Raw genomic sequence first — 72,089 nt, 5'->3', positions numbered from 1 at the left:
GTTCAAAGTGAAAACTATTTTCTTATTATTTTCAGAAAATTAAAAAAACTTATACCTGTCCAAGAATCCTAGGAAAGACTGACAAAGAGGGTGTGCTGATTTATATCTTAGATAGGATGACTGAGAATGAAAGGTAGCTTCATATAATTATATATGAACGTATATAATAAAATCTTGTGATAAGGTAGTGTGTCCTTATTTTATAGATAATGAAATCAAAAATCAAGAATACAGAAGTTGCATGGTCAGTTTGCCTGGACATTTATTAGAAAAATATATATTTTTAATGGATGGAGAGAAGTTCACTGATTATCAAGGATTAAGAAATGATTTACTTATACTTGTGTCAAAGCTAAAAGCAATTTGACTTTTCCCCCATAGACTAATTATTAAAGAATAATTCATATAAAAATGAAGAAAAAAATGGCTGAGGATGGAAATACAACCTACAAAGATGTTGATAAAAAAATCTAGCCAGAATCTGGAAAACACCAGAGTGCCCCCAAACAGATGACTGGTTAAAGAAACTCTGGTACATCTACACAATGGAATACTATATAGCCGTCAGAAAACATGAAGTCATGAAATTTGCATATAAATGGATCAACATGGAAAGTATCATGTTGAGTGAAATGAGTCAGAAAGAAAGAGACAGACATAGAAAGATTACATTATATTCCACTCATATGTGGAATATAATGTAACTGAGAAGTACAAGTTGGCAACGATGCAACTTCTGGCAGATTTCTCTCTGGACTTAGTTACTAAAATACTAAATTACAGAAACTCAAAACTGAGAGGCCGCTAAGTGTGGTCACTCGACCTCATACCTCTTCATCCTCAGCAATGGAAAACAAATTATCTAATGCTTCCTTTTCAGCAGGTCTGACTTTAGGGGAGAGACTCTCCAAACAATAATAGTGAGTTTTTTTGAAGTATTGTATGCAATCAAAGTGAAAGTAAAGTGAAATTTATTAGTTACACAGGTGGGGGGCTAAAGGTGGGGGGGCTAGGGGCGTGGGGGGGTTAGGGGTGTGGGGGTGTGGGGTGGAGCTATACTGGGATTCTTGGTGGTGGAATATGTGCACTGGTGAAGGGATGGGTATTTGAGCATTGTATAACTGAGATTTAAACCTGAAAACTTTGTAACTTTCCACATGGTGACTCAATAAAAAAATTTAAAAAAAAAGAATAAAACAGTTTTATCATCCTAAGAAAATAATCTAGAAAAAATAGTGAGATAAACTAACCCATCTGGTGCTCTCTTATGAGTCCTCTATTATATAGGAGGAAACAAAATACAAACCTGTCACTTTCAAGTAACCATAATAATATGGTTTTAAGAACTATCTTTTGATGAAGCTTTTACTAGAGAGATGAGTTAAAGTCTATTATATTCTTAAGTAAATGTTAGCATTATTAGCATAATTTTCCTAGTCACTTTCTATCTTCATCTAAAAGTTCTTGCACACAATTTTTTGAAGACAAATTTGAGTAACTAGGAAGTTTTTCATGTATTTGTGCTGTCTATAATAGTGTCTACATCATCAACTGAGCAAAACACAGGATGGAATTTACTCATGTCTAGTGTAATAGCAAAATTATTAGTCACAGATATAAAGAGAGCAGTGTTTCTCAAATTTTAGTATTTGAGAATCAAAGAATTTTGTTAAAATACAAATTTCTGAGCTCTAGAATGATATAAAAACATCTAAAATTCTAACATTTTTATAGGTCAACTGATTTTACAAATCCTGAACACCACATTTTGAGTTGCAAAATAACTTTCATTGTTATTTGTATACTTTTGGAGCCTTTAAAAAGCACCTCAGTAGGCAGTCATAATGCCATTTGAAGCACTAGCAGTGCAATTTGCATTTAATTTGCATGCCCATAGAATTTTTATATTTATAAAGTATTTTAATGTATTTCCTTTATTGCTGCTATGCAGAGCCCAGAACTAATTTGATGGTTGACTTAAAAGACCTAGGGTATTTGAGAGAAAGAGTAGTACTCTTGTAATTTATTTTCTTGGAAATCCTAAGAAAGAATTAATGTCAACACTCTCCCCTCTTTAGATTGTAAGACTAACAGGATCAATATCCTGAAATTAAGTAAAACCTTACATATCTATATGTCCTCTGGTTTGAAGTTCTTAAACTAATTTCCAAATGATAACCTTCTGACTCCCCCTAAATGTAAAACCCAGTAGCTCAAAAAGAGCTATTTTTATTATGTTCAGTAATTTTTAAAGTTCTGTTCTGTGTTACAGCAGCTGAGAAAAATGTGTTGTACTTAAAAAGTGTGTGAAGGACTTGGTAGTTAATAAATTCATCTTAATAGCTTTCTGCCTTTGAAGAAAGGTTAGTTTGTAGCAGATTAGTTAAGACAAAAGCCTAAACCATTTCAAGATTACAGTCTTGCTATTATATTAGGCGTTATGATAGCATAACTATTTTTAATGCCAAATGAAACTCTATTAAGAACACAGACAAGATGCATCTGTAAAGGTAGCTGAGAGTCAGCCTTCTAATTCAAAAGATGGCAATAAACATATCCATGTGTTCCCTACTGATTAGACATTCTGTCATTGAGGCAACATTGCAGTTTGGCAGAAATAATTTATAAAAATAAACATGGTAAGAGTCAAGACAACTAAATCCATTGCATGGAAAGAATAATGCAAAGTCATGATATTTTTTCCAATTTCATTCATGATTTTATGTTCATTAGGAAGTAAATGATTATAGTAAATTATTCTTTGTTACTGGTATTTGTCACAGTCTACATTTTCCCATCTGATGTGCTTAGCTTATTTGATATTTGAATTTACAAATTTATCATTTGAATGACAAAAAAGTCAACAAGGTACTTATTATTTCTGGTTGTGTTCTACCAATAAAACAACACTTAACCCTCTGCTCTCCAGATGTACAGTGTTCTTTTTAAAAAACAATATCTTGTGATATGTATAAATCTCACAAAAAATGGTATTGCTAAGGTTTTCTCACAAAATGCAGAAAAACTCTTCCAATTAATTTGATAAATAACTACTACTATATACCTGTAGGGACTGGAAAGAGATAGTACAGCAGGCAAGACACTTGCCTTGCATGCAGTAAAAACAGTACCTCCTTGAGCAGATGGCTTAGAATATCACATCAGTTGCTGAATTTATTGGTCCTAAGAAATCATTGATTGTAAGATGTACCATTATGACACACCATCAACTTCAGAGATGTCAGAATGGGAAAAGATTATCACATTTCCACGGTAGCCTTTTATATGTCAAGTAACTACCAGTATTACTTGATTTTTTCCTTATTATAATTCTGAAATCTTCCATTTTTGCTGTTGAATCAAAACTAAGAAAATATTAATGCACAGAGAGAGAAAAGTAGACAGACTTCTTTCAGTCTATATGTCACTACAAATGTAGACTTATTCCAGAAACCATGAAATAGGCCCTAATTATCTCCACTAGATAACTCCACAGTAGGATGCCTTGACTCTAAAAATTAGGCAGCATGGGCAGAGTTAATTTTCTTAGGTTCATGCATTGCAAATCCCAATTCCAACAGCCTCTGACACAGCAGCTCATGGATTCCCCTGCAGGCCCCTTAAGAAAATCAGCTTTATTAACTAAGTACTAAAAATAGTTTATAATCCAGAGCAAACAAGAACTGTTACACAGCACAGCTGTGTTTTCCTTGAACCATTTCGATGGCTCTCCAGAATCAATTATCACTTGCAGTCTATTGTGCCATATAGTTATAAGGAAAGGTCAGGTTAAATTAATTAACTTTAAATAACTACCAAAGTCTCTGTGACACCACTGCCATCCTTCTAATCTAACACGTTTCTGGGAATGTGTGTGTTACCTAGAATCACTGGCTCAGAGAATGGGTCATATATTGAGGGCATCTGCTCCTGAATTGATTTCCTTAGTGGATCAAAATTCTGGGCCACTGCTTGTGAGATTCCATTTAAGGCTGCAATAGATATTTTGGTACTGTGTTTACTGGGTTGATTTTCAGCTTTGTAGAGGGTCAAACCAGGGTTGTTATTATAGTGTTTATACTATGCAAACAGAGCGTCCAAATGACCTTGTCTAGTGAACGTGAGAGCTAAGGTATTACACATGATGAGCTTTGCTGTCTTGCTTTAAGAGGTCACTCAGGTCAGGAGAACAAACTGGAACCCATAGTGCTAAAATCCCTCTAGGAGTCCATCGTCATGGTGTTTTATTGCAAATGCAAATGAATAGTTGAAATTAAACTGAGCTTTAATTGTATTAACAGTTGTTCTTAATCCCTCCTTGGTGTAAAAAAAAAAACGGTGGAAAGAAATGCTTCTCCTGGTTAATGGGCAAAAGCATCATGTAAACAATGATTCTCTGGAAGATTAGTGATCCTAAGAAAGCAATTAGAAACAAAAAGAAGTTAATGCTTAGTAACTTGCAGTCGGGTGATGCTGTGCAGAATTTCATTTCCACATTAGAATCCTCTTAGGGGTTTTTAAATATAAAATAGAAGAATTGAGTTCCCTATTATTATAAATGCTACAATAAATTACAGAAACTACAAGAAAACGTTTCCAAACCTATCTCTATATTATTTTCTACCTATGACTCTTTGTAGCTTTTTGTTGCTGATGTTTTATTGTTGATAGAATCAACTCTGAACAGAAATGCCTGGGTTTTAGTATGTAATAAATAAATATACAACATGTCTATATGTTAATGGACAAATGAACAAATGAGAAGTTAAATTGATCTTTAGCATACTTTTTAGAAAGAATATATATGTAATTTCCTAAAACTGATATATACAATTTATTTAGGTAGCCAGTGGCTATTCAGTGATTTGAGATTAGTTGTTTTGAATATTTCTTTTCTAGTGGGGACAATCACTCTTTGCTTACTTTAGTACAGAAGTAATAGGATAGAGAGGATGAATCAGGGATGAAATAACTCAAAGGGGTGGAGAAGCATATGCCTTGCCAACATGGTAGATAAGAGTTTTACCAGATGAGCAACTGCTAAGCTAAAAGTGGTACTTAGAGATATCACATTTAGCAATGTTAAAAGGACTACATTAAAGCAGGAACATAGTTCAGTAATCAAGGTATGAATTAAAAACTAACCTAGAGTGACGTGACTATAGTAGCATCCAAAAGAAATGGTTCTGAGAAATATAATGAGATGATGGAGGCTTTTATATGTTGGGGAAAGAAGGAAGAAAAATTAATGAAAGTTTATGAAGTCATCATCACTGTCATCCGTTGCTCATTGATTTGCTCAAGTGGGCACCAGTAATGTCTCCATTGTGAGACTTGTTATTACTGTTTTTAGCATATTGAATTATGCTACGGGTAGCTTGCCAGGCTCTGCGGTGCGGGTGAGATACTCTCGGTAGCTTGACAGGCTCTTCGAGAGGGAAGGAGGAATCAAACCCAGGTACCTCGGCTGCATGCAAAGCAAAGGCCCTACTCGCTGTGCTATCACTCCAGCCTTTGCTAACCCCAGCAGGATTCTCATTCAGTTACTTCTGTTTAGGCCATGACATTTTGTCCATGACAGTGCTCTTATAGTTAAGTATTGTGGTGTTTTGGCCTGATCCATTTCAATACCAGGGTAACTCAGCTTGCCCTGGGTCCATCCAGTCCCTCATCAGAACCCTGCTTTTAGGGTGCTAGGAACTAAGGGAAACTGAGGCTTAAGTCAAGTAAATATGGATGCCCAGGAGTAAATATTATTTTGGAGTCAATTAACTCCCAAGTTACAAAGCATAGTATCAACTGTCTTCCTGTGTATATACAGAAAGGGCATTGCTAAATAAACCCTTTAAGTGACATAAAGGAAAAAGTAAAGCAATATAGAATTATTAGTGCCTGATGGAATTGGGTGTGCTTCAGGTGCTCTGTTGTGGGAGTAGCTCAGTATATGAAACAATAAAAATATAATAAATAGAGAAAGAGGAGCATAGTATACTGTATGTAAGGATGGGCAAAGAGTTGACATTCAATCATGATTCTGCCATATGCCAGGTATGTCTTTAGATACTTCAATTAGAACTTTTATATATTTATCTGAAACATGACTTTAAGCCTATCATAATATTGAGTTTTTTACATACATGCATAAAATATAACTTATTAATAACATGTGTTATAGATGAATATATATAAGCATAGCTCTCTACCATGTATCAAAGACAGCATTGTCTTTAAATAATCTATCTACCTAAAATTATCTTTTTTTATTCTAAAAAAGAGATGAATCACATTTGATACAAATATAAATGAAACTTATAAAGGGAATAAACTGTATGATGTACTTACTTTTCTTTTATCTGAGTAAATACTCTTTTTATACAAATCAACGGGTAGCAAACTGTGACAACTGTCTCACTGTCCTAGATGTATGCACTAGTCATTCAGTTGTCTTAATATTTTGGTGAATACCTAGTAACCACTTTTCTTTTTACTGTGTCTGGCTTTGCCCATTCTATACAACTATAAGTAGAACCATTTGTTATATGTAGTTTTTCATTTAATATATGTTATTATAATCATTTAAAGCATATGTAGTTATAATAATTTTATATATAAACTATATATATATAGTTTTATATAGTTTTTTATACTGGCCTCTTTGACTTAAAAAACACTTAAGTTTCCTTCATGTCTTTATCTGAAATAATGACATTTTCTTTTTACTTTTTCTAATTCATGGAATGATATTCCATTTTATGTATGTGCAATGATTTGTGAAATCATCTATTGAAGAATATCTTGGCTACATTCAGAATTTTGAGGTTGCTAACTACTAAGACATCCAAAAAGATTCTGTGTACATTTTGACATTTGGTCACAAGTTTTCTTTTTTTTTCTTTTTTTTTTTTTTTGCTTTTTGGGTCACACCTGGTGATGCACAGGGGTTACTCCTGGCTCTGCACTCAGGAATCACCCCTGGCCGTGCTCAGGGGACCATATGGGATGCTGGGATTCGAACCCGGGTCGGCCACGTGCAAGGCAAACGCCCTACCCGCTGTGCTATTGCTCCAGCCCCTGGTCACAAGTTTTCAATTCAGCTGGGTAAATATATGTATTTTTGATTGTTGGTTATATGGTAAAAAAATCACATTTATTTAAATTTATAAGAAACTAGCAAGTTGGCTTACAAAATATAGTAAGCAACAAGTGAGGGGTTAGACTGATAATAAAGCAGGTAGGGCATTTGCCTTGCACACAGTTGACCTAAGTTCAATCTCCAGTATCCCATATGGGCCCTTGAGCTCCACCAGAAGTTATCCCTGAGTACTGACATTTGTGGCCTATAATAAAAACTTTTTTAAAAAAGCAATAAATGAAATATTTTTTGTTATTGACCTACTCACAAACTTTTAGTACTGTCAAATTTTTGGATTTTTGTTCTCACAATAAGAGTATATGGGAATTTAATTGTGATAGTTAATTTCCAGTTACCTAATGATTTGTAATATTCAGAGCTTTTAATAAATGCCGCTATATATTCACGTCTTTTTTGTTAGGTATCCAATCAACTTCATTTTATATTTTGTCCATTTTAAATTGTTGAGTTGTTTACTTATTGAATTTTGTGAGTTCTTAGTATTGTCTTGTATATGAATTCTTTAACAGGCAGATGTTTTAAAAATATCTTTCCCTAATGCCTAGCTTATTATTTTGCTTTCATAACTATTTGAAAACAACAGGTATTTTTAATTTGAATAAATTTTTGCTTCCCTGAACCTTACTTTTAATACTTAAATCCTACATCTATTTTTTTTAAAAATTATTTCCCTTTTTTCTTTTGTTTTTTGGAGACTCTCGGAGGATAGTGCTCAGGACTTACTTCTGACTATGCTCAGTGATCACTGCTGGTGATCATATGCAGTGGGCCGTATTGCAGTTCTGGGCATTGAATGGGGCTGGTTGTGTACAAGGATAGTGCCTTAATACTTGCACTATCTCTTGGCCCATAGTTTCCATTTTAAAATAACTTCTATAAAATGTTCAAGGTTAGTGTCTAGACAATATTTTCCTACTATATCCTAATGATATAATAGAGTATGAAGGGTAGAGCTCCTTAGAGGTTTAGATAGAAGCCCCTGAAAAGTTCAGGACAGACTTTTCCAGGACTTCTCAGCTTGGCATATAGATTATTACTAGATGAATTCAGTTAAATATCTGCAGGCTCAAGAGAAATTTTACAGATCCCTTAAGTACTTAGAGAAATGAAAATTGGAGATGCTACATGGAATCAAGAATTGTTACTTATCACAAATTATTTCCTATTGCAGATATATGGACATATGCATATATCCATGTCCTCATTTAATAGAAAAAACATATGTATTGTGAGACAAACATATAATTGCAGAGGATCTTGTCTTTGTCATATGAATTCACTTTTCTTTACATGCATCTCCCATGTAACTTCTTGAATTCCAATACCCCTACATCATTCCTTAACCCCCAAGAGCTATTGACTCCCTCATTTTGCCTCTTTGACTTTAGATTCTATAATCAAGGATATTTTTCATATGTAGGTAATCAAATTTGTTCTATTACCCTATTAATCTATCTAATATTAACTTTATTGTGTTCTGCCAGTTCAAAATGCACCTACTATGCAGGGGAAAACTATACTCCACCTGTACAGTTATCACTCATTGGTTTTTAAAAAATGTATAAAATTATACATTTCTTTGTTTTATATTTCGTACCAGGGATTGAACCTAGGGTCTCATACATGGGAGACATATGCTCTACCACTGAGCCAAATCTATTCCCAGTCCCAGCACTCATTGATTTTGAAGTTTAGCCTCAGGACAGAGATGAGTACAGAGTTTATGGTGTTTGCCTGGCATGTGGATGACCCTGTTTCCATCTCTGGAATTGCATATGGTGTCCTGAGCACTGAGTCTGGAGTAAGCCCTGAGCACAGCTACATGTGGCCCACAAAGAAGGGAGATAAAAGAATACAAAATGCCTATTTTTATGTAGAGATAGGTATCCTCTTGTTTTGTAATTCAAAGCGTATTCCATAGAAGAGCAGCCACACAGTCTCTGTGAACTTGTTAGACACACACACTAAGGCTACTAAGTCAAACCTACTGAATTTGAAACTTGAGTGATAGTTCAAGATTTGCCTTTTTTATCTTTTAAAGTGATTATGATGTATGATAAAGTTGGAGAAAGTCCAGTAGTTGTACATTTGCACGTTTGTATCAAGTCCTTGGTGTTCTAAAAAAAAATGCCAAAGAGGATGCTTAGATTATCCTGACTGAAGTGTTTAGAGAGGAGATAAAAGGAAAGGAAGTAAAAGGGAGAAAGAGAACAAGAAGAAGTGGGTTAACAGCCATCAGAGCTTCAGTGATATGAGTGAGGAGAATAGCCATGTACCAAAACCCAGATTCAACCAAACTGAAAACATGTGATCTAAGTGGCAAGCACTGAAACTTTGTAATGTGTCTCTCAAGTTGACAAGAGGGAATGAAGTGGGGGTGAGGAGGCAGAACACTGGTGGAGGGAACTTGACACCAGTGGAGGAACTGGTTGGTTTTGTATTATTGTATGCCCAAAGTGCAACTATAAGTAACTGTAAATGATGGCTTTTTAATAATTTTTAAAGCCATGTAAAAATAGTAATTATCCAAATATTAAAGCTAACTTGGAATGAATAAAGATGAAATCTATTACTCGACATAAATAAATTTTATGTAGAATATTTAATACATGAATATTTAACTTACGAGTACATAAGTGGATTTCTTTACCTATCTTCTAACTTATTTAATGGTAAATATATTTTTTACTGAATATTAAAGCCTACATTTTGTGAATTCAGTCCTCCTGTTGCTGATCCTGTGATAAAATCAGAGCCAGGCCTGTTTACTTCAAGGGGTGTACCAAAATAAATGAACATGAATATGTCAGTGGGAAATCAGTTTCCGAATACTCTGCTTTGCATTTGTGGATATCTCAGTTTAGAACTTAGGAAAAGGGATTAAAATCTCAGCTATGCTTGTTGAAAACTATGATCTTGGTCAGGAAGGATATAAACATTTTGAGCTTGAGATATAGCCACGTGGACTAGAGCACATGCTTTGTATTCAGGGGGTTCAGGCTTGATTCCTAGAATTTCTAGGTAGGTCCAAAGAAAAACATACAAATAAACAAAAATAGAATTAAATTTTTGTTGGATAGGTGAATACTTGTCTAAATATTTAGACAGTTACTACTGAAACACTATCTAAAATATGCAGAAGTTATTTATTTAGTGGATATTTCTATATTGGGTTAAAACTAGAATATACATTCTGTATCTTTAGGCGATAAAATGAAAGTTTTACAATTGTATTCAAAGCATAGTATTTTTTGTTTCATCACTTGCATTAATAAACATTCTTTGCCACAGTTCAGTCCACCAGTTTTCATCTGCATTAAAGAAATATTTGCACTGATTCTGTTGCAATTCTTAAGAGATCCACAGCTACATTATTACACTGCTTTCAATCATGCTCTGCAGAACAGTTTAATTAAAAAAACCTTAGATTGATAATCATGCAAGAATATATACTTAAGATATGTGACATTAAACAATTACTATCACGCATAAAATATTTTTCTATATAACATAAAGACTAAGAACATTAGACCTTTCATTTACTACAAGTGGATCTGAACTGCATCATTTTGTAAGCCTGTATTTAGTCTGTCAATTATTCATTATTGATCCCTCAGAGTGCAGTTTAATGGTGATTATTAAATTTAGTGGATGTTGCCAACCTTCAAACCTGACAGTTTTAGGTCGCTCTCCCATGTAACACGTATTCCCACTTTATAAAAAACATTTTATTGGTGGTGGAGTGGGACATGTTAAAGAGGTATTTGATTTGACATTATATGATAGTTTTGACTAATACAGTAGCAATAATAATTTTAAAGCATATTCTTAAGCATAATCTTAAAGCATAAACTTGAGCAATGCAGCAACAGAATAGATGTATTCCTCTCAAGAGTATCTTGAATTTTATCCCAATGTTTTACTATTTGACATTGTACTTTTGTCCTCTCAGAATATACAAAATATGCCAACCCATTAGCACTGGAATGATAGTCTTTAAATGAAACAATAATGTAATCTCTTTCTGTTGGCTTAATCTATGTGCTAATGAGTTTTTATATAATGTTGTTTCTGGGTCCCTCTAAGCATTGTTATGCAGCACACAATTTTTGTAAAGGGAAAACAGACACTTTAAATTTCAAAAGTAAAACAATGAATTCCAACTGAAATAGAAATAAAATGAGTCCTGTTATTTCCTCTATAACTCTTGCAAGCTGATGTGACATTTTAATGTTTTGAGTTTTAGGCAATCTATATAATATGAAAGAGACTAAAATTTCACCTCTAAAAATCAGGTCTAATTCATAAAAGCACACTTTGCCTAAGAGTCTGAGTAACAGATGGATAACAAGTCCACAATGAAATAAGACTGCAGTTAAAAAGAATGCTGCTATGATTGAGAAGACTGTGCTCTACTCAGATAAAAAACAAACTTCCTGCAACTAACCTCTTTAGATGTTGGGAAATTGCTTTTGTTTTTCATCTGATTTACATATGTGAAATAATGTATCTTATCTTACCATGAGACTTTCAAATATTCATTTTGAGCTTTGTTGTGGTGTTGATATATATTAAAAAGTTTTTCCACATCTCTGCCATTGTTTTAGTGGTTACTGGGGTGGCAGATTTTGTTTGACAAGAATTCCACACTTTTGTGTTTTGGTAGCAGTATAGGATTGGTTGTGGTGCGCATGAGATTGTACACTGCGTTGTGGTGCCACAAATGATAAAGCATGGCGATGCTGCTGGGATATCAGTAGCATGCGGTGTGCAAAGCAGACCCTCTGCCCACTTGCCTGTTTCTAGGTTCCCCAAAGCAGAGTGAAGACAGTGTCACGCAAATGAAAGTGTTTTATCACTGAGCCACATCTCTGGCACTTCAAATATTGTTGTGAGTTTATGGCAGCTATTTAGAATGAGTTAAATGGGTAAGGGAATAATAAAAACTATTAATTTTAAGTGACTGATAGGCAGGAAAATGAGAATAAGTGTAATATACATATATATTAAATAAATTAAAATAAAATATGTTAACGTTCATTTTTGTATGGATAAAGACTTTTTGCATGTAAGAAGGGATTCCAATTGTTGCTAATATTTCATTCTCGTTAATGTTCTGCTTATATATCATTGAATCTTTGTGTTGAAGAGTAAATATGTACCAAATTGACTTTTGTCCCAACAAAAATTACTAAAGTCTAAACCATCCTTCATCTTTTCAGTTACCACATAAGTCTTCATCCCATGCATAATATGGTTGTACCATAAAAGTCCAAAATTTTTTATATCGACTGTCCACATTTTGACATCTTTTGTACTAGATAAGAAAGTATAAAAATTTGTCACTTTTTGATCCCACTGATGGATGATAGAAATATTGTTTTGATTTCAAAATTTTCATCATTATAAAATAGAACATATACTTGATAGTAAATCATGATTTTGCTTCTTCAGTAACAAAGTTTCTTTACTCCATCTTTTGTGCTTTCCTAGAATATGAGTCTTCACAGACCAATTACATTTTGTAATGTTCCTCCTCACCTTTGAATTTCTTGACTAGTCGTAAGATTTATAGCATACTTTTGAAACTAGCTCCTTGGAATGCCTTTCAGTTGGAAGGTGTGTTCATAGTTTTCATGCTAATAATATCTTATTTAATTTAAAGAAACAATAAATTAAATGTCCCTTTTTTGCATTCCACCAAACAAAATTTTGAACAAAGTAAATATTTAATGGGTAAATATTATAAAATTGAGTTCTATTTTTTAAAAAAAGGATTGCTAACTTCAGCAAATTGCCAAATCCATAGCCTTTACCTGCCCTACATTAAGTTGTACACTAGCTATTTATGTACATAGCTTCTCCCTAATAAAACTCTAAGTTCCCTGGAAAACAATCTTAATTTTACTCTTCTATTTCTCAAAGTGGTATTCAGATTATACCTTAAATATAATAGACATTTATTTACGACTTAGAATGATTCAATATGCCTGTTACTGGATATCTTTAACAATAATATGAGATACTTAACTGTAAACTACTGAGTAATAATTTTCCCTTCTGTCCAGTTTTTAGAATCAAGAAATGTACCATAAAATTTCAGGTTACAAGGACACTGTAATAGTGAGACTTCATTTGTCTCTGAGTAGATGAGCGAACATAAAAAAATGCATTAGTTTTCATGGATATGAAAACTAATATGCCAAGAAATTGCCTCTTTTAATTTTAAAAGTAAGAAGAGGAATAATAAAGTAAGAAGGGGAATGATAAAGCAATTTTTTTGGTAGAAATGAGACCTCCACTTGGAGTGGCCATGGGTTCATTTTCTGCTATTATTTTGTTGTAAGTAAAGTTATAGGGTTCTCATGAATAAGAAGCCACAAATGATAACCTATGAATAAAATCTAGTCTGGTTCTATTTTATAAATAAAGCCCTTCTTGGTTCATTTTTGAAAAAAGGCCTCCTAAGCTATTCTTAGGTGGACTAGGTCCATTCCTGTGATTTGGCCAAGCAGACAGTGGTTCAGAGTCAGGGTGTGAAGATGTGGTGCTGCCTTAGCCCTGTATTCTCAGAGGCTTCCAGGGAAAGCCTGAAAGTACTTAACAGCCCTTTGTTGCACACAGTAATGCTCGGAAAGCAATGTGGAACTCGCAATTGAATATGACTGTATTGCATCTACTCCAAAACCCTAAACTATCTCTCCAGTCCCTAAATAAAGCTTTAGAGCCGTACATATTTTATTGTAAGTTGTCTTTGGATGCTTTCACTACTACAAAAAAGTTGAGAAGTTGCAACAGATATTTCATGGACTGCATAAAATGTTTTTCAACTTATAATAATTGAGTAAGGGGCTGGAAAGATAGTACTGCAGGTAGGGTGATTGCTTGCAAGTGATTAGCCTGAGTTTAATCCCTAGTACACCATGAAAACATGGGTAGTTTCCATCCTTTAATTTTAAAATTCAGGAAATAAAACTATTTTCTATATTTTGCTACTATTTTAGCACTGTTTATACATATACTTATATATGAATGCTAATATTATAAAAACAATAAATAAAATATTATAGTTATAATCCTCAGTGATAATATAATTTAAATTAGTACTAAGTCACCTGTAGACCAATCATGCAAATTTTATATCCTTCGCACTCTCATATTATCCGGTAACCAAAACAGGATAAATTATAGCTCAAACTGCAAACGAGATATTTATATTTTCACTTTAAAATCTCCTAGTCATAAGGCTGGAGCAATAGCACAGCGGGTAGGACGTTTGCCTACCTGGGTTCAATTCTCAGCATCCCACATGGTCCCCTGAGAGCCACCAGGGGTAATTCCTGAGTATATTCAAGCCTAGGGGCTGGAGCGATAGCACAGCAGGGAGGGCGCTGGCCTGGCACGCCGCAGCCGAACCCGATTCGATCCCCAGCATCCTATAGGGTCCCCCGAGAACCGCCAGGAGGGATTCCTGAGTGCAGAGGCAGAAAATAGCCCTAAGCATCGTCGGGTGGGACACAAGAAGCTAAAAAAGAAAATTAAAAAAAAAAAAAGAAATTCAAGCCATTTAAGCAAAATCTTAAAGACTTCCACAAGTAAGACTTTTAACCTGTAAGACCTTCTAATTTAACAATTTGCTCTATTTTGTCAGGTCTCTGCCCTAACATAGCAAGTACTCAATAGACATTCTAAACACTTCCTGAAAGTACTTTGCAATATTCAAGAATGAATATTACAATATTGTCATGGAAGATCTGTGCATTTTGAAAATAGTTTTGGAGCTTATCATGCTACATCACACTTGGATCAGTTTAAATGCCTTAAAAATAAGATATTCTTTAAAGAAAGAAATATGTCCCTAGTAAATTGCTTGACAGTTTTTTTTCCTTCCGTGGATAAATACAAAACCAACTTAGTCTGACATAAATCTGATAAATCACAAATTCTAAGGCAGCATGAATGTGTTTTTTGAGATTTCACTATGTATTGAGTTCATCTATAGGTAAATTTGTACAGCATATTCACATTTCTTATAGGCTCTGGAAGCCCATAATGTCTAAAACTCTTTACTTGCAGCCTAATATTATAAATAGTGATTTAAAAAGAACATATATTACACTAAATTAAAGCAGACAATTGGTAGATTCTGAATACAAAATTTCCTCCTACCCCAGGCTTTTCTACAAAAGAAAAGAAAAGAAAGCTCTGAAGGTACAATATCTGCTCCGTGAGGCCATTATAATCACATTAACGAGGTTTGACTATTTGGTCAGTAGCACTATTAACTCTAAAGGCTTCATTTCACACACCACTTGTATTTACTTGACCTACATTTCTGAGTTATTGGCATAATAAGTAATGATATTGTATGAGGACATTTCCAGACTTGAATAGTAAGCTTCTTCTTCGTAAGAAAATTCAATGACTAAATTTAAACAAGGTAACAGAAGAAAATAAATAATAAAATGGAAAACCTTCAGTCATATTCACAGCCAAAGGCTAATTTTGAGAGCAATAAAAATAATCATCAAATGGTATAATTTCTTTAGAATATAAATAATAAAATTGGATTATTTTATTAGTACTGATAATTACCAGTTATTGAGCATTTATGACATGTCAAAATCTATGTGAATATTTTATATGACCTGATTATTTTAAGTATATATTTTATCCATAATTTAAAAAGGAAAACTGAAGCTTATAGGATTGGACAACTTTTCAAATCACTCAATAAAAAGAATTAATGTTAGTGCTGCAAGGCTCCACCTTCATTTATAGCTTATATAAATGGTGCTTTGAGTTAATTGCAGTGAAGACCCTTGTGGTTAAAAAAAAGTATTTGTCCAATCACAGTACTTCACCCTTTTTCTAATCAAAGAAGCAATACCAACTCCCCCATTGGAGTATACTAAGGTGGTTTGGGATATCATTCAGGTGTGACAATTACCTATACATTTATTTCTCTGAGAACCTCATATTTTTGCTTTCTTTTTCAGGATAAAGATAAATTAATCCTTTTCTTTGAAATATGATATCCTCCCTCAGATAGCTCAGATACTCCTGGATCCTTAACATAAGATAAATCTACCACTTTCAATGCATTTCTATTTAAATTTTGCTGCCATGTAATTTTTCCACATATATAACTAAGTTTAATTTCTAATGCATTTAATGCTGTTTTGAATATTTTTCCAGTCATGAAAGAACGAGAGTATTAAATATATTTTACCCTTCTGCCTACATACTACTCAAAAAAATTGTAAGATCCCTAATTCTCTTCATTTGGCCTGTGCATTCCCTTCTTTTTTGATCATAAATGATATTACAGTAAAATGACCTTTACCAGTCCAGCTAACCTCTCAGACATCATATATGGATCAAATAACATGTACTTTTCCTTTAAAATATTTGACTCGTTGAACCAAGGTTTTTAAAATCGCAGCAATGTAATAGTTGAGGACTGAACTGTGCATGTATGTATACCTGTGCACACACAGAAAGACTGAATTTACATCATATACATTGAGTAAGATATAGTCCTTAGATAGATATGTTTTGGTAATAGAATTCTGGTAGTTTTTGTCTTTTTTTTTTTACTCAAACAATATATTATGAGCCTATGGCACCAGTATCATCAGAAAGTTTGTTGAAATGTATATTCTCGCCTTGGTTTATTAAAACAGAAGCAGCGGCTAAACAAAATCCTCAGGTCATTTATATGCAAACTGACAAAAAACCACTATGATCATAATCTATAAACGTCTATATCTGATTGCCACTTCCTTGTGTTTATATAGATATTATAATCGCTCTTAGTGTCATTCTTGGCTAGCACTATAAATCCAGTCTAACATTCTGGTCTTTGCAGGCTTAGAGCACTTTCACTGCATGTACCCAGCTGACCTGGATTTGATTCCTGGCACCACATGTAATCCCTCAAGCCATGCTAGTGATCTCTGATCACAGGGCTAGGAGTAAGCCCTGAGCACCACAAGTTGTGGCCTCAAAACACAACAGCTAACATATCTAGTCTTTCTGCATCATTTATACTAACATAATTACACGCCTTTGAAAACCCTTGTCTTTTTCTGCTAAATCCTTGCTGAACGGTTTTTTTCCTATATCCAGTCGGTCCTCCAGTTTCTTGACTTTCCATACTAAATTTCTCAAATTAAACATAAATGTTATTTCGTTTAATACAGGCTTTCCCTGGAAAATATTGGTTTAAAACCCACACTTTAATAGTTATCTTGATTTGGATTAAATTTAAATATGATTTTTGTTTCTCATAGCCAAGAAGGGTGCTCAATGAATGAAGACAAATGTTTAATAAGAGTGTTTTGACATTTATTAATTTATTCATGCATTCACGCACTCAACAAATAATGAGTGCCTACAGTGGTCTAGAAAAGAAATATTGTAAAATATAATACAATGCTGACATTTATTTTTAAAAGGATGTCACAAATTTGAACATTTACTTTGACAAAATTGAAATAAATGGGCAAATGATGAAATACAAAATGAAAAGAAATTAAACTGACAGTATATAATTTAATTTTATTGAATATCAGTAAGTTATTTTGCTGAGATAGGAGCTCTAATAGGACTTCCCAACATGATTTTATGCTACTGGCCCCTGGAGTTTTGAGGACAGTGAGTTCTATGAATATTTATGTTCATGTTTAAATATGTATTCTCTTTTACAAGCATGTCGTTTGCATTTATTTTCACCTATTTGTACACAAAGTAAAGGAAAGTCAGGGAAAAAAGGGAAAGTAAATTTTTCAGACTTAGCTGAGTAGAATAGCATGCAGGATGGCATTAGTCTACCTTCATTAAGCTCTGACTGTCCTGGAAATAACTGAGATCAGTTGTAATTGAGCTAATAGTTCAGTTTGACTTGAAGTTAGGTGTGTCTTAGGTCATTAAAGATGTTGGCAAAACATTCCCAAATCTGTAGTGGCAGATATAAGACCCAAGCAAAGAGGAAAAGGACCTTTATAAGAAGGCATAGCTATTTGTCGGGACAGCTTCATCTGGCTGCATCCATCATTCATGGTCTCCAAGGTCTGTAGCTTATTCTAATTGAATTACCTATCATGCATAAGTCCCTGTGGTAGACCCATGTACACAATATTCTGAGGATATGAGAATTCATGAAGTAAAGATGTCATTAAAATATACCACATGAGGAGGAAGTTACTTGTGATTGTAAATGTATCAACAAATTGTGGAACAGAAACGATGAACATTTTGTTCTGTTACTGTATGTCATTTTTCATTCTTATAAATTAGTTTGATATAAGAATTTCAGATCAGTCCCTATTCTTCCAGTTTATATGACTTTGATCTTATTTCTATTATAAAATCTGTTATACTTATTGCATGTTCCTTAAACTTTTAACTAAAAATCATAGCTGTCCTATCTCTAATATAGAGAAGTCATCAATAATATTTTGATAGTAGAACTCTTTCTATGTTTATTTGGCTACAGAACTGTGTTAAGATGATCTACAAAATTTAAGCACTTTTAAAATAAAAATCTGATTTTAATATAAAAAGGTATTGATGAATCTTCATAGAAATAATGCATTTTGGGTTTTGCCCTAGTAGTTACTCTACTTTTGTATATATTTGAAATACTTTATAATTCACAAGTAAAAATTAGGCATATAAAATAGTACAAAAGGTATTTAGAGACAGTTTAGTTTTAAGTTTAGTTTGAAATCTGCAGTTGTATTTGGAAGCCATGGCATTATTTTCTTAAGCTATTAGCAACTGTTTTTTCATATAAGTATGAAAATATGTCCTTCATATATCACTGGCCCTAATTGTGTGCATAAGTATCAAACTTCTGGAATGTTATGCACTGGACCTGTTACTTAAAATGTCTATGTGGCAAGAGGATGGAGTCTCTGTAATTGGGTTAATCAAAGTAGCTCCTACCCTAAAATTCATTACATTTCATAAAATGTAGAAAAAGGAAGGCTCTTGGGAAATAGACATAATGTTTACTACATTTTCCTGTTCTACTAAAGTCCTATCCACCTTTGGCAATGGGAAAGATTCTACTACTGTATGCCATCTGGTTTTCCTAGTTAGAATTTGCAAAAACAATTCTGCTTTGTCAGTGATTTTAGTATAAACCTGTTTCAGATCACATATGGTCAGATTCTGCCTATATTTATTCAAATTGGTTGCATTTATCTCAAGTTCTACTCTATACACATAAATTTACCAGTTTTAAGTCATTTTAGAAATGTCATTAGAAGACAGAAAATTCCATAAGTGACTGTATTTAAATAGGTACATTTTCATATGAAGAAACTGATTCCCCTAATTAGAAAATTGTATTTCTGAAAGCAGAAAAATTGAGCGTATTCTGAATTTTACAGATTTTAATGTCAGACTATATTGATACAATTCAAACACCTGTACTATGGCATGACAGAAAAAATAGATTATTTCAAAAGCAGTTTGTTTCTTTGGATTATCCAGATGTACCAAAGATGAAGAAGGAGTTTGTCTATGTGAATAGACTAGTTGTTGGTGAACTTAATTGGTGTCACTGAAAGTATGACAATATTTCAGTTTGACCTTGAGCTGAAATTTGAAACTCTGCTCTATTCCAGCATAAAGCTGTATATTTTAAGTACTGCAAAGTATGGAGGTGTCTTAATCAACCTTTTACCATAAATCAGCCATAAAAATAAGCACTGGCAGATGTGCCCAGAGACTGAAAGAAATCAGGACAACTAAATGAGAATCGGGCTGGGAGTTTAACAGGATGTTATTACATTCTACCCCTGTTCATTTGGTTTGACAGGGATCTCCAAATGGAGAATGAGAGTGGAGTTGCTATAGACAGATGTTGAAATTCCCTTAGTTTGGACTTCCCTTAAGTAACAGAAGCTGTAGCAATGGAACTAGCTTGAGTTCCAATGACTAAATTTAGTATATGATTTTAAGGCTATACTTAGTAAAAATGTTTATGAATCTGACTTTTAGCTATTAAGATTCTGTTAAATATTATTATGGAAATATTACCTCATGGAGGCAGGAATGCTGGTCCTTTCCCAGAAGTACTTTAATGTTGGCAATCTAGATGCCTTTCTTTTTAATTGATGTTGATGTGGGAAAATCTGCACTTATCCAATTAATGGAGAAGGTCAAGCATTTATAAGGGAAATAATCATTTTTAAACAGACCATATTGAATGCTTTAAATATTTTAATTTCCCAGTAAATATTAATTAATTTGTTTAACTATATTTTGCATCATGGGTTGTCAAACTACAACCTGCAGGGAAAGTTTGTTCAACAACCTCTCCTTGGAAATACTGTTTGATTGGAACATAGTTCTGCAATTTGTTTATATTTAGCTGTAACAAAGTTGAATAATTATGATAGGGATCATGTCAAGCCCAATATCAAAAGTACTTATTAGCTGACCTGAACCTGACAAAAATAAAAGTGTGTTGAGCTTTTATCAATACTATTGTTTTTCATATATAATGTGTGTGCCTAATATAATGTACCATAGTTGCTTATGTGTTATTCCAACATCTGCCATAATTGCATATTTTATATGACAATATAGTAAAGTTTTTAAGACCAAGATCGTGGGTTATCAGTTCTCTTTTCCTTTTTTTTTTAAGTTTTGATTTTTTTTTTCCAAGGCAAACTCCATCTGAAATTATTTCCGCATTTCAGCAGGATGTGGAGCGTGACATCCTCCATGTCCCGGGAAAGTACGACATACATAATGCATGAATTTTAGTGAAGATCTGAGCCTTTGAATACACAATTACACGTTGGGCTTAAAATGGAAAGAGCCACGTCTGGAAGCAACTTGAAGTTTCCCAAAATATTTGTTTGCAGTTCTAATTTCAATAATTAACATATGGATTAAAACAGTTTTCTTATCTTTCAATTCCAGCAATGAGGTCAGCAGCGAATACCTACACGGGGGTCAAAATGCTGTTAGAGACTTCGAAGTATAGAAAGCAGTAATGTTCCAGCAGCGGTTCTTTGCAGGGAGGAGAGCTCTGCGGGCGGCTGAATCAATGAGCCTGCATCTTGACATGGTCTGAGACATGCTGTTTTGTCTCTTTTTTCCTGGACGTCCTATCCCTTGCCCCTCTGGTGAGAGCAACGGGAGGAAAAGGCAGAGGGATCTTCTCATCAGCATGAACGTAAAAACAGAAAGCTCTATATTTCCCTTTACAGCTTCCGGTCTTTCCTTCTTTTCTTTTCTTTTCTTTTCTTTTCTTTTCTTTTCTTTTCTTTTCTTTTCTTTTCTTTTCTTTTCTTTTCTTTTCTTTTCTTTTCTTTTCTTTTCTTCTTTTCTCTTTTCTTTTCTTCCTTCCTTCCTTCCTTCCTTCCTTCCTTCCTTCCTTCCTTCCTTCCTTCCTTCCTTCCTTCCTTCCTTCCTTCCTTTCTTTCTTTCTTTCTTTCTTTCTTTCTTTCTTTCTTTCTTTCTTTCTTTCTTTCTTTCTTTCTTTCTTTCTTTCTTTCCCTCTTTCTCTCTTTCCCTCTTTCTCTCTTTCCTTCTTTCTCTCTTTTTTTCTCTCTTTCTTTCTCTCTTTCTTTTTCTTTTCTTTACTTTCTTTCCAAACCCAGCTACTTAAGAGGAAAGATAAATGCTGAACTCCCAACTCCCAACTCTCCAACTTTTGGGCACTCCACAGGCTGTTTTCTCTCCACCTTTGCTTCCTATACCAGAAATGAATCTGCAACGAAGAAAGTGCAGTTTTGCTGAGGAAAGTTCTTTGAGCTTCTTTTATCCTGTGATGCAGAAAGGCTCAATAGCTGCTTTACAGTTTTCATCTCTTCCTTGTTTTCTTACTAGATACAGAAATAACACATTCTTATTCATTGTGACTTTAAAGATTCCCATTCTCAGATCTTAGAAAAGTTGAGATTTTTTTTTTATTCTCCCATGATATTGTAGGGGCAAGAGCTATGATGTCTTTCATTCTGGTTACTTATATACTAAATCAGTTCCTTCATCCTTTACAGAGAGATGAGCTCAGGAAAAGGAAATTGTACAATTAAGAAAGAAAAACAGAAATTGTGGCATTTACAATCAGGACCTTTTGTTTAATGGGATGTCACTGTGAAGTCCATATTATCCCTGCATGCTAGGGGAAAAACAAAGAGCTGCACCGTGACAGAAAGAGGAATTAATGTTGCAATCACTGAATGCTACCTATCTGAGTGAAGAAGTTACAAGAACTTATGTAAACCTCAGAAATTTGAGAACGTAGATGTCTACTATTCATGTGAATGATTTGATCACCGTTTCTGCTGTGCAAATAATTGTTCCTTGGTGGCTCATAGAAGAACATTTGAAGTCATTTCCTTACTTTACCCCTCTCAGAATTTTCTCTCCTGTACTTTATTTTGATTTTACATTCTTGACACTTTCTAAGTTCTCGGAAATAGGCAATCGTGGAGACTCCATTTCTAAATTTGCTCTGAACTCCTCTTTCAAGGACATTCACTTTCATTTGTCCCATAGCTACTGATTATGTTACTCTGCTCTGGTTATTCTCTGTCCCTCGGATCTAGTCAGATTCTTCTCTGACTGGCTCCTGGCTCTGAAAGGCTGACCCTTGCCCTGAATTGTTTGATTCCATTGACCTTGTCTTTCCTCTAGGTTTGTCTAATGGACAGCATCACAAGAGGTTCAAGGATAGAAAAGAGTAGAGGTCAGAGAAGGTATCTTCTACTTCCTTGCTGCTCCGGGCTGTGTGATGGGAGCTGTATCTCTTTTCCTTTCATAATTGAACACCTGTCAGGCTGCAATCTTCAGCTCCTGCTGAGCTCTGGGAATGTCATTAGTCTCCACACTTCCTCATACAGCACCTAGATGCTAAGGAGTTCTCATGGTTGCTTATTTTTGGTGACCAGATCCCTTTTAAATTTTCTTTTACACCTCCCGATGCATTGCTGATATTGAAAAAATGCAAACACACAAAGAATGTCTCTGATTAGATTTTTCTTTCTGAAGTGACTAAAGAAAATCCATGTACTACGTGCTAGGCATAGGCACTGTTCTCAAACTAGGGATATGATGAGAACAAATCATCAAAAAGGTGTGTGTGGGGGATCTCTGTCCTCTAGTCATTATATAGTGAGTGGGGCAACCACTAATAAAAATATCCAAATAAATAACTATATTACCTAATAGCACTCTAATAACTAACATTAAAATATGACAATTTAGTAAGAAGAAAGACTAAATTAAATAACACATGTGAAGAATATAAATGATAGTAAATTCTAAAGTAAATGTGAAAAATAAACAATTTTTATGGAGCAATAGTACAGTGGGTAGGCCATTTGCCTTGCTGGCGGCCGACCAGAGTTTGATTCCTCCATCTCTTTTGGAAAACCCGGCAAGCTACCGAGAGTATCCTGCCTGCACGGCAGAGCCTGGCAAGCTACTGGTGGCGTATTGGATATGCCAAAAACAGTAACAAGTCTCACATGGAGACATTATTGGTGCCCGCTCGAGCAAACCAATGAACAATGAGACAACAGTGCAAAGTGCTACAGATAAAAACACCTAAGGCATAAAGGACAGAGGTGGGAATGTCACATGTTGTGGAGGGAGTACCTTTGACCAAAGCCTGCCTACAGGTATTGACTCTGCCTTAACATAGACTTCTTTGAGAAAAAGTTGTTTCTGGACTCTGGGTAAAGAGATAGTAGAGCAGATTTCCTTGTGTGTGGCCAACCTGGGTTTGATCTCCAGCATCCCCTGTAGTTCCCTGAGTACCTCTAGGAATATTCCCTGAGCACAGAGTCAAGAGTCCCTAAACTAGGGACATTGGTGGTGGGAAATGTACATTAGTGAAGGGGCAGATTTTGGAACATTATATGACTGAAATCCAACTATGTGTCTCATTGTAATTCAATTGAAAAATAAATGTAAAACATTTTTTTAAAGGAGTAACCACTGAGCATCATCAGGTATAGCTTATATTTAAAAAATAATGTTCCTGCAGTTATCACTAAATCTAAGCTCTGTGTGTGTATGTGTGTGTGTGTGTGTGTGTGTGTGTGTGTGTGTTTGGTGTGTTTGGGCCACATGTGGCTGTGTGGCTATGTTCAGGGTTTACTCCTGGCTCTGCATTCAAGTATCACTATTGGTGGTGTTCAGGGAGCTATCTGGGGTACCAGGGATAGAATCTGGGTCATCCACAAGCAACACAAGTTCCCTACCATTGTACATCTCTTTTGCCCTAGGATTGCTTCTTATTCTTTGAATATTAGTAACTGTTTCTTCCAAGGGAGAGAGTGTCTCAAATTACTTATTTTCCACATAGCATGGGAACTTAGGTTGGAAAAAGTCTAGTTCAGAGATTTTGAAAGTCTAGTTCAGAGATCAAAGATCTTATCTGAAAACAAATTTTGGTGGTGGTGATAGGTGGGCGTTGTGGGGAGGGGCCCACACTACAGATATCCTGCCTACCTACTTTAGCTCCAAATCAAATCGTCTTCTTTGAGTTTTACTTTGATTTAATCCCATGTGTTTTTTCCTAAGATTTCTGAAACAGTCAATGTGGAATCAATTTTTAAGTTTTCTTTGAGAGCACACTTCAAGGAGATTGTGTTAAATGTGTTCAGAGACTCTGTGTTGAGTTGATTTCCTCATTTGTATTCTCAGAGGTATAAAGCAAAATTGAGAAATGGGTCAACTAGATTGGAAGACACTGTAATATTCCAGACAAATGATGTTAGTCAATTGGATTAAGTGGCAACGTAGAAGGGATAAGAATTGGTAATAGTAAATTTATTCTGAATGTGGAACAAGTTTAATATTTGATGGATTATATGCGGTTTATGAAAAAAAAGTAAAGAAACTAGGTGTGTGTAAGTGTTACTGCCTTCGAAGCTAAAGGCCTTGATAGACTGAAGTTAAGAACAGATTTTAAGGGGACAGAAAGATAGTACAGCAGGTAAGGCATTTGAATTGCAAGCAGCCTACCCACGTTTGATTTCTTGACATCATACAGTCACTTGTGTACCACCAGGAGTGATCCCTGAGTATAGAGCCAGAAATAAGCTCTGATTACCTCTGGTTGTGGCCCAAATTCACAAATCCCCACTCTACCTACAAATTATATGCAAAATTAAGAAAATCAGAGGTTCATGTACATATGAAACGTAAAGTGTTAATTGCTATTTAAATATGCTTTCCAAGAGTAACTATATTTGAGGATTATTGAAGGGGTCTAAAAAGAGAACTTGGAGTCTTATTTACAACAAGGAATTAAATTATTAGTTATAGTGGCAAGAATGTAGATGTAGGCTGACCTGGGTTCGATTCCTCCGACCCTCTCAGAGAGCCCAGCAAGCTACTGAAAGTATCCTGCCTGCACGGCAGAGCCTGGCAAGCTACCCATAGTATATTCAATATGCCAAAAACAGTAAAAACAAGTCTCACAATAAAGATGTTACTAGTGCCTGCTCGAGTGAATCGATGAACAAAGGATGACGATGACAAATGTAGACATAAGGGAGTCACTGATTTTTCTCTTCATTTCAGTGTATAAAAATACCCATAATAAAGGGCTATGAAAAACTGGTCAATTAGTCAGGAAGAAAATTGGGAAAAGTTGATGTCAACCAATACTATAAACTGCCTTATCATAACAAATTTTTCTTGAAGATTTTAACAAGAAGATCACCTCATACAAATTGAACATTTAAAAAATGAACATTTTGCATCTTAATTTCTCCCACTTTTGTTTTAATTAGTAGAACTTATAGAATGCATAAAATGCACATAGACACTATCACTATCACTATCATTTTGTTGATCATTAATTTTCTCAAGCGGGCACCAGTAACATCTCCAATTGTCCTAGCCCTGAGATTTTAGCAGCCTCTCTTTACTCAATATTCCTAATGATGCCATATTGGAGGCTCTTTTCGAGTAAGGGGAATGAGACTCATCATTGCTACTGTATTTGGAATATAAAATACATCATGGAGAACTTGCCAGGCTCTGCCGTGAGGGCAGGATGCTCTATGTACCTTGCCAGGTTCTCCGAGAGGGAGAACTAGGCTATAAGAGGTCTCCTGCTTCTGGGAGCGTTGTTTTATAGTCTCTGGATCTTGGCCATTGATGGGATTACATGGTGCCGGGGGCAGTTTGTAGAAGTTGCTGCCAAGCTACTGAAAAATGGGGGATGTGGGTGTAGGAGGCCCAGTCCCAATCCAAGCAGCCTTGGAGATCTCAGTCCCAGGTCCCGCACACCTGGGTTCCTCTGCTGGTTTCTTCATGTGTGAGGCTTGTCTGAATGTGTGGAGAAGGGCATTGAGCATGGCTGTGACTGGATTCCGGAGGTCTTCAGCTATACACTATATATGTATATATAGAAGCAAACACATAAATACACCAATACATATACCATAACCACAGGATATTTACATCCACGTAGATGTATAGGAAGTTAGGTCTCATCCACAGGCAGAGAGATAGCACAGAGGGAAGGGTACTTGCCTTATATGGAGCTGACCAAGGTTTGATCCCTGACATTCCGTATGGTCCCCCAAGACCATCAGGAATCATTCCTGAATTCAGAGTCAGGACAAATTCCCAAGCACAGCTTGGTGTCCAACCCCCATCAAAAAAAAAAAAAGATTTTATGAAGTCCTGTGTTTTGATGGCTGGAGGAACCAGTTGGGATGACAGCTGCATGCTGAAAGTTGATAATGGACCAAACATGATGACCTCTCAGTGTCTGTGTTGCAAGCTATAATGTCCAAAAGTAGAGAGAGAGTATGGGGAATATTGTCTGCCATAGAGGCAGGTGGAGGGTGAGAAAGGGTGGGTATACCCAGGAAAATTGGTGGTGGGGAATGTGCGCTGGTGGAGGGATGGGTGTTTGATCATTGTGAGATTGTAACCTAAACATGAAAGCTTGTAACTATGTCACGATGATTCAATAAAATTTAAAAAAAAAAAGATGTTGCTCAGAGGCCAAAGAAAAATAAATAAATAAATAAATGAAAACTAGAGAGTAAGCTTAAAAAATAAAACAAACTGGCAGTATGCCTGGAACTCACTGATTCTTCCCAATTATATCTTCACTTCCTGTATGGTCTTCAGGGATAGATATGTTGTGCAAAGGCAGTGATGTCTGTTTCATTGACCAGGAACAGGGGGAGAAGAGAGTCAAATTTATCTGTTAGCAGAGGAAATCATAGATATGAGAGCCATGCAATTAAATCTACAGGCACAATGCAAGTACTTAATGTGTTTTGAATGGATTACATATCTAATTAAAGAAATAATTAAACTTTTCAGATTACTAGTCTACTTTATTATCACTTCTTAGCTAGTCATATCACTCTCTGACCAGTGACTGACACCAATTGATTCTGTTATTAATTAATTTATTCAATTAGTGGGTCAATTAGTTAATCTACTGGTCAACAAATATTTACTTGCTGCTGAATAAATGTTAACAGTTATGTTAGGGTCTTAGAATAAAAATTTAAAAATAGTAATCATGATTAAAGAAAATAATTTCTTACAACTATAGAGCATGACTACTAAATCCCAACCAAAAAAAGGCAGTTATAAATAGAAATAAAGAACTTGTGTATAATTTCAGAATATGACATAAAATGAAAAAACATGATCCCTTGTTAAAAAAATTAACAAGTTTTACAAAGATATACCATATCCTTAAGCAAAATGCAAAGCACTTCTAAGAAGGGGCGGTTTGTATTTCTGCCATGGTTATATCTAATTGAAGTTAGACCTGAAAGAAAAACAAAACTTTACATTTTTAAGAACTATTTTTTAAAAGATATTGATATCATCATTGTATCACTGTATCACTGTCATCCTGTTGTTTATCCATTTGCTCGAGCGGGCACCAGTAATGTCTCCATTCATTCCTGTTGTGTGCTAATGTAGCCCGATGGCGTACTGGGGACTCTTTAAGGGTCAGGGGATGGAGGACTATCATTGTTACTGTTTTTGGCATATTGAGTATGCCACGGATAGCTTGCCAGGCTCTGCTGTGTGGGCGGGATACTCTCCTTAGCTTGCTGGGCTCTTCGAGAGTGATGGAGGCTTTTGGGGTGACCTCTAATCGCATTTACAGATGTTACCCTCTACTGAATGTAAGCTTTTGGTTAGCTGGTATGTTGTAAGGATCTGCACACTGACAAGCGTGCACCTGCCTGCGTCTCTGGGCAGAACCTGGGACATCTGTGGCCTCAGGTTGATCTTCTTGAGGTTGATGGAGTGCAACCAGAGGTTGTTGAGCAGCTGGCATTACTTACTATAATGGCCTTGGTCATAATCATGCTAACAAATGTGGAAGTGCAGTCTTTTTGGAAAACAATATGGACAGTCCTTCAAAAACTAGAAATTGAGCATCCGTATGACCCCACAATACCACTTCTGGGAATATATTCTGAGACTGCATAAAAGCACAGTAGAAATGACATCTGTGAATATATGTTCATTGAAGCACTGTTCACAATAGCCAAAATCTGAAAACAACCCAAGTGCCCGAGGACAGACGAGTGGTCAAAGAGACTTTGGTACATCTACACAATGGAATACTATGCAGCTGTTTGGAGAGAGGTGAAGTCATGAAATTTGCTAATAAGTGTATAGACATGGAGAGTATCATGCTATGTGAAATGAATCAGAAAGAGAGGGACAGATATAGAAGGACTGCACTCATTTGTGGAGTATAAAATAACATAACATATGACCAACTCCCAAGCACAATAGATAGAAGGGTCAGGGAGATTGCTTCATAGTTGGAAGCCTTCCTCATAAGCAGGCAGGGACAGGATAGCTGGAATAGAGAAGGCATCACTGAGAAAATGATGATTGGAGAAATCAGTCGGGATGGGAGATGTGTGTCAAAAATAGATAAAGGACAAAACATGATAATCTCTCAGTATCTGTATTGCAAGCCATAATTCCCAAAAGTAGAGAGAGAGTATGGAGAATATTGTCTTCCATGGAGGCAGGGGGAGGGTGGGAGGTGGGGGGTATTCTGGGGATATTGGTGGTGGGGAACATGCACTGGTGGAGGGATGGGTGTTTGATCATTATATGATTGTAACTCAAACATGAAAATTTGTAACTATATATCATGGTGAATGAATAAAATTTTTAAAAATATATAAAAGTGGATTGACTTATTCAGTACGTTGTTCATGGTACCTATTTTCTTTAAATATATTTTTAAACTATTATTCAGAAAAATGAAAAGAACTCAGAGATTTTTCAAGACCTTTTATTCTGCTTCCACTTTTAAAAGAACTATAGAAATTATTGCCAACAATAAGAAAGAAAAGTCCACTTATACAGATAAGAACATACATATTTTCACATTTACTTTTAACACATAATTGTTACTTTAAAAATATTACTTCTGATGTCTTTTTGTTCTATATTTAGTTTCAGTTTCTTTGGCAGCCTAATTTTAGGAGTATATGAAGAACATTAACGGACTGGGAAAGGAATATTCTAAATAAGTACAAGCAGATTTCATATTAGTGTATTGAAGAAACAAGCAGAAACAATTCAAATGGAATACTACTGATATTTCCTATAGTATTTTATGATGAGTTTATCAAAGGATTGAAGAAGGGAGATATTTTCATTTTAGATAAAATTTCATTCAGTCCCTGTTTTCTTTCAATATCTTAACCCCTGCTTTATTCTCCTTTCCTTTCAGGTTCAGTTATTTCCTACTGATCTATAGCTATTGAAATAGTTCTCCTATTCATAACTTTTCATCTTGTCCACCATTTTATTTGATTCTTAGTAATTATAGCAGCCTCTTGTTCTAAATAGCACTGCAGAAATAATTGAACCTGCCTCTCAGTGCCGGACAGTAATTACTCCCAAATCTTACCTTCTTCAGAATAGCAACATTTCTTTAGAATTCTTTTGAGAAAATAATCCCCTTTATAGTCGAACATTTAGCATGATATTTATTCTGTTTCTGACTTTGATGTCATGCCTCAAAAGTAAAAGCTATGTTGAAATCAATAAAGCCACAGGTCTAGAGGTGACAGTTTTCAAATGAATGCTGTCTATTACAGTCACTTAGGGAAGCACTTGTATGAATTAGGCCCAGGTACAGAGTTGGAAATGTCCTAAGGGAAACTAACATGCAATTAATTGAATTTATTGAAATCCCTACTTTCTCTAAATTGTTTTAGAGTTAAAGATTCCTTAGGGATATACAGTCAAATCAGATATCCAGCCAAATCCCTACCATATGTATCCCATAGTTTTAGGATACAGTTAACACTGGAAAATAGTGCAGTGTTTTATTCAACAATACCAGAACGACTTCAAATAGCAAGCGACTCCGAGAACTTCTTGGTGTTTATTTGTTGTCTCTTTCACCAAACCATAAAAATGTTTTGAGAACTGACAAGACATGGCTTTAGGAAATGGAGAGGTAAATAAAGGTTTTCATTTTGCTGTCATAAAAACCTATTAGAAGGAAACAAGAAGAGCAGACTGTGATATATGGTGGGAAAGTGAAACAGCACTGTGACAAGGAAAGTCTAAAGTGCTTGTTTTATGTTAAGTTACTGGGAAAGGAAAACGGATGTAAGAACAAGCTTGATTGATAGGTTTTGTTTTGTTTTGTTTTGTTTTGGAATCACACCCAGTAGTGCTCAGAGCTTACTCCTGGCTCTGTGTTCAGGGAAAATTCCTGGAGAGACTAGAGGAATTATGTGTGGCATTCAGGATTAAACACAGGTCAGTTGCTAGCAAGGCAAACCCCCTACATGCTGTACTATCACTTGAGCTTTGGGGAAAGCTTGATAAGTTGAGAGATAATAAAATAATTGGAATTTAAATAGGGAGGTGAGGAACAAAGTGAAAATGTGTCTTGTTGGTCTCTCAGTGAGGACTTTGTTGTTTGTTCTGATTGAATTGGAGCATAGAGAATGGTTTCTAAATAGTAACGATTTATTTAAAATCTGATCTTATAAACACCACTCAGACATTTGCTTTCGAAAAAGGGACTCCAGGCTGTAAGACTGAGAACTCTTAGAGCAGCGGGTTTCAAACCAGGAGTTGTTATTCAAAGTCATGTAGGCCAACATTGTGTAAAGAGACCATGTGGAAAGACTTATTTGTATAAGAATCAATTATAAAATCGCCAGTTTTCAACATCCTCTTTTCAAAACTTATGCTTCCTGAAATTACTCTAATGTATGGCCTGTTTATGCATCCATGTTTCTATTTACAAAGGAAACGTTCATTTCTAAACATCTCGTGTCTTTTGTAGAATGTTCTCAGGTATAACCAAAGGCACAATTACAGATACTTCTTTGGTGTCGAAAAGCAACTGATTCAAGTGGTAAAATCTTTTGCAAATCAGGTTATTTCAATGATTTGCCACAATGTTGAAGTATTTTTCGTAGATACCCTAATATGGGGGTGGAGGGATAGGACAGCGGGTAGGGAGTTTGCTTTGCATGCAGCCGACCCGGGTTCGATTCCTCCGTCCCTCTCAGAGAGGCCGGCAAGCTCTCGAGAGTATCCCGCCCACACTGCAGAGCCTGGCAAGCTACCCGTGGAAATTTCGACATGCTAAAAACAGTAACAAGTCTCATAATAGAGATGTTACTGGTGCCTGCTTGAGCAAATCGATGAACAATGGGACGACAGTTACCCAAATATGATTGCAGAAATATGGATAGATCCAATGTTTAAGTTATTTCTTCAAAACAAAAAAAAATATTGTCCATGTTCTGAAAAACAATATAAAATTTATTTTTGATCTTACAATAAAGTATTAATTCTAAGCTATTATTATTCTTAAAAGCAAGCTCTCAGAAGAGAGTGATGCAGTGAGTCTCTTGCCCGCAAGCCTGGCTGTCTTCCCCAGGGCCCCTCGGAGGGGATGGGCTCCAGCTTCCCTCCCCACCCGGAGCAGAGCTCCTGGCAGCAGAAGACAACCGAAACCTAGCTACAGCCATGCTCAATGGCCCTCTCCACACGTTCGAACAGGCCTCATGCATGAAGGTACCGGCAGAGGAAACCAGGTGTGTGTAATCCCATCAACGGCCAACATCCAAAGAGAGACTTAAAAGCAAGCTCTCAGAAGCACGCTGCCGCTTTATTTCCTAACCTACTTCTCCCTCTGTGAGAAACTGGAAGTCTTCTGAGAGTTTCCTGCCCACATGGGACAGCCTTGCAAGCTTCCCATGGTGTATTCATATGCTAAATCCAGTAACAAGCTGGATCTCATTCCCCTGACCCTGAAAGAGCCCCCAGTGCGACATCAACATCGTTGGGAGGGCCCAGTAGACATAGACTTCTAAGATCTCAGGGAAAGGACAAAATGAGAGGTTACTGAGCCCGCCTGAGAAATCGGTTATTAACGGGATTTTGTGATTTGTGATTATTCTTTAAATTTTTATTTTTTTTCTTATAATTAGCTATTATCACTGTATCACTGTCATCCTGTTGCTCATCGATTTGCTTGAGCGGGCACCAGTAAAGTCTCCATTGTGAGACTTGTTACTGTTTTTGGCATATCAAATACACCACAGGGAGCTTGCTAGGCTCTGAATCATATGATAATAAAATACTTTAGTATTCAGCCCTTTAAAAGAAGGAAATATGTAGTATATAGCCACATGGATGAACTATAAAATCATGAAGCCTTTAAAGGAGAGTTTGAATGTAATTTCTACATTGTGAAGTAGAAACAAAACAAGCCAGTCACAGAGAAAAATTCTACAATTTTTTCCTTATTTTAAATATTCAACACAGCCTAAAAGTCATGGAAACATAATATACTATTGTAGTTTAAGGGGATACAGAGAAGGGAATTTAAGATTTATTACCCAAATAACATTTCAGATATGCAGATAAGTAAGAGATATTCTGAAACACCATCCTTATAATTTTCAATAATGTACACTTAAGAGCTTTAAGTGTTCAAGGAGATACTCAAATGGTAGAGCACATGCTAAGCATGCAAAGCTGAGAGTTTGACCTCATGCACTACATCATTCCTTTAGTACTACCAGATATAACTCTGGTACCCCCATAGAACTGCCAAACCCTTGAAGAGCCAGAGATACTGCAAACTACTGCAAGTTTTCCTTATAAAAATTTCTTCAGCCTATTTGTCTTAGCTTACATGTTGTTATTAAAATAAAATTTCTCTTAGCTTACTTGTTATTAAAATAAATTAAAATTAACAGAACAGTCAATTGTTCCCGTAGACCATGGATAATCTGTCACTGTCACTGACATCCCATCCCTCATCAATTTGCTTGAGCAGACACCAGTAACGTCTCCATCGTGAGACTTGTTGTTACTTTTTTTGGCATATTGAATATGCTGCGAGTAACTTACCAAGCTCTGCTGTGCGGGCGGGATACTCTGGGTAGCTTGCTGGGTTCTCCTAGAGGGGAGGAGGAATTGAACCCTTGTTGGCCGTGTGCAAGGCAAATGCCCTACAGGCTGTGCTATTGCTCCAGACCCACCATGGATAATAAATGAGGAAAACTACAAAAGAAAAATACAGGGACTGGGCAAACGACCCAAATAATTGGAGCATACGCTTTTTACATGTGAGAGCCACAAATTCTATCCCTAGAACACTACGTTTTCGATGAGCTCCATCAGCTGTGGCCTATAAAGAAAATAAAAAGAGCAATCGAGAACTTTCTATGAATAATAAAAACATGTCTTGTTTCTTGACTATAATATTAATAACAAGACCTTATATACTTATTAAAATTCATCTTAACCACTTAGAGTTTTAGACACTTAAAGTGTGAATTTTTAACACTCAGAGTTTTCTGTATGTAAATAGTACTTTAAAATTTCACACATAATCCAAATGATGGGGGATTTGAAAAAATGTTATTTTAATACACAAAATTTAGTATGTATTTAAATTCATTTTTGGTAATCTAAAATATATTGACCTTAAGGAAGATTAATTTGGCATAAAACCATCAAATTATTAAAATGTTTTGTGATTATTCCTGTCCAAAGCAAAGAAATAGTATTTTTATTGGTTTATTGATATTTTATTGTTCTATTTTGATGTTCTATTAGAAATTGTAATAATAAGTCATAGATTCTTTCCTATCCTATTCTCCATCCCCTTGAAACTAAAAAAGTCATCTGCAGTTGGTTTGTATACAGAAAACAGGTTACTTACAAATAGCTGAAAAAGCTCTATGCACTTAAAGCTTTGTAATTCAGATTTGGGGTAAATGATTCATAAAAATATAAATTTTTTGATGCTCATTTTCAGGAAATAGGTTTAATAGCTAGATTGCCAGAGGTGAAATCTTTGACAGAGATGTAGGATTAGAACATAGAATTAACTTCAACTAAATAAACTGGCATCGGAGTTCATTAGCAGAAAGACATACAGAAAAGAACTGTAAAAACTTTATCACTTGCTTTTGCTTTGTCATCAACTAGTCATATGATCTTTATTAAGTTGTAAGAACATGGAATTATGAAAAGCAAATGCAACCATCAGTCACAGAGACTATCAGTACTCATTTGTTTCTGCTAGGACAGCCCCTATCTTTGCCTTCTAGGTCCTGTTAGGTCCTAAGTCTGTGACATCTACTCTTGGTTTTCATTTCTGCCTAGTTTGAGCATCTTTAAAATGTTCCTCTATATTAGTTCTTTGGAATTTTTTCCACCATAACTTTAAGAAAACTTAAAGTGTATGTTAAACTCAATCAGTTTAACAGTAACAATAAGTCTCACAATGGAGATGTTACTGGTGCCTGCTTGAGCAAGTCAATGAACAATGAGATGACAGTGCTACAGTGCTACAGTGCAGTAAATCTAATAGCAGCAATCAAGAACCTAGAGAAATCCCAATCACTCTCCATTCCCTTAAATATTCCCTAACCTCAAAGCATTCTGCAGTTTCCAGTCTTTGCAAGATGCCCCATTCTTTTCCATATAATCTTATTTTTTATTTGCCTATAAGAAAAGACCATTTTGCTTCTCAGTCACGGCAAAAGTCATAAAACAGTATGTTGCCAACTCTTGCTATTTGTTTGAATTTAAAGAACCAGGGAAAGAGAATCGTGAAAGCACTGACAATTTAGTAAGATATACTTTTCTCTTATTGGTATGGGACCTTGATTTTTATATCTACAGTAACCCTGTCTCAACATCAAGAACTGTTCTATGGTGGACAAGATAAATGGGTTAAAAATGTGAAAGACTTTGCAACATATTAATTATATTAGAGTATATAGAGAACCACAAAATGAGTAAAAGTTCTCAAAGACTCTTCTCATCGTTTTCACTTTGCTAACCTTGGTCCAGTTGTACAGCTATACCTGGAAGCTTTTATACAACAAAGGCCAATGCACAGTTCTTTGTACAACTCTGATGTCTTGGGCTTATGTCATTTTAACTTTGCAATATAATTTTCAGAGTCATACTTGAAGTATGTCAGCTTTGGAAATAAGTTGGTACTTGAAGTATATTGTAAAGCTATTTTAAGGTTATTATCAATAAGGCCAATTTATTTTTTTCACAAGAGACCACTTCTCTGTAAGTTCCCAAATGGTTTTCTATATTCTTATATGTTTTCTTAATCTGGGAACAATGTAGAAATTACATTCAAACTCTCCTTTAAAATCAAACTTGAGGGAATGTTTTGGAGCTGTTGTTGATCACTGAAATTCCATATCTACCAATCAAATATTTTAAGCCTTCTCACTAGACATTTTGATTTTTTGATTTATGGTCAATGTGACTGATATTAATTATATGTCCTTTATATACATATATATCAGAGGGCTCTTATAACACTACTTTTAAAAAGTCCTTCCTTGGAGAGATTGTTACACTGAAAGATTTTTTTTCTCCATTAATGGTAACTGACATGATGTTTTAATCTCATCCTTCAAAAATTTAGCAGTGAAAAAATTTACTTTACTTAGAAAAATACTAGTGATACAAATGATGAAAAGTCTCCATATCAGTGCAAAGAGTAATTTTCCTATCTAAAAAGAGATTTAAAGATGAAAGAGAAGATGATGGAGAAGGAATAGAGATAATAATAGGATAAAGAACTCTTCGCATGAACTTCCTTGTACTAGGTGTTTTATGCTTGAATTCATGCCACAGCCCCAATTATCATTCCTCTTATATTCCATAAATCACGTTTTTGCAGAAAAATATTGTCACTAGACAAATTGGCATTTTCACATTTTCCTTTTGCTTTTAATCTCAGGAATCTCTGTTTTATTGCTAACAGCAAATTTGCAGCACAAACATATAACCTGTGATACTGCATTCATAGAACTAGACTAGAGAGTAAATGACCACTTTAACTCTAAGTGGTTCTCTGAAAAAGAGTAGTTTCAAAATGCCTGCATGTCGAACATAATTGTATTTTACATTAAGATCATTGTGCCAGAGATTAGCAAGTTATGTTTGTTTTATTTGTTTGGTTAATTTTTCAGTGTAATATTAATGTTTATGCTTTTTTCATGTGTACAAAATTATACATCCTCACCACTACCCATGTGGCAAAACCAAAAAAAATGTAGTTCTTTATTTTTCCCCTCTGTTCATGAATTAGCAATACATCAAAGCATATATTAATGACATATATTTGTGCTCTGCAAACTAACAACTATAAAACCAATGCTAAATTCAGCTAGGATCTCTTACATTATTTTATAGACATGGTGATGCTGCACAATGATATTCAGCTATCTGTGAGGTCGAACAAGACAGCTTTATAAAATTACAATAAAATGATCATTTTTACCATTCAATGCTGAAATGAAAATAGTTGCTCCACTTGAAATACGAACAATTTAGTAATGGTGCAATTTTGCTGATTGTGACAAATACCTTAGGGGCCTCACTATTTCCAATGTTTTAGGCATCACCCAAAAGGATGCATATTTATAATGATACTATGGCAGTGAATTTGGACTGGATATTTGCTATAAAAACTTTACCCCTTGCCTTTGTGTGAATGTCTATATTTTCAAAGGACTTTCATTTGATTTTTTGCAGATAGAGTAGACTTTATTATGCATCCCCCACTCTAATTTTTTTTCAATTCTTATTTTTTTTTTATTTAGTCACCATGACATTACAAAGTTATCCATGATTAGGTTTCAGGCATACAGCGTTTCAATACCAATCCCTTCAGCAGTGTTCTCTTCCCTTCAATACACCTCCCCCTGCCCCTGTTTGCTGCCCACCCACCAGTCTGCCTCTTGGAGATGTGCTTTTTTTTTTTTTCTAATACTTGTGTCCTGTGGCTAATCCTGTTACTGAATGAATTCTGTGCATAATACTTGACCAACTTTCTTTTCTTTCTTTTTTTTCTTCTTTAATGAGTCATCTGTGAAATATAGTTATAGATTTGCAAACTTCTGTGACTACGTTTCAGTCATATAATGGTCCAGTATCCATCCCTCCACCCGTGCCCATTCCCCACACCTTTCAGCACCACAACCTCCTGGTTGAATGCTTCTTTCACCATAGTTGTTGCCCCCATTCCTGTCCTATCTCCCAGCGCCCTCAAGTGGCATATTTCCTTCTGAAAACCGGTTCTTGTGTTTTGTATTTCCCTTGAAACTTCAGGAAGATGTATGTGGATGAGGAAAATAAAACTGAAACAAAAGAAAACAAAAAGAATTAGCAAAGATCCTTCTCTCTTTGCCTGAACTCTGGTAGCTGTGAAAAGTGATTACAGATATTAGCTTGGCATGTGTTATTATTATTATTATTTTTTACTGCTCACAGATTTTTGTTTGGTTGATTTTGGTTTGGGGCCACAGCGGCAGTGCTCAGGGCTTATTTTTGACTCTGAACTCAGGAATCACTCCTGGCAGGGCTTAAGGACCGTATGGGATCCTGGGAATTGAAGTGAGGCCAGCCATACGCAAGGCAAGAGCCCTATCCACTATACTCTGGCCCCTCAAATGTTTTTAAGATAAAATTGGGTAACATGGGGTTGGAGCGATAGTACAGTGAGTAGGGCATTTGCCTTGCATGCAGCCGACTGGGGTTGGATCCCCGGCATCCCCTATGGTTCCCTGAGCACTGCCACGAGTAATTCCTGAGTGCAGAGCCAGGAGGAAGCCCTGAGCATCGATAGGCGTGACCCAAAGAGAAAAAAAAATTGAATAATGTGAAAATGCTATAATGTATACACTACCTCTAAATCCTTTACCTCTGGTTTCCTCTTGTGTGTAGGATCTTAATTCCAGCAGGATTCGCCGAACAAGAATCTACGTGTACAAAGTATTACCTTCTGTTGTACATAATATTTATAAATTAATCTTCCTCCTGGAGTCTCTTCCTTCACAATGTTAGATTAACTTTGTATACATACAAACTTGGAATAGAGCTTCTGCTCTCTAAAATAAAAGTTAGCTGCATGGTCCAGATATGTCCTTCAGAGGTACCAGTCCTCTCATTTCTACCTGTAATTTTTGCACTCCTTTTTGACCATTGATTTTGTTTTGTTCAGTAGTGCATTAATAATTTACTGTTTCTAGTAGTAAGGTAAGGGATGGAGAGACATTACAGAGGTTAAGGCTCTTGCCTTGCAGGTGCCTTTGAACCTTTGACAATGGTTAAACCAGGCACTACATGTGATTCCCCAAGGTCATCAGAAGTGACCCCTGACCACAGAACCATATGTAGCCCCTAAGCACTGCCTGGTGTATCTCTCATCCCCCATCTACCATCTACAATCTGGTAATATGTATCAACTATAGAACATTTGCTTTGTATGAAGTATCATGTTCAATTCCTGGTGCTGCCAAGAATCAATCAATTAAAATAAATTACTCATCTGTTACATATATTTACTTTTTAAAAATGGTAATGCCTTCATTCATTTTGACATACTCTGACTTTTAGTGTATTTCAATAGGTAGACTTTTTAATTTCATTTAACATATTTCCGGTAATGCTTAGTATGATTCTGTTTATATTTTAGTTTAACAAATATTGTCATTTTCACCCTTGAATTAGAACCTAGCTTTCATTCCCTTGTGATACAGAGCATAGAAAATGTAGTTTTATATTCTCATAGATCCCTTTTCAAAATAGACAACAATATTGTCTATCTGATGGATTGAAATATAGTTTAAGAGATCACACAATAATAAGAATAATTTGAAGCCATAAAACACAGTTGTTGACTTTTAAATTTTTCTGAACCCATATTAAGAACCACCATCAAGGAACAAAAGTTGATTAAATCAATCCCCAGAGCACTCCCATCTTCTGGTTCTGAAACTTTCTCCCCAGTAGCACAACACACACACACACACACACACACAAATTTTGGTTCAGTGCTCTTACACTCACTACCTTCAGAGGATTCAGTTCCCAAAGTTGGTTATGTTCAACTTGTTCTGAAATAGAATTGACATCATTCACTGGCTTTCATCCAGGAAACTTTCTAGAATAAGTTACAATCTTTAAAAAATGAAATCCAACCCAACTACTTATGAAACTATTATTTAAAGATTTTACCCTATAAACTATTTCAATTAAGGACCAAGCATTCTTCAGAAAATAAAATGCAATGTGGTTTGAAAGATAATATATTTTCAGTAGTGACCCAACTATGGCAGAATGCTATTTATTTGACATTTCATGGGGCCACCATAGTGCTCTTGTTTTCAATTTTGCCTTCAGAAATGGTCTTATCAAAATAATCCTCCTGCATCAGCTTAGCTGCTACTTGACAGCCGATAAAATGTGGAGGTAACCAAAGCAGGGGAAATCAATGTTATATTTCTGCTCTATTTTTTGGTTTTGAAAGATGACAGATTGACTGTGGGATTGAATTAAGAAGAAATGAAGGACTTTCACTTATGAAGTTTTACAATTACAGAAAAAAAGGTTTTGATATATATTCACATCTTTGAACCAAAATATAAGCAACAATTCTGGAGGTCTTTTTCAGCATCCATATGAAGTATCAGCAAAAATATCCACTCTGGCTGCAGAGAGAACCTGTAGTCTGCCAGAATGAGATGGGAGCGAGTTTTCTTTCATACATAAAAATTGGCACCTGATTCAAATCCAATTCATAAATGCTACAGACACAGTAGGAGAAAATGCCATATAGTCAACAGTCATAATCAGATTTGATAGACATCAGATTTCACTATTACTTCAGGCAAACAGACATGTCTTTGAGTATTCTTTTATTTTATGTTTGCTTGAAAAATACTCTTAATTAGTGTCCTAATATTATCAGAAGAGTTAACACAGAGAGTGAAGTTCCCGGTAAAAAAATATATCCTCTCTTGTAAATATGCTCATGTCCTATAGAATACAAGGACTAGAATCTTACAAAATCTTAATAGTAATTAGTACATAAAACATTTTCATTCAATTTTTTCAAATCACTGTCATTCAATTAATTTAAGTTGCTAACATATTGATTACTTATTCAGTCTGAGGTTTTTCTTCTTCTGTCAATCTTCAGTAAATTCTGGCAAGAGAAGCAGTTTAAAATATGTGTTTCAGTTTAACAATAACTCACATCCAAAATGCTACTTCATTAAATAAAAGAGGACATGAGGAAATGGAAAGATATACCCTGCTCATGAATTGGGGGAATTAACATTGTCAAAATGGCAATACTCCCCAAAGCATTGTACAGATTCAATGCAATCCCCATAAGGATACCCATGACATTATTCAAAGAAATGGATCAAACATTCCTGAAATTCATATGGAACAATAAGCTCCCACAAATAGCTAAAACAAACATTGGAAAAAAGAAGATGGGAGCTATCACCTTCCCCAACCTTGAACTCTACTACAAAGCAGTAATAATTAAAACAGCATGGTAATGAAACAAAGGCAGACCTGCAGACCAATGGAACAGTGTTGAATATCCTGACAGACACCCTCAAATATATAATCTTTGATAAAGGAACAAGAAATGTGAAGTGGAGCAAGGAAAGTCTCTTTAACAAATGATGCTGGCAAAACTGGACAGCTACAATGCAAAAAAATGGGCTCAGACCTCAACATCAGACCAGAATCCATGAGATATATTGAAGACAATGTTGGCAAAATCCTCCACGATATCGAAGCTAAAGGTATTTTCAAAGATGACATGCCACTGGCCAAGCAAATAGAAACAGAGATAAACAAATGGGACTATCTTAAACAAACAAGCTTCTACACCTCAAAAGAAATAGTGACCAAAATACAAAGACAGTTTACAGAATGCAAAAGGATATTTACCCAATACCCATTGGATAAGGGGTTGATATCAAAGATATGCAAGGCACTGGTTGAACTCTACAAAAAGAAGACATCCAACCCCATAAGAAAATGGGGCGATGAAATGAAGAGAAACTTTCTCAAATAAACTATCTCAAAGAACATGAAAAAATGTTCTTAATCACTAATAATCAGGGAGATGTAGATCAAAACAATAATGAGATATCATCTCACACCACAAAGACTGGCACACATCCAAAAGAACAAAAGCAACAGGTGTTGGCATGGATGTGGGGAGAAGGTACTCTCTTCACTGCTGGTGGAAATGCCAACTGGTTCAGCCCTTTTGGAAAACAGTATGGATGATTCTCAAAAAATTAGAAATTGAGCTCCCACTGGACCCAGCAATAGCACTTCGGGAATATATCCCAGAAGGGCAAAAATATATAGTAGAAATGACATCTGCACTTGTATGTTCATTGCTGCAACCTATGACTGTTTAAAGAGACTTTGGTACATCTACACAATGGAATACCATGGAGCTTTAGAAAAGATGAAGTCATGAAATTTTCATATAAGTGGATCAACATGAAAAATATCATCATCATCATCATCATCATCATCATCATCATCATCATCATCATCATCATCCTGTTGATCTTTGAATTTCTTGAGCGGTCTCAGCAACCTCTCTATTTGTCCTATCCCCGAGATTTTAGAAGCCTCTCTTTACTTGGTCTTCCCATGATGCCACAATGGAGGCTCTTTCAGGGTCAAGGGAATGAGACCTAGCTTGTTACCTGGCTTTGGCATATGAATACACCATGGGAAGCTTGTGAGGCTGTCCCATGTGGGCAGGAAACTCTTACTAGCTTGCCAGTTTCTCCCAGAGGGAGAAGTAGGTTATAAGATATTGCATGGCTGTAAAGCAGCCACGTGCTTCTGGGAGCTTGCTTTTAAGTCTCTGGATGTTGGATGCTAATGGGATTACACACACCTGGGTTCCTCTTCATGTGTGAAGCCTGTCCGAATGTGTGGAGAGGGGCCTTGAGCATCACTATGGATAGGTTCCGGAGGTCTTCGGCTGCCAGGAGCTCTGCTCAGGGTGGGGAGGGGAGCTGGAACCCATTCCCTCTGAGGGGCCCTGGGAAGACAGCCAGGTGCGCGGACAAGGGACTCATGGAAAATATATTAAGTGAAATGAGTCAGAAACAGAGGGACAGACATAGAAAGATTGCACTCATCTTTAGAATATAAAGTAACATAGTGGGAGACTAACACCCACAAATAGTAGAGATAAGTACCAGGAGGTTTACTCCACGACTTGGAAGCTGGCCTCACATGCTGGGGGAAAAGGCAGCTCAGATAGAGAAGGGAACACCAAGTAAAGGGTGCTAGGAGGGCCCGCTAGGGATAGGAGATGCATGCCAAATGTGGACTATAGATCAAACACAATGGCCATTCAATGCCTCTACTGCAAACTACAACACCCACAAGGAAAGAGAACAAAAGGGATTGCCCTGCCACAGAGTTGGGGTGGGGGGTGGGAGTTATGGGAGAGACACTAAGATCATTGGTGGTGGAGAATGGGCACTGGTGGAGGGATGGATACTCCATCATTGTAGGACTGAAACACAAGCACGAAAGTGTGTAAGTTTTTAAGTATGTAACTGTACCTCATAATGGTTCACTGAAAAAAAAATTAAAAAGAGGGCAAAATTCAACAATACGAAAAAAGAAAAGATAAGGAAAAAAATGTGTTTTTTTGGGCCCTGGGGTGCATGTGCAGTTCAGTGGTAGAATACTTTCCTGGGTATCTTACCCAGGAATTTTTGACATGAAGTCATAAATTTGCTACTCATCATTATGCTATAAGGCAAGTTCTATCCCCTCACACTACTGTTGAGACCCTGAACACTACAGTGAGCAATCCAGGCATCCCAAACTCAGATGTCAGTGAACACCACAACCAAAATGTGCAGCCTCCCACAATTCCCACAACCGGGCATGGAGTCCTTGGATCCAGCAACAACTGCTGTAAAGGGAAGGGGGACAAGAGAAAAAGAGGGAGCGAAAGGGGAGAAAGGCACACAGTAATATCCTGGTCCTTTAGGCCATTAAAGTCAGTCATCATATTAAGTGCTAGACTTCTCAGCAAATAGTTACTATTGTCTACTTTCATCTTGAACAAGTCATCTTTATATATATGTACATAAATATAACTGCATATTTTGATACCAACTCAGTTCATTTGTATAGACAGTTTTTTATTAGTTTGAAGACAAAATAACATGTTAAAGTAGGTAAGAAATTTCAAAGACAAAAACTGAAATAAGACTATATAACAGCTAAAATTTAGAAAACATGATAGCTGCATGGGCTGGAGCAATAGCTCAGCGGGTAGGGCATTTGCCTTGCATGCAGCCAACTCGGGTTAGATTCCTCCACCCCTTTTGGAGAGCCCAGCAAGCTGCCGAGAGTATCTCGCCCACACGGCAGAGCCTGGCAAGCTACCCTTGGCGTATTCAATATGCCAAAAACAGTAACAAAAAGTCTCACAATAGTGCCTGCTCGAGCAAATCGATGAGCAATGGGATGACAGTGATACAGTGATCTATATATGTTGCAATCTAGCTTTCCCAGAGAAACAGGTTATTCACTTCCCTATCTTCTCTTTGATTTGAAAAAAAATTAAAAATGGGATAAAATTCATTCTCATTCCTAAATTCATCCCAAAATAAGAAGTATTTCAAAATTCATTTCTCTAGTTCTTCGTGTTGTAGCCTTGGTCTTTGATAGAGTTCAACGTCAAGCACTGCTGACCCGAAGTGCTGAGTAAAGAGATCATAGTTAACTATTATTCATACTCTAAATATGGTTCTATATTTTATCTGAAAATAAAGGAACCCTGAAATAATATATCATTTTAAGATTAAAAAATTTAAATTCTAGAAGTAAAAAATTAGAATAAAATTTTAACATGTATTTAATGTCACTCCAAGTTTCATAAATATCTCTGAGGTAGATCCAAGTGCTGGAGTCCATACCTTCATGTGATGGGTTAAATTCTGAACTGCATTATCACATGCACCATGCCAGCCTAGGACACTCAGTATGGTCTTGATGTTCCAGGACACCCCTAGGATTGGAGGAGAATCACATTACACATCCTGTTTGACAGTGTTTCTCAGACCTTCTCATTATTTCTTTAGAACCTCTCACCAAAAGAAAGAAGTTGTAAAATTGTAGATAAAATAATACTCATTGCTCTAATTTGAGGATTACTAGATTGCATGAAAAAGAAGGAAAACGTATCCCTTTGAGTATTTCCCTCCATAGCACTGTAGTACTGTTGTCCCATTGTTTATTGATTCACTCGAGTGGGCACCAGTAATGTCTCCATTTTGAGACTTGTTTCTGTTTTTGGCATACTGAATATACCACAGGTAGCTTGTCAGGCTCTGCCGTGCTGGTGGGATACTCTCGGTAGCTTACCAGGCTCTCTGACAGGGATGGAGAAATTGAACCCGGGTGGGCCACATGCAAGGCAAACACCCTACCCACTGTGCTATCAAGTATTTTCCACTAGTGGCAAAAAACTGAATGTGATCTCTCAGTTCAATTTTTTTTTTCTCCATCCTGTTTGAATTTTAGGTCGTTGGTATCGATTTGTTTTAGCTTATTTCTTTTTGTTAGGGCTTGTTGAGTCAATTATTGCCACTTTTCTGTGGTGAAATTGCAGGGGAAAAAGGCCTAAGACTTAATGATTAAGTTTGCATTTGGATTTAAAAGCACAAGAATGCATTCTGGTTTTGCATTTACTAGACATATGACCTTGGACAAGGGACTTCTACCAGCTCTAAAAAGCATGTTTTCTTATAGTCTGACTTTGAAATCAATTAGAATGCAGCACAAAGTTGGGGTCACCTTTTAATTATAGTAGTGAATGACGAATAGATCAGGATATAACTTGCAATAAAGGACACCTTAGATTTAAATAAATAGATTATTATGCATAACAGTAACATATCTATAAGAAAATCCAAAGACCTGAGCAGCAGCTGTGATGGATGGTATAAGTTTTGTCATTCAGTTAAAGATCTACAGCCCTGCAGGACTTCTTCCTATTACTGCAATAGTTGAAACTCAGAACCCTACTTACTACTTGTATCCTCATTAATTTTGAATATGTGCTTCCCAGTATCTGAAATAGGTAGCATGAAGTTCTAGATCCTATATCCTAAATTGTGGGCCATAGTGTCATGGTCATATAACTGAGTGTGTGTGTGTGTGTGTGTGTGTGTGTGTGTGTGTGTATGTGTTGAGGGAGGTGTAAGCAGAGGAGTCCACAAATAATTTGGCAGGAATGAAAGATTCTTACACTATAAACATGGGGAAAAAATTCAAAACCAATCACATAATGAATTTGAGATGCCTCTGACAACACTCCTTCATAGAGCATTTCTAAGTTTAAGGAGTCACATTCTAGACAAATATAATGTTATAAATGAATTTTAAAAGATATGAGAAGACAGGCAAACTTCTTTGTACTTGACTCATCCTTAAGTTCATTGTATAAAATTTCTATGAGTTCTTCTTTATCCGTGATTCTGGCTATGATCATAACCAAAGCAGACTCCATTGCGTTTCCTTCTATTCTAAACTCCCAATATTTTATTTTTCCAAATCCTTCCAGTGCCAATTTTAAATCCTTACCCAAGGAAAGGGAAAATATTTGAAAAGAGGAAGATATTTAAAGCACTCAAGGTTTATCTTTGTGCCCATCCTCTGTACACATACTTCACTGTCACTCTTCTTAAATTTTCAATATTACCAAAATGACAAAGGCCAATATACACCAATTTTATGACACATCACAATCACGATCACGAAATCCCTTTGTTCGTCGAGTTGCTCGAGCGGTCTTAGTAATCTCGACATTCGTCCTATCCCTGAGATTTTTAGAAGCCTCTCTCTTTTCACCCTTCCCAATGATGCCACATTGGAGGCTCTTTCAGGGTCAGGGGAATGAGATTCAGCTAGTTACTGGCTTTGGCATATAGATACACCATGGGAAGCTTGCAAGGCTGTCCCATGTGGGCAGGAAGCTCTCAGTAGCTTGCGAGTTTCTCCCAGAAGGAAAAGTAGGTTATAAGATATCTTCTGGGAGCTTGCTTTTAAGTCTCTGGATGTTGGCCATTGATGGGATTACACACACCTACTTATAACTTCTGGGAGCTTGCTTTTAAGTCTCTGGGTGTTGGATGTTGATGGGATTACACACACCTGGGTTCCTTTGCCGGTACCTTCATGCGTGAGTCCTGTCCAAACATGTGGAGAAGGGCTTTGAGCATGGCTGTGGCTAAGTTCCGGTGGTCATCAGCCGCCAGGAGCTCTGCTCGCGACATGGAGGGAAGCTGGAGCCCATCCCCTCCAGATGACATTATGACACATGTCATCTTATAGTGTTCAACTATACCGTTCTGAAATCTTGTCATTAAACTCTATACATAGTACTATTGTGGAAGCCAAAATGCTTCAAATTAAAAGGGAAAATTAGGGCCTGTATATTCTACAAGTCCCAAATGTGAACAGTGTGGTGTGTTAGTGTTGGTGTGAACCACATTTTCTGTGTAATATTTCTGTGTAATAATGTGTAATATAAACCATATTCATATTTTCTCTGAATAATAAAAGGTGCAGAAATGGATGCCATGCAAATTCTGGAACCTGAACTTTAAGAGTCTTTTCAGCTTTCTTTAATGTGTGGTCACTTGAAATACAGTTTTGAACAAACCAACCAAAGAGGAAGCCTGAGAGGTGAAGAGTCGGTCGTCTGATTCGAACTGTTATAGTGGAATCCAGATTCATTCACATTCACCATCAGAACAGAAAGAAGCTAAAGGACCCCACAAGCATTGCCATAGTGAAAAACACAATATATAGTGTTATTTTGAGCCATTATACTTATTGCGCAGGGGAAAGCGAGGCTAAGTGTTGGGCCGTACCTGGCAGTGTTCAGGCACATTCCTGGCTCTATACTCAGAAAAAACTTTTGGCAAGATTGGGGGGAACCATATTTGGTACTGGGGATCAAGCCCAAGTTTAGTACATGCAAAGTAAGTGCCTTATGCACTGTACAATCTCTCTAGTCATGGAGCCATTGCAATTCAAGTAATTTTAGTACACCTATATTAAAGCCAAAGGTATTTCTCTGAATTAAGAAAAGAGGTTTGAAAGAAAATATCTGACAATTAAACTTGAAAACAATTTACTTAACTCTCTTTTAACTTTTGCTTCTGATATGCTAACTGATACTAATGACAATAAAAGTTCTTATACCTTATGTTGATAAACAGTTTGGATTTTAACAAACTTTCCTAAAATCATCACAAAATATTCTTAGCAGAAGATTTTCTAACGTTTTTTTTAAATTTCCACAGACAAAAGTAACACAATAACCAATTTTCACATTTCTAAGATATACAAGATCAGGCAGATCTAGAACACGGTCATCAAATGTTGAGCAAGTCTTCCTACTCTATGCCTGTCTTTAAACTTTACACATTATTTAAAGAAAAATAAAAAGTATAATTATATTCAATAAGTAGAGATTATAAGAAATTTCAATTCTATTTTTCATAAATAAAGTTTTTGGAAATACAGCCTTTCTCCTTTATTTAAATACCACCTATTACTGACTACTTTTTCTCTAAAACTGCAAATGTTGAATTTTTGTGATAGTATCTGGATTTGGGTATTTCTTTAAGGAGAGGGGGTTTTTAGGCCACTTCAGCAGTACTCAGGACTTACTCCTAATTCAGTGCTCAGGAGTCATTTCTGGTCAGCTTAGGGGACTGTATGTGTTGTTGGTGATCAAACCCAGTCGATCCTGAGCAAGGCAGGCACTATACCTCCTGCACAATAACTCCAGCTCTAATATGCTTCTTTACAGAAAAAAAAAGTACCAGCTAGTTCTGTAGATTTGAGGACTTCATTTTCAAATTTCTATAATTTTTTTACCCATTGATTGAGAACCTATAAATAAATAACTTCCCCAGCCTCTCTCTGATAGTCCCAACAACTTGTTTGTTGGCCTAACATGGAAAGGCATAAAAATGTTTTAAATCCTAAATTTGGAAAAGGGTAGATGGCAAAGAAAGAAAGAATAATGAGCAGTATATCATAGCTTTAAGTGATGCTAATAGACAAGGTGAAAATATCAATGCTATGTTTATGTAACTCTCTTGGTACCTTTGCTAAACAACTCTCTTATAGACCATGATTGCTTTTCGGTAGCTGCACTAGCAAGTGACTGTAAGTATTAGACTTAAATTAACTTTTTCTTTTTTCTAATGACTTCTCTCCTCAGCAATGGAAAGTTCCTTAAATGATCTTATTGTCACTGTGTCACTGACTATAGGAACAGAGCTGCATAAGTGAAGAGACTAAATATAGTTTTCCTTATCTGCCTGATCTCAGACTTCCAGGCATCTATCTTTAGGCTTCACCCCCTTTCCACCCTTACTCAGAAAGGATGTGCCTAAAGTACCCTGTTCTTTCTTTGAAAATCATATTCAGAATCTATTATCATAGGCTTCTCCTACAATAACTGAGGGATGAAGGGGTATTTATATTATCATTTTTTTTTGGTATATGGGGCCCATACCCAGAAGCACTCAGGGTGTATTCCCAACAGTATGCTCAGGGTCACTCCTACAGGTGCTCAAAAGACCATGTGATGCTAGAGATCAAACCCAGCCATTCTTCAGGGAAAGAATGTACATAACCCCTTTGTGCCATTTCCCCAGCTCTGATGGAATATAATTTAGAATTCCAAACTGAGAGACATTTGATTCATGAAGCTGTTAATTGTTAAATCCAAATTTATTTAAAAATTGGGGGAAAGAACATACCAGTAGTTGTGACAGGATGAAGAGAAAAGTCCTCTTTCCCTTTAACAACTCAATTTCAAGTAAAATTACTTGTTGGCTGAGAATTGTTCCAAGGAAGATATAAAAACCTTCTCTCTGTTAGGCTGTATGCCTCTTTTCCCAGGTTTCCCACCCCCCTCCTTTGGATTAGACCATATGCTAATATTTACTGATGTCTTTTGCCTTAGTGAACATAAGCATTTTGTTTACATAATTTTTAAAAATTAACAACTCACTTTGTTCTAGTCTACAAATCCCATGGTGCTGCCACATTCATGACAGGGGGCTAAGAGTTTTTCAGCAGGGAACATTATCCAACTGGAACCTGTTTAAGGTAGCTTATGCTTTAATAACAACTTTCTGGAAGGAAAACTTATTCAAAACAAATTTTATAATGGTGTAATCATATGCAATTTGCTATAGAATGCAGTAGAACTTTGTTTTTTAGATTTTTGAGCCATACTTGAAAGTGCTTGGGGACTCCTTCTAGCCTTCTTCTCAGGAGGTACTCCAGGGGTGCTCAGGGACCCTATAGTGCCAAGGATTAAACTAGGCTTGGCTGTATGTGAGGAGAGCACCTTAACCTCTGTACTTTCTTTGTCGTTCTCATATATCTTGTTTTGTTCCTAATACCCCACATGTAAAAACCCTCCCTACTTTTTATTTTTTCATCTTAGCTCTTTAGAATCTCTTATTTTCTGCTTAGATCTCACAGAATCCATCATCTTTATGAGGTTGTAAATTCTAATATTAGCTAAATAGCAGTAAATAATTATTTGGGAACAATACTACCTTCCCGTTAGTGGAATTACTTCAGATCAGAAATGTGTTTTGAATTTTTAGTCCTATCTGTTATTTATGTGCATGCGACTGTGTAAAAACACAGAAAAGAAAAAAGAAAGGGCACCACTCCGGGGAGGTTGATGGCGATGATGAGGCAGGCGAAGGCAGGAACGGAGCCAGGCTGGTTCGTCTCAGTTGCAGTTTATTCCATTCCCATATCCATTCTCCTCTGATTCTCCTCCTGCTTCTTCCTCCCCCATCCTACTTCATTCTCCTTCTCCTCTGGATCTGGATGTGGATCTAGCTTCTCCAAATCATACTCTGGGACTCACACTGGGACTGGCCGGGGACAGGCCCTGGGACTGGCCCTGGAACTAGCTCTGGGACTTGACCCCAGCCCACTCTTTCAGCCTAGTTAAATTCCCAAGAATGAAGGGTTGGGGCTTACACATAGGTGTGGTTACAATCAATAGGGGTAAAGTTCTATCCCTCAGGGGATGCTACTTCTAGGACAGATACTTTTTCAGCAGGACACCCGCCCAAGAGTGGAATCCCATGGGTGTGTTTCTCCTCTCCTTGACCAACTAACATACAAGTATTCATATTATTAATCATTTTGTATGGACATAGAAAGAAATGCATTAAGCTTATAGAATTGCTCTCCTGGGGTCACCTCGATCTCAGACGATCTCAGACTACAGTGCTCAAGCTAGATTAGTCTTTCCTATCCCTAGCAGGGTCCTAGTCTCGTCGTTGCTTTTGGATCATGACATGACATGTCCATGACTAATCTCTTAACATATAGTTAAGCATTAGGCACTTTGGCCAGGCCCATCTCGATGCCAGGGTAGCACATAACTCACCATTTACCCTGGGTCTGTTCCGTCCCTCGTCGGGACCCTGCTTCTGGGGGTGCTAGGAAGTAAAAGCAGCTGAGGCTTAAGTCGACAAAGCAGATGCCCGGGAGTGAATAATATTTTAAGCCAATTAAATCCCATGTTACCAAAGCATATTAACAATTGTCTTTCTTTGTCCATACAAAAAGGATACTGTTTTAAAGTAAACTATTCAAAAGACAAAAGGAGTGGAGAAAGGCAGTATTAACTTACAATACAAGTACACTGTCCTAGCAAGGTCTGACCTTACAAATTAACAGAGTCTGATTAGAGGAAGAGCAGATAAACGGGTAGAAGTGGTTACAGATAAACAAAGGAATGGAAGTGACTCAGGAGCACTTTGATGGGTGTGACTGATATAACTAAGCTCCTAGTGGCAAGGGGAGCAGGACATACCAATGTAGTCTAGAATAGTTTAGAGATTATTACCAGATAAGCCCAAACTCTGTGGCAAGGGAGAAAGGACAAACCAATGATATCAAACATGTGACAAGAAATATAATACAGAATTGCCTTTTACAAAAAGTTCTTGGGCCAAAGATACAGTACAGTGGGCTTTTTTCTTCTATGCAATTAACCTGGATTTGATCTCCAGTACCCCATATGGTCCCCCAAGTCCTCCAGGAGTGACCTCTGAATGCAGAACCATGAGTAAGCATTAAGCAAAATAACATGTTCGTTATTGTTTAACATGAGAACATAAAGGTAATCTTAAACAATGTTGTTTGATGAAAAGATGATCTCTAGATTCTTTTTTTTTAATTGAATCACCATATGGAAAGTTACAAAGCATTTAGGCTTAAGTCTCAGTTATACAATGATCAAACACCCATCTCTTCACCAGTGCACATACTCTGCCACCAAGAATCCCAGTATATCTCCCTTCCCACTCCCTCCTCCTGCCTGTGTAGCTGATAATTTTCACTTTACTTTAATTACATTCAGTATTTCCACAAAAAACTCACTATTATTGTTTGGAGTTTCCCCCCAAAATCAGATCTGCTGAAAAGGAAGCATTTGATAATTTGTTTTCCATTGTTGAGAATGAAGAGATATGAAGAGAACTAGGCTGCACCATTTTGGATTTCTGTATTTTAGTAACTAAGTCCAGGGAAATTTCTGCCAGAAATTGCGTTACTGCAAGCTTGTACCTCTCTTTAGTGGTCCTTATAACCTTTCCCCCCTCCGAAAGAAAAAGCCAAGAGAGCAAAACCTTTCCCCTCCTGGGGCGGCATGGGGATGTGGCTTAGTTCACAGTCTAGAGACATTTATGCAAGAAGCTGTTGGTACCAAAAGTAGTTTAGCTGGCCTCCGGGATCATGGTCATCCAACAATGGAGAGGCCGCACACATGCAGCCACTCGGGTCACATCTCTGGGGAGAGCCTCTAGATTCTTTTACCATCTCTCGATTCTGCAGTTCAAAGACCATTTGTGTCATAGTTTGGCAGCACTAGCCCTTTGTTTTGAAGTTGGACAAAAATTACATTAATACAGTTTTCCCAAGTAAACAAAGAATTTTATTAATTTTTAGAAGTCTTCAACACGTGTGTCTCACTACTCAACTTGTTGTAGCGGCCCTTCCCTAAGATCATACATTGTGGTTCTTGTTAATTCAACATGATGCTAATGATGAAGAAATAATGTCAGTTGTGAGTTTCTTGAGTTCTGAGGATAATTAAATATACTAACAACATTCCAGAAAAGAAAGTTATTGTATATCAAATAAATTTTACTATTACACAGCCAGCAATTTATATATACGAAATGCATTGAGACTTCAATGTTGTGTTATAGAGCTGTCTTGTTCCCGTTTAACCTTTTGGTCATTATAATCTGTTACCAAGATTATAAATAACCAAACATAAAGTCATTTTTGTGTATTCATTTAATTTTTGCCACAAAAGTAATTCTATATTTCAACTGAATATCCCCCATATAATTATTATTTTATATAAATGTTAATTTACTACTGACTAGCATATTTAACTGCATGCCATTATTGTGTATTTATTATGGTCTAGACTTGTCATTCAATGATAACTTTTAACCCAGTGCTTGAACAGGATTCAGGTATTGTCTCCCTTTTACACATTAGTAAGCTAAATCAAGAAAAATTATTTGCTTAAAATAACTTTATATTTGCTTTTTAAGTCACACCCAGATGTGCTCGGGGCTGCATCATGGCTCTGTACTCAAGATAACTTCTAACAGAACTCAGAAAACTATAAGGATTTGGGTGATCAAACCTGTGTCAGACACATTCAAGGAGAGCATGTTACTCACTATCTTTTCTGGTCCTGGAAAGACCCATTTAATATGCTTATGTTATGTGTCATGCATTATGCATAGTATCCTCTAGTCTCTATCATAAGTAATCATAATCACATTTACAGTCTACCTGGTTAAATACATCTAAATATCTTTAATTATTTTAATGGCTACTCTTTTTTAACATTATGCTCTGACTTACTGTAATGATAATCTCTACTGTCTATTTCTAGTATTTTGTTTATTTTGATTTGGGGCCACATCTGACAACTCTTAGGGGTTACTCCTGGCTCTGTGCTCAAGGATCACTTCTGTTGTTCTAGGGGGTCCATATAGGATATTGAGGATTGAACCCTTGTCAGCCATGTACCGAGTAAATGTCCTTCCCACTGTGCTATCACTTTAACCCCTACTTCTAGTAATGTTAAGAATGTTAAGCTAAGAATGCTAATGTTAAGAATGACTGACTTCCTAAGATTTTGAGAAAACATACCCCTTGAGATTGTTGATTCCATTTTTTAGCATAAGTGGTATAAATTAGTTTGCTTTAGTAATTCTGTAGTTACTAACATAACAAAAGCAGCTTAACTACAGAGTGAGTATTGAAAAATGCCATTCTGTAGGAAATAGATTATTTTTGTAGGGGGCACACCTGGAATTTCTCCTGGCTTATTCTTGGTTCTATACTCAGTAATCACTCCTAGAGGTGTTATGTAGTACCAGTGGTTGAACAAGGGTTGGCCATGTGTCAAAGAAGTCCCCTAAACCTTGAAAAGCTCTATTATCCACTGGAGGGAAAAAGATTATTTAGACCACATACTTTCATATATTGAGTTGCTCTATGAAGAGTAGACATTTAAATTTTAATCATATTTTTTAACATCTAAGGTGGTATTCACTCATTTACAAAATAATATAACCATCACAAGTTCCACAAACTTGAATACAGACCATTAACCATGTTGAAAATGTGATCACATGTACATTTATACATTTTTGTTTTGTTTGATAACTGCTATGTTCCTAATTTCTAGCATAGCATGTTGTCATTTTTTGTGTTCAATAAGTATTTATTGAATAGAAAAATAAAAAAATTATGATATAGTAATAGAAAGTATTCTAAGGGTTTGGAGAGATAATACAAAGGACAGATACCTGCGTCAAGCAGTTTACAAGCAGTTTACCAGGGATTAATGCTTGGTGCTATGTCTGTTCCCCCGAGCCAACAATAGTGATTCCTGAGTTGATATTCCTGATTCTTGAAAACCTCTGTATGTGGAACCCAAAAAAGAAATAAATAATAAATAACAATTCTAAAACAGCATACACTTTTTTGAAATAAATAAATAAATAAACCTGTGAGTTAAGTAAAAAGTCAGAAAATACAATTGATTTCATTTAAGATACATATATATACATATATATAAACACACACACATAAATATACATAAATTCTCATAAAAATATTTTTGACCACACGATAACTTTATTTTTTGTTTTTTTAAATGAGTTATTTTTATTTATTTATTTATTTATTTATTTAGGCAAAATACTACTTTTATTAAAAGTAAAAGTATTGAAAAGTAAATACTACTTTTATAGAACAAAATTGGGGGAAAGCAGAAAGACATTATTGCTACTAATACTTTTTCACATCTTCTATAATACACAAAAAAAAGTTCTCTGAAACAAACATGTGCAAAACAGATTTCTTCCAATGATGTTCATATGTCTCTCCCAATCTGGTATCACCATATTTATTTGTCTCCTTGTTGCTGTAAAGTGTTAGGTTTTTGCCCTAGTTAATTTTTATCTATCCGTGGCACATTATAAAAATGCTGCAAAGTTTACTGTTTCTTTTGTAAATTGTTAAAACCTTAAACTTCTAGCTATTTCCATCTCATTAGCACTCGCATTTAAAGCTATTGCCCTGCACCATTATTTTTATCTCAACCTTCACTAAGCACCTAACAAATATTATCAGCTCAATATACCAGCCCTGATGTTCATCTGCAAAAAACAGAGACCACTCAAAACGACTTAAAATAATGGAACACTTATATAATAATAATAATAATAATAATAATAATAATAATGATAATAATAATAGCACTGTAGCACTGTCATCCCATTGTTCATGGATTTGCTCAAGCGGGCACCAGTAATGTCTCCATTGTGAGACTTCTTGTTACTGTTTTTGGCATATCAAATATGCCATGGGTAACTTGCCAGGTTCTGCCAGACCACACGATAACTTTAAGTGAAGTCGTTGACATAACTGTGTATGCATTATTTGCCTGTTATGGGTAGGAAACAGTATAGTATAAAAAAGTAGAGGAACTCATAAAATTAATAGAATTATATCATCTTCTATGTTCTCCCTTGAGTACATATCTACCTTGATTGTTTCGTTGCTTGCCTTTTTCTACTCTGCAGAAGACTGTGTTCTCTTTGGATCTCTTTGGATCCCTTTCTCTTCTTTGTCATCTTTCTAAAGTAATTTTCAATAGAAACTTTCTTGCTTCATACACAAAAAAGAATTAGATCATCTCTATATTTGATATAATCTGAAATAGTGTGAAACCCACTTCTGTACTCCGTGACAAATGGTCATGTAACACTAGCAGCTTTCATTTAAGTGCCCCCATGTTGATGATCATACCACAAGATGATGTGTCCCATTTGTTCACTGGGCTGATTCAGAAAGGTAAAAATGCATAATATAAAGCTTCAACTGTGTACAAATGATCTCAAAGGTCCTTATGTGGAGCAGCAATGATTTTTAAATTTGGGAAGAGCACATTAGAAAAAGAAGAACAGCTTAGCGTATTTTGAATTTCTATGATGTGAAAATTTACTGCTTTTGAGATCCATGAGAATGAAAGGCATTTTATTGTACTGAAGGCAATAAGAACACCAGCAACTATCTAGTTATTTAATGAAATTAACTATCATTAAATACTCAGAATAATAAAATTTAGTAAAAATATTTAATAAAATCCTCAAATTAGAGAATTCAGTAATACTTCATATAGTCTTTAGGAAAAGACAAGAAAGAAATCAGCAAAAGATAAATAATTTGAGGGCCAGCAAATATGATACTTACCCTACATAAAACTGACCCCAGTTTCTATCCCCAACACCACAAATACCAACTCTTACCCCCTGCTGCAAGAAGTTGTTCTCAAGCAGAGATAGGAATAAGTCCTCAGAACCACGGATTCTTCTCACCACCCCCCCAGAAAAAGATAATGAATTATTTAATAGCAGTGTCAAATTTATTAGGTTGACTTTTAAATGTTTTATAAGCAAAATTTGAATAATCATTGCTATGGTAATCAACAGCATCATGCATTTTAATGTCAAATGTTGATCTTTGAGGTTAAATGGAAGTGCTGGAAATACTATGATGGACTAGCTGGGCCACCCTTGCAGAGCTTGGAGGACTGACTGCAGGACTGTAGCTAGTGTGGCTTGGGGACCATGTGGTGATGAGGACTGTATCCAAGTCTGGAATACATTAGGCAGGCATACTGAATACTGGCATACTATCCAAATGTTCTTATCATAATAGTATTTTATCCCTCTTCTTAAGCTATGTAAGTATTAGCATCTGTGTGTAAGCTGCTCTTGATATTTGCAAACTGAGGCCAGAGAGATAGTACAGCAGAGAGGGCATTTTCCTTGCCCATGGACCATTCTGTTTAATCCCAAATTCCACCACCAATGACCCCAGTTTCTCTCCCAAAATGCTACCCTCCCATGGACATATTTTTTGTTTTTTATGAGTTTTGGCACTGTCATGTAGTGCCACTATAACTGATAGGATTTCATCATGCATAACATTTTACCACCTTTCAGGTCTCCCTCCTCCTCTAGGTTGGACACTTTCCTCCATTATGCTTATAGCCCCTACCCCTCAATCACCCTGTCAGTGGCATGCTTCCTACTGAAGACCAATTATCATGTTCTTTTGTTTCCATCACCTTTGGCCTTTGGGTATTCATTATTCCATCATTATATTTCTTTATCTAACATATGAGAGAGATCATTCTGTATTGGCTTATTTCCCTCTGACTCACTTTTCTCATCATACTTTCCAGCAAATTGCATAATTTTATCTTTTCTTATGGCTGAGTGGACTGGAGTGATAGCACAGTGAGTAGGGCATTTGCCTTGCACATGGCCAACTCAGGTTGATTCTCCATCCCTCTCGGAGAGCTGGCAAGCTACTGAGAGTATCCCACCTGCATGGCAGAGCCTGGCAAGCTACCAGTGGCATGTTCAATATGCCAAAAACTGTAACTTAACAAGTCTCACAATGGAGACATTAATGGTGCGTGCTCAAGCAAATCGATGAACAATTCTACAACAGTGCTACAGTGATACAGTGCTTATGGCTAAGTAGTATTCAATTGTCTCTATGCACCACTATTTCTTTATCCAGTTATCTTAGGCTACTTGCAGATTTTGACTACTGGGGATAGTGCTGCAAGGAACATAGGGGGTGCAAGTGTCTTTTATCCATGTTGTTTTGGGGCTTGGGGGCTATAGTGGAATCACTGGGTGAAACTGGGGAACAATTCCTAGTTTTTTAAAGAAATGTACATAAGAAAGGCTGATCCAGTCAGCATTCCCAGCAACAGTGAATGAGGATTCCTTTCTTCCTGCATCTATGCCAACACTTATTATCCTTGTTCTTTGTGTTGTGTGCCAGTCTCTGATGATTATTAATGAAGAAGATGTTTTTGTATGTCTCTTGCCCATTTATATATGTTCTTTGAGGAAATTTCTGTTCATGTCTTATCATCATCTCTTCATTTATTGATGATGTTGGATCTAATTAGTATAGTTGTATTGTTCATCAGTGTTTTATATATCATAGATAATGGCACTTTATCAGATGAGTAGCAGGCAAATAATTTCTCCCAGTTTATGGGGTGTTTTTAGATTTTGATCAACACTTCACTTGAGGTGTATAAGTTTCTGAATTTAATGTAGTCACATTTGTTTATCTTGTTTTTGTGTCTTAGCCAATGGCATTGACTCCTTAAAGTTGTCTCTAGCTTCCAAGTCATGAAGACTTCTGCCTCTACTTTCCTCAATGTAACTTAGAGAATCAAGTATGATCTCAAGGTTTTAATCTATTTAATTTTACTTTTGTGCATACTGTTAGAATTTTCTATGGTGAAACCTACAACAAATATACAGAATTGAGAAACAGGGAAAGTAGTATGAGGGTTAAGGCACTTACTTGCCTTGCCTGTAGCCCACCTAAGTTTGATCCCTGGAGCCACATATGATCCTGAGCCTTTCCAAGAGTTCTCTCTGAGCACAGAACCATGAGAAAGTCTTGGGCACAGCCAGGTGTGCACCCCCCTCACTGCCAATTCCAGAATTAATCATATTTACTTTTCTGCCCAGTGTTGGAATTATGACTCTTCTCTAAAGCAGTTCTGTGCATTTTATATTCCACAGAATATAGGAATATATCTCCTCAATTACTAGAACACTGAACCGTAGTTTGTTCAGAGAGCTTGTGTTCATGGTTAGAAAAGGGGCAATTTGAACCACTTTGAAGCTCAGTAAGTATTTTTTGAATAAGTAGAATGATGATCTGTTAATTGAATGTAGAAAGGTCTGAGTTTAAGTTCAAACCCTAGCACTAACTTATAGAAAAATCTCAGGCTTTCTTATTTCTAGTCTAAGACTTGTTAATTAAGAATATTTTGCTATTCAATCAACTGTGGGAAGATTTTAGAAATATAAATACATAGAACAGTAACTTTTTGTGTGTTACCGTGTTTTTACTCAATGCTAGTGGCACATATTTTTTTATCATAGCATCCTGTTTGATAAGGAGCAGAACTCACCTGCTCCTCCAATGAAAAACCAGGCTAATTGAAGGAAAAATCCAAACAGTTAAAATTTGAAGTAAATTAAAGAATTTAGTAGAAAGGGCATTCCAGGTAGCAAAGGGGAGGAAATTTTTAACTAAAATGTTTTTATACAGCATTGAATTTTTCCTCTAAAGACAACCTCAATAGTTGATTTGCTTTGAAATGTCAAGAAAACATTTCCTTTTCTACTTAGATTTAGTCTCCACTCCTACTCTGTACATAAATTCTGAAGTCCTGAAATATGACTTGTTTGGTTCTATAAAACTTTTGTCTTAAAACCCCAAACTAGTTTTGTAACAGAATAGTTTATATTTTGCCTTTTAAAATAAATTTATGACATGACATTTTCCAAGTAAATGAGTGAATAAATTAGATCATGTATATATTTTTCTTCAGTTATATTCCAAGATTTCTGTCTACCCCAAAGCAATGGCAAATATGAACATGTCAATTTTGTTTCCCCAGAAGTACAAGGTTTCTCAGTATACTACACGTAAAATTTTTCAGATGCAAATATTTGCTTAAGAAAAAAAATCACAAACATGGAATACCTACTTCAAACTTGACAGGAAAATTCCACAAATATCTACAAAAATAGCACTACGAGCAAGATGTTGGCCAGAGTTCATCTCATCCTGGGCAGACAGGGGCAGGAAATCAAAAAAGAATAAATAAAACTGAAGAAGTATGGCTAAGAAAATAGTTTGTCTACAGAATCAATTTGCCAACAAATTATTATCACGCCAAATTATGTGTGAAGTCTTTTTCTAGCCAAGGTGATAACCAATGAGATCATTGGCTGCAGTTATTTAACAAAAGAAATATGTTCAAGCTTAGGATCCCTAGAGATGGTGACAGTTATGTCAACACTGCTAAAATAACAGATCAATCCGATCAATTCAGCCAAACAGCTGGTCAACTCAGTTAAAGAAATATCAGTCAAGTCCACTGCCAGACTAAGTTAACTAGAAACCAATCCCCAAATACTCATTATTCTTGTACATAAAGATTCATTACTCTTGTACATAATGCACACGAGGTCAATTTGGTGGATATTTCATTTTTGCTAATTAGAGGTTTAAATGCACATTTTAAAAAATCTACTTTAAAATGTATTTCCAATAATATCCTAGCATCTCCCTCATGGAAACTTTCATTCAAGACAGCAATGTTTCCTACGTGAGCCACTTACCACAGCTACTGCTGCTTCCAATGCACTGTCAACCAGCTTGACCTCAAGAGTTCATATTGCTTTAAAAAGTAATACCAATAGTCAGCCAAACAGATAAAGACTATCAGGTCTTCCCAAGACTTAAAATTTTCCTTCGCTTTCCCTTATAAGTTAAATAAATGTTATCATTTTACCATGACCTACAGAAAACTACCTGTTCATTGTGTCTTTTCTGATTGTGCTACGAATCACTCTTGCTCTAAATCAACCAAAGTATGATTTCTTTCTACCCTCAAACACCAAGGTTTCTGCTAATATGAGACCCCTGAACTTGCTGTTCCTTCTTCAGACAAGCTCTTTTCTTGCTTCCCAGCATTTAACTTTCAAGTCTTTTATATCTGAGTATTTCTCTACTACTATTAATAAAACAACAATGCTTTGGTTAAAGAGCTTGTATAGTAGATAAGGTGATTTTCTTGCATGCAGCCAACTCAGGTTCAACTACTGGCACCACTTATGGTCCCCTGAGAAATGCTAATAATAATGATCACTAAGACAGAGCCAAGAGTCAGCTGAATGTGGACCAGAGACCAAAAAATAAGAAGATTAAAAAGAAAGCCACTCCTTACATTACTGGTTATTACACTTATGATGTCCTTTTACATTTTTTCATGCTTATATCAATTCTTGAGCATACATGGTTTAGTGAGTTGATGATAAATTTACTCTCTCCCACTAAGGCAAACTTCTGGAGATACCCAGTAAACAGAATAATGTTTAACCCACAATGCTAACACATTAATCCTCAGAAACTGTAAATATGTTTCCTTATTTGTTTCCCAAGGAGCTTTGAAGACTAAAGCCTTCACAAGGGAAGACTCTTTTTTTTCTGAATTACCCAGGTGGGCCAGTGTAATCAAAAGGCCCTAATAGAGATACAATCACCCAGGCATGTACAAAAAGGTGTGTGTCCTTCTGAGCACTAAAAATGGGTGAAATCAGGAAGACCAGCCCTAGTGAAAATTTGTGTGAAGATCACAGCAATCCATGGCAAGCCTCACAACCATGACTTGCATGCCCAGAGAGACTAGTGCAAGTGTCACAAAGAAGAGGTGTATACACCCCTCAGTGAATACAGTGGCCAGGTGTGCAAATAATACAATCTGATACACAACCCCCTGGCAACCACCTTGTCTTAAAATATTCCCGTGACAACCAGGCATGTGTGTGACAGTCCCCACCCCATCCAGCTGCACCATGCACCATCACAATATTAACAACAATAAAGAGAAAAGGAAGCAGGAATAATTAACACTATTTTTTTAGTAAGAAAGAAAATGTAAGAGAATAATAGTCAGTAAAAGTAAAGAACCAGGGTTAGAGAACCAGTAAAAGGAGAAAAGATTGAATGAACAAGATAATGCAGGAAATCTGTGGAAGCTTCAAGGACATTTAATTTTTTTTTTGACTCTCTAGAAGGAACCTACCTTGATGTGACCTTGAATTTAGTCCAATGAAAGAAATTTCAAATTTTAGATTTTTTTGTAATTTCCAGGTAATAAATATTGACTATTCAAAGCCACTAACTTTATGGCTATTTGTTAGAGCAGCAAGAGAAAACACACATGGTTTGGTTTGGTTTTCTTTCCTGTAGAGTCCATCCTGCTCAGACCTGCCAAGTATAGTAGTCAATAAATACTTGCAAAAGAGATGGTAAATGATGTGCCAAAAATTCCTTATGGCAAGACATGAATGCCCAAGTGAATTATAATGTATATGAATAAGACTATGGTCATAAAATAGATTTATTGTAAAAGAACATATCCCTACCTCCATTCTCTTTTGCTTGGTCTCTAGTGGGAAACAAAACATTATAAAATATATGTTGATTAAATCCTTTAGAAGATGTTTAAAGTTTACCAGTATCGGATGCCCTGCTGCAGTAGTGGGGGGGGGGGGGTGAGGGATGGGATGGGGGAGGTGGGAGGGATATTTGGAACATTGGTGGAGGAGAATGGGTCCTGGTGGTGGGATGGGTAAACGGTCATTGTATGATTGAAATGCAGGGCTGGAGCAATAGTACAGCGGGTAGGACATTTGCCTTGCACGTGGCCGACCCGGGTTCGATTCCCAGCATCCCATATGGTCCTCTGAGCACCGCCAGGGGTGATTCCTGAGTGCAGAGCCAGGAGTGACCCCTGTGCATTGCCAAGTGTGATCCATAAAACAAACAACAACAACAACAACAACAAATGAAATGCAAACACAAAAGTTCTTAAGTTTTTAACTACTGTACCTCATGGTGATTCACTAATAAAAATTTTTTAAAAAAGAAAAAAAATACCAGTATCAATGTTTACTGAAGACTTTCTCTGAACACCAAACACTCTGTTTCATTGAAAATGAACTAGAGAGCCTCTGTGCCTAAAGACTTTGATTCCAGAGACCTAACACATTCGGGCATCCAGCGTAGCATCTAATAGCAATGCACTGGGACTGCGAACTGGGCTACAACTCTGTGCTGCCCGGGGGTGGATTTTTTTCCTCCCCACCCTGTCTTCCTGCATGGAAAACAGCAGCTTGGTGGCACCCACATGGCAGGCGCCATCTTCTAAGACTCCTAACCCAGAGATATTCGAGTTTTACACTTGTGGCTCCCAGGGACTCATGGGAAGGGGGCGTAACCAGCACACCCTCGGCCCAGATAAATTCAGAGCTGCTGAGGAGAGTGAAGCGGAACCTCTGCGCATAAAGACTTTGATTCCAGAGACTTCTTACAGCAATGCACTGGGACTGTGAGCTGGGCTATGCAATTTCTGGCAGAATTTTCCCTGGACTTTATACAGAAATCCAAAACCTTGCGGACGCTACAGCGTCCGCGCGACTTAACATTTATAATAGTCAGCAATGTGAAACGGTTTCTTTTGAACAGGTCTGACTTGGGGGGAAACTCCAAATAATAACAGTAAGTTTTTGTTGAAATATTGAAGGTTATTAATGTAGCAGCCACCTCTCTGGACTGTGAACTAAGCAAAAGCCCCATGCTGGCCGACGCGGCATGGCATACACCATACTATGAGGCGTGGGAAGGGGGATGTGGAGGGAAAAAAAAAAAGGAAAAGGAAAAAGAAAAAAAAAAAGAGTTGTAGCAGTGGGGCTACATATCTCTTCATATCTCTTCATTCCCAGAAATGGAAAAGTAATTATCAAATGCTTCCTTGGTAGTAGGTCTGTCTCTCTTGGGTGGAAACTCCAACAACTATAGTGAGTTTTGTGTTGAAATATGGAATGTAATCAAGGTAAAGAGAAAATGAAGTGAAATTCATTAGTTATACAGTAGGGGGGAGGGGGTGAGGGCAGGGGGTATACTGGGGTTTTTGGTGGTGGAATATGGGCACTGGTGAAGGGATGGGTGTTTGAATATTGTATAACTGAGACATAAACCTGAGAACTTTGCAACTTTCCATATGGTGATTTAATAAAAAGTTAAAAAAAAAGAAAGAAAATGACCTAGAGACAGCAATTTCTCCATGAATAATATGTGACTATTGGACTACAAATTTATCAGCAGAGATGGGCATATTACTTTAAAGAGAACATATTGTGTGAGATATATGACTCTTATGTTCAGAAATTATAATCAATTTTGAAATGCATGCATTTTTTATTTTATAAAATATAAAATATATAGTGCTTGTTTTTGATTCATAGAAATAGCTCACATTTCTGTTTTGTTTATACTTTTGCATGAGTCACCTTTATTTCTGACTAGTTTACTGACGTAATATTTCCATGAATTGAGTTGTAAATATTGGGGTAACTAGAAGTAAATAGTTGTAACTAGAAGTAACTACATAAATAATAATTTAAATTTTCCTTAATAGACAATACAACTGTCTAATAATGGCATTTGTCAAAATAACAAGTTTAAGATAAATTGTTCTTAATATGTTTAACCCATTATCAACTTTGTGAATATAGAAACATGCTGCAAATTCAGTTGGTATATTCAGTGTTTATATACCATATATTAAACATATAAAAGCAAACTTAAAAGGAAAATAAATTACATTTGAATGAAGAACTAAATGTCACACACATTTTGAAGACCTCTTTTACAGAGCTATAACTCCTGGGAGAATTATTTCTCTTTTTTTGTGATTTGTTATTTTTTTAACGTTTCATGAACACTTGCAAATATTCAAAATGGAGGTACTTCAGTTGCAATAATATAACGATGATAGTGATATGGTTACTGAAAACCTTCCTAATAAAAATCTGCATAAAAGATAAAGTTGTGAGTTTAGTGCAACAGTAATTTTATTATTCTAGTGTAGCCTGTGAAATCTTAAGACACAGTTCATTTAAACTAAACATAGAATATTGTTGGCCTGTGATTTCTAATTGGCCTCCTTAGATCATATTTGAAGGAAGGTTGAGTAGATAGCTCAAGTGGTAGATCATATGCCTAACATGTGCAAGATCCAAAGTTTCACATAGCACCACATCACCCTCCTGAATACCACCAACTGTCACCTGATTCCTAACCCCCATTGACTATGATGTTGCCCCTAATTTAAAGGGTTCATTATTTAGGACTCTGAGGTCTATGAAAAGAGTTTAAATAGCTGAATAAAATGAACATGCGTTTGTATGTGAGCTTATACATAATTTTACAACAGCTGATTTAAAGATTAATAATATAAATAATATTCGTGAAGCTTAGGCTATTGATGATAAAACTGTTAATCCTTGAATAAGGTGTGAATTAAGAGCAGTGACAGAGGCTAATAAGTCATGAGTACAGAGAGAGTGTTAGTCAATGTTGAAAGTATGTTCCAGGTGTTAAACAATCTTGTCCTCACAAGAACTCAAAGGAAAGAGTATTAGTAAATTGAAACAAAGAGAGGAAAGAGTTATATTGGTGAAAACTGTGCAGTTTAGCTATCAGAAAGTCAAACCTTCCTGAAATACTTTGACCTTGATGCCAACATGGTTTCATTTAGGTACAACACAAGAGATCTCTGAAACTATGGGCACCGAGTGTTTCAGTAGAGATTTTCATCTCACTCTTGATTCTTTATCAGTCTTCCCATTTCATCTCTGTTTATATTAGCTGCAGAAAATTTTCTGTCTTTCTGTAGTTGGTTAACAATCAACAGCTTTATTGCTCTTTGTAGAATTCTGGAACTTGGGGAGTGTATTCCCTACTACTATCATGGTTCATATTCTGTGGAATAGCTTTTATAACTCCTACCTTGCACATTTTTTATCCTTTTGAACAATGGCATGTTATGTGGATAAACAACACTGCCTTTCTGAAGAAAGGAAGTAATTTCCAAGTGAACATCTCTCCTCTCCAATATCACCACATAGATGTTAATTAGTAGGTGATATTCTGTGTGGCCCATCAAACATTTCATCAGAATAATGAACATAAGAGATATTGTCTGGTGGTGTAAAGTGTGTTAAGGTACCAGAACTAATAGACCACTTGATTTGGAGCATAAGTAATATATTGGCTGGGTTCTCCTAATTTCAGGCATTTCTCATTCCCATTTTTCTAACAGTAGAATCAGACTATTATAGGGACTATCAAGGTCAGCTATTTATTTCCCAGCTTCATTTGTTCCATAAAGTTATATGATCTACTGCTGGTCAAAAAAAAACCCTAGGGGAAATTCTGCTAAAGAATTTTTGGGAAAAATTAATCTGCAGTAGTTCAAGTGAGAAATGGAGAAGGGCAAAGTAATATTATCCTCTTCTCCCAAACTATCATTTCCTTCTCTGCTTATTTTAAATGTTCCACTTTACAAATGTGATGTTGGAATTGCTGCAACCATCTTATGATCATGAGGAGATACAATCTTAATGGACCTTCTGAATACAGAATGAAAATCAAGAGCCTAGAGTTTTCATGAATTTTGTACTTCCCTGGAATAATCTAGGACAGACTATTTATTTTGCTTATTTTTATCTCTATATAAATATATATGTATATACATACATATATACAACAATTACCCACATTTAGTTTCATATTCTATCTCTTGAAACTAAAAGCAATTTGACTGATAAAGGAAAACAAAACACACACTGTAGAAGACATTTAAAAGTAACACAAAATAATATGTGTTCAAGTATCCAATAATTCTAGCAATAAATACCAAAAAATGCATTCTTAAAATACTACAAAATAGGTGTATCAAAGTTGCAAAATAATTCTAGCAATAAATACAGTGGATAACAAAGAAAATAATGTGTGAGTTAAAAGCATGCCTCATGGAATACTTTGAATTTTACTTATATCTAAATTTCCTTTTAACATTCCAGCTAGGAGGCCTTGTCATTTTAGAATGTTCTTCAGGGAAAACACAATCATGCTCTTTGCCTTGCTTGCATTAATATGTGTATTCATTAGATCATGGCAAGATGAAAAGATATAAGCATTAGAAAATTTTTTTTCATAAATCCTGTATTACAAACTTTGAAGAATCTTAATTGGCCAATATTGAAATCATATTGTAGTTTCTATTACCATCTGAAAATCCAACTGTGTTAATTTCCTAAAAGCATTTATATACAAGATTTAATAAGATTTATTTTGTTTAAAATACCACATTATCATATTATAGTCACAATTAGCATAACAGTACAAAAGAAAATAAACTGGCAAATTCCCTGAAATTTCCTTGCTTGTGAATTAGTCTTTGAGTTTTCTTTTCAGGAATTTCATAACAGTTACTGTCTTTCCATCGGTTTTTTTACTGCTATTGCTATTATAACTATTTTTTTTTCAGTGCCAGGGATTGATCCCTATGCAAGGCAAGTAATTTGTCATTGAGTAACATTTGTGGCTTCTCCCAAAATCAAGATACTGACTGACCTCTCCCCAAACCAACATATTTATTAAGAAAGTATATTAAGAAATTAAACTATTTCATTTTTATTTATGACTATTGTTTTTCACATAAGAAAACTCCCACACTGGTGCCAACCACCAGGTACAATATTTACATTTAATTTTAGTTTCTAATTATTTTGATCATTATCCTGTATCAAGTTCTTTAAAAACCAATCTAGGTGGGGCAAGAGAAAAAGTCTGGTAGAGAAAGGCTGGACCAGTCAGCATTCCCATCCACAGTGAAGGAGTGTCCCTTTTTCCCCACATCCATGCCAGCACTGGTTGCTTTTGTTCTTTTGAATGTGTGCCAGTCTCTGTGGTGTGAGATGATATCTCATTGTTGTTTTTATATGCATCTCCCTGATGACTAGTGATGTGGGGCATTTTTTCATGTGCCTTTGGGCCATTTGTATTTCTTTTTTGAGGAAACTTCTGTTCATTTCTTCTCCCCATTTTTTGATGGGGTTGGAGGGTTTTTTCTTATACAATTCTACAAGTATCTTGTATATATTGGATATTAATCCCTTATCAAATGGGTATTGGGTAAATATTCTTTCCTATTCTGTGGGTTCTTTCTGTATTTTGGTGACTATTTGTTTTGAAGTGCAGAAGCTTCTTAGTTTGATGCAGTCCAATTTGTTTATGTTTGCTTCCACTTGCATGGTCAGTGCTGTGTCATCCTTACAGGTGCTTTTAGCTTCAATGTCATGGAGAGTTCTGCCTACATTTTTTTCTATGAACTTTATAGATTCATGTCTGATATTGAGGTCTTTAATCCACTTTGATCTGACTTTTGTGCCTGGCACTAGACAGAGATCAGAGTTCATTTTTTTGCAGGTAGCTATCCGGTTTTCCCAGCACCACCTCTTGAAGAGGATTTTCTTGTTCCACTTTGAATTTCTTGCTCCTTTGTCAAAGATTAAGTGGTCATATATTTGGGCGTCTGTGACAGGATATTCAACTCTGTTCCATTGGTCTGCTGCTTCATGAGTGGAGGGGAGAAGGCAGATGGAATAGAGAAGGGATCACTAAGAAAATGATGGCTAGAGGAACCAATTGGGATGGGAGATGCATGCTGAAAGTAGATAATGGACCAAACATGATGATCTCTCAGTGTCTGTGTTGCAAGATATAATGCCCCAAAGTAGAGAGAGAATATGGGGAATATTGTCTGCCATGGAGGCAGGGGGAGGGTGGGAAAAGGGGGAGTATACCCGGGATATTGGTGGTGGGGAATGTGCACTGGTGGAGGGATGGGTGTTTGGTCATTGTGAGATTGTAACCCAAACATGAAAGCTTGTAACTATCTCACAGTGATTCAATAAAATTTTAAAAAGTAAAAAAAAAAAAGAAAAAGTCTGGTAGATAAGGCACTTTCCCTCTGTGTGACTTATTCAGTTGTAATACGTCATGGAAAGCATGATTTATAGTTCCCTGAGTACCACCAAGAATGATCTGTAAGCACAGAGCTTGGAATAATCTTAGAGCCTCATCAAATATTGACTGAAAGCAAGCACTTAAAAAAAATCTAGGCTATACACATAGTTACGTTTATGATATAAGGTAATATTTTTAATTTTATATGGGATAAAATATATAAAATAAGTTATGGGTATGTGTTTTAAGTAATGGAGATATGCCTAGCATATGAGAGGCCAGCATTCAATCTTCTGGAAAACCTAACTTCCACAAGCTTCATTGTCTTTTGTCATAGAACCTGTGAGCATAACAAAAGTATTCCTGAACAGCATAAAAACAGTAATAACAATAACAACAATAAAAAATTTAGTGTGTATAGTTTATATATTTAACATATAAGGTTAGTTGAAGCATTTAGAAATGTATGCAAACATATGTATACACTGAATATTACATTATGTATTTATGTGAGAATGTAAGCATCTGCATCAGTATGATCTTTTCCTTAAAGAAGAAAATTATGTTTTTCATTGATTTCTGTATATCAGTGATTCCTAGTACAGTGATTTTTACTGTACTAATCCATATGAACAAATGTGTGTCCCAAGAGCTGTATTTATGAAAGCACCACTGGTATGTGGTCCTTTTAATGAAAATTCTCTAAGTCATAAACATTTGCTTTTAATATAAAACTAATTTTTTAAAAAAAACTGTGAGGGGCAAGCCTTCACTGTTTTGCTCAGAAGTCTCAAGGCCTCGGGTGGTGCACTGTACTGTGACATAATGAATTTTGAAAGAAGTCGTGTTTTAATTAGTCACCTTTTGTCAACTCCTTTCAACTTTAGGTTTGCACAGATGGCCATGCTGTGTTTGGGGAATGGACAGAAAAGCACCATTTTGCATGAATAAAACACAGTCTGTACCCCAAATGCTTTTCTTCACAATTGCATTGTGCTTTCATGCATCATTAAATAGTGTAATAATTTAATGATTTCTCAATAAAGTGACAACTTCACCTCAGGTTTGATGAACAGCTCTATGCAAGCCATTAACATAAATTGACTTTCAGTAAACTCAAGCAATGAAGACCCTTTGGGAATTACAGAGCAGATTTCTTTTCTTCCTGCTGCCTATTTGAAGATACGGCATAATCAGCTTAGATCAGCTGTAGGTATTCTATACTCCATTTGCATTTACTGGTATGTTCTTTGAAAAACATACCCTCTGTGGTTAAGGGGTTTTCTGCTCCGATATTACTATTGAATTTTGTTTCACTGGTTGAGTTTTCTGGTTCACTTCTGGGATATTACTATTGACTGTGTGCAAAATTATCTCCTTGGGCCAGAAAATTCATCTAAACATAGCAACGCTTGACTTCATCCCCAGAGACAGCCTGTAATGTCTGATGAAAAGAAAAGTGAATTAAAACAAAATGTGTTTATATACTCTGTGTGTGTATGTGTGTGTGTGTGTGTGTGTGTGTGTGTGTGTGTGTGTGAATGTGTGTCTGTAGTGCTTGGATGGGATGATACAGACACTGGAAAAGACCAGTAAATAGGAGTTGCCAACATTCCGAAAGTAATAATGGAGATTTGGCCAAATAGTATGCTACTAATTTTTAAAACTTTATTATGGATAAAGCTTTATTATGAATAAAAAAACTTGTTTATTTTGAGACACACTTTGTGGTATTCAAGGCTGTCTCCTGAGCTCTGTGTTTAGGAGCCACTTTTACAGGGACTCAGCAATCATACATGGTGCTGGGATTCAAAATGGGGTCAGCCATGTGCAAGCATTAACATAGGTACTATTTTTCCAGCCTCTATTAAAAATCTGAGCTATTTGTGTTCTTACTGAATGTACTTTAATGTTGAAATTATTACATATACTCTAATTGTATCATTCTGAAAGTTTTATGAAAATATGTAGTGTATGCTGTATATGAATTAACAAAAATTATTGTACTTGCATATCTAGTCTGCTGCTTGAATGCTAGAAAACTATGGGTCTAAAGAACAGTGCAAGGGTTAAAATAATAAATAACTGGTTCCCTGAATTTCACTGGACTCCCCAAAGCCCCAGCACACCTGCAACCTTTTGTGCTGGATACATCTTCCTGATCAGCATAGCATCATTGGGGCCCTGACATTGAACCACTGGCAGATTTTTCTGAGAATAGCTGTGTGGGGCCTGGGTCCCTCTCCTCTTGAACGCAGCCTCAAAAGAATCACTGTAGCACTGCAGCACTGTCATCCTGTTGTTCATTGATTTGCTCGAGCGGGCACCAGTAATGTCTCCATTGTGAGACTTGTTACTGTTTTTGGCATATCAAATACGCCACAGGTAGTTTGCCAGGTTCTGCTGTGCAGGTGGGATACTCTCGGTAGCTTCCCAGCCTCTCTGAGAGAAACGGAGGAATTGAACCCGGGTCGGTCGCAGGCAAGGCAAACACCCTACCTGCTGTGCTATCACTCCAGCCCTCAAAAGAAATAATAGAAAATTTAAGTCTCTAGTGTTACCTATTTTGATTGCAAAATCTTTTTGTAATTCCTTCCACAGCAAATTCAAAACTGAATTTTGAATTTAAAATTCCTCTGTTTTCTTAAAAGCTTTATAAAATATGTAAATATCTTTAAACAATACATCATTTTATTTTTTCCTGCCTGATTTTGAACTTTGCATGTGTAAGTTTGTGTATGTTTTGCTTTTTCAATCAATGTTATGATTTTGAGATTTATCTATATTGCTCTATGCCATTGTTGCCCTAATTTATTCCTTTTCCTTCTTTTTATTCACTTTCCAGGTAGACTACAATTTATTAAGCCATTTTTACTAGAGTTATACAGTTGGCTTATTTCCAGTTTGCTCTGTTAATAATGACACTGTCAACTTTCTTGTACAGATCATCTTCTTGCACATATTTCTATAGATTATATGCCAGGGAGAGAATCACTGAGTTATAAAATTCATGCATCTCTAATCTTTCTAGGTAATAGCAAATTATTTTTTCAAAAATGGTTTCACAAATTTACATATCCACCATTCATGTCTGAAGGTGTCTATTACTCAACAACACTTAGTTTTAGCCAAATGTAACTTTGAAAGTTTCATGGGTGTACTGCCATTTAATTTACATTTCCCAATCTATGAAACTGAACATATTTTCATAAGTATAGCAGAGATTTTCTTTTATCCTTGAGGTGTTTACACTAATCTGCCAGATTTTTTATTGGATTGGAGCATTCCTATGTTTTGTCTGATATTAAAGTAAATAGATTTTGCATTTTTACATTTTATTATTTGGAATATGGTTCATGTACAGTGAAATATCTGAAAAAATTTTATACATGTTGAGATTTTTATAATTATTTATTCAATTTAATTCATTTTTGTG

This window comes from Sorex araneus, chromosome 4, assembly GCF_027595985.1.
Source record: "Sorex araneus isolate mSorAra2 chromosome 4, mSorAra2.pri, whole genome shotgun sequence".
Taxonomy (NCBI): Eukaryota; Metazoa; Chordata; class Mammalia; order Eulipotyphla; family Soricidae; genus Sorex; species Sorex araneus.
Note: the sequence above shows the minus strand (reverse complement) of the source record.